This window comes from Spinacia oleracea, chromosome 2 (assembly GCF_020520425.1).
Source record: "Spinacia oleracea cultivar Varoflay chromosome 2, BTI_SOV_V1, whole genome shotgun sequence".
Classification (NCBI taxonomy): Eukaryota; Viridiplantae; Streptophyta; class Magnoliopsida; order Caryophyllales; family Amaranthaceae; genus Spinacia; species Spinacia oleracea.
Window position 1 is genome coordinate 101861742 of NC_079488.1, and position 71304 is coordinate 101933045.

Below are 71304 nucleotides of genomic sequence, written 5' to 3' on the forward strand. Positions count from 1 at the left end.
ACTCTAATCAGACAAACGAATTTGCAGATGCTATATAAAAGAGTTTTAAAATTCAAAACTGTTATTTGAGTCTAGGGGTGAGTGTGGATACACGGGAAGGGAGGTGATGAAGAGGGGATGAATTTTATTTTGTACCTCTCGAGATAGGGGTTGGGAGGAGTGAGTATCGTTCCTATCGTGGATTGAGGGGATGAAGATGAGAATTATAGGCGGGTGCAGGTGTGCAGGCCCTGCTCCATCTCAAAGTCATCTCTAACTCAATAAAGGAAATGGTCTAGATAAGTGTTAGTGATCGGGTAATGAGGTTGACGGGATGACTGTGTGAGTATTAAGTGGGTAATTAATACGATCGAAGTGAAGGGTGGGTGAGATAAATTTATGTTTGACACAAGTGGTGAATTAGAATGAAAATAATTTTATCTATGTACCCTTATTTGTTTTAATTATTTTAATAAGTAAGCACCGAATGAGCAACAACAAATTTATCCATCATTAATTATTTTTTATTTGGAGAATATCTATAAACTCTATTTTGATGATAATTATATACCAGATTTCATATAAATTTATATTTAGATTATAAATCGTGCATCGCACGGGTATTATACTAGTTGTGATTCTATTTTAGACATGAAAATTTACTGTTACATTTTTACCCCTTTTACACCCATAATATTTATCACTTCCACCCACTATCTCTCACTAGGATCCGGATGCGCGCTATCGCGCGCGGATGCCCACCGAAAAAAACGATGAATTTTGATATCCTAAATCAAACACGATAAAACAAAGAAATGAAGATGTTTTTTTGCTCAATTGATGTTATATTCAATTAGCTGAACTTATTAGGCAAATAAGACAGGGTCATCGTTACTATCTTGTAAATATGGAGGGTGATACATGAATGGTTTAGAAATTCTGTAAAATAGACTCATTGGCTCATAGCCAACACATATAGGATTGTGCACCGGTCTAAATTCGGTAGGACCGGAACCGAAATGAACCAGATCTGAAATTTGGTTATTTTCATGTCTGAAGATAGGTCCTGAATTATTGTGGACAGGACCGGTCATGTCCTAAAAATTCTTGACCAAATCGGTTCTAGGCCTGTTGATCTGGTTGTAACTTTTTCCATATTCTTTGTTTATTAAAAAAAAGTTGTACAGTTCTGTAGTTGTTGTCTGCTGTATAATTATATGACAAAAACCTGCTGCATATTTACATGATAAAAAAAAAACCTACGGCATATTTCTATGGTAAATACAACACTGGTTTTGGCCAACTCTTCCATAATTATTGGAGATTCAATCACAACTTCAATAAAAAATATTGGTCGTTCTCTTGCATTCGCAGGCAACCCTACAAACTATTTTCTCCCATTATGTTTTACACAGTTTCCTTCCTAGCCTAACAAGGGCATTAACAAAATCCAACAAAAGTGAAGAAAATGTTTCCTTTGCATATTCAGTCAACCACTCAGTAATCCATACCGCCAATACCACCCATTGCAGAAGCTGCATCCTTCTCATCTTTGGGTGCCTCGATAATTACAGGTTCCATTGTATTCATCAAAAATGACACACTGCATCAGAACAAATAAAAAAAATCTCGAGAATTTGCATTAATGACCTAGGCTACATATACGAAAACTCTTAACAAACAAAAACTTACCTAGCAGCATCAGACAAGTTGTCCTAATTGTAGGAGATATGACTAATATTAGATGAAATTATAATGACTTATCTTAAATTATGTCGTGGCGTGAGACCAATCACTGCCATAAAGATGAATTTGCCCCGCTACACATGGCAATCAACCCCCAGGGTTACACGACTCTTCATATCCGGTGTGGACGGATACGAAGATTGAGAACACCCTTAAACAATGCCCAGAACAATGGTAGATTTTGTGTTTTTATTTTCGGAGAGGGTGAAGAGGTTAATTTTCTATGTCCCTATAGGAAGAATCAATAGCCTTTAAATAGGCCGAAACAATCAACAAGAATAGAAGGTTACTAATTGGTCATCAATTAGGCCATAAATGGAGGAAGCAATTAAGGTAATAATGGTCAACAAATTAACTAGTTGACATTACACAATCAAATCAATAATTACGCTCCAAAATTGATGATTCATAGTAGGAAAAATCACATTGTATTTACGGGAACTTTAATTCTTTTGAAGCAACATAATTTGGAGTTTTTTCAACATAGACTGAAAGGGGTAAAACTCCAACATTCCCCCCACATGATTCAAAAGAACATAGGCTTTATTATGAGAAGATGTTCTGGGCAAGGGATACTTAGTTTTAGAAGTATCAATGTCTTGTGGACTTGAATTGATACCTAGTGCATACTAGTATGTCATACAACCATGTAAGGTAGAATTACCCTTGAACCTTGCATGAGGATTGTAGTAACATAACAGCGCACCAAACTTTTCTCAAAACAAGTAGTGTTCTCGCGAACTTTAATAGTCGATGCCCCACAAATGCCTGGTTTTTCATGAACGCTCTAGATGGCCTAGCCTAAGGAACCTCATAGGGGATTGAGCGTAACCCCCACATTCACATAGGTAAGTTCATCAAGTCTGTACTGTCACAAACCACCTTCACAAGGCTATGAACTTATTAAGAGTTTTGGCTCAACCTTACACATATGACAGTAGAAAAAGTACTACATCACTTTAATTTATTAATAGGAATGGTTGTAGTACAATACTTGAGTTCTTTGTGACTTTGTTTGACCCATTGAACTTAGTTATTTCTAAGACGGGTATCAATCACAATTTACTCCGCATAGGCTTCATACTCATTCCTTAGTGTTGACTCCAACACACAATTTCTACAAAGGCCTTTGATAGTTTGATGAGAGAATCTCAATATTCCTCTCACATTCACGTGACATGTCAATTTTTCATGATATCCATGCCTCAAGCATGTATTTTAATCACATTACAAGCTATGTCAATTATAGCTTGTAAACCAAAACACATGGAACTAATGGAGTTGGCTTCACCAACAATGGATCTCACATATTCCAATTAACTCATTGTACCTAAAAACCTGCACACATAATAATATGTAAATAACAATGTGGAGAAACATAAAAATTACCTTACCCCCACAATGAGCTAACATCAAAAAGCTTTTCTAATGGTAGAATCCAATGATATGGACACTCAACACCAACATCCCAAGGTACATTTCAGTGATTAGTAGAAACACTTTACATTCTCCACCTGCAACACAAGATTGTTTATATATTCTACTTACCACATAAGAAACATCAAGTGGAAAACCAAACATGAAACATTAGACTTTCAAACACGTTAGCATATTCAATTTATGGAAGACTATTTCCATATAAATTTCAACAATATGCTAGGAACATACTATATAATGATGGTCACTCCATTGGTTATATTACCAAACACCACATACTCATTTCAGTTTGGTAGTACCTTTACCAACTTATTTGTCCCATCGTATCTTTCATATTGTTTGTGAAAAATAAAAATAGTAATCTCATCTGAAGCATTAATGTGTGTACATTGCAACAAAATATGATCCACACAAGCCATATAAACAAGATCAAGACAATCATATTTGAACACACATATGCATCAAATCCACTCAAAATAAATTCATGAATTTAATATAAATTAGAAGTAACTAAGATAATTAACACTAAGGTTTTAGTGAACCCATTAAACACCAACCTTGTCCTTAGCCTTAACAAACCCACCTCTCAAAATAATTTTGAAGGTTGTGATTAGGTATTGGCTCCTTCATGGTTTGACAAGTCTCAAGAATAATATAACAGATCATAACTCATTCATATGTCCACTTTATTTGGTTAGTCTCAAGAAATTAACGCCAAATTATATTCATGAATTAATCATACAACATATGAGTCTAATTTACTATTAGAAAACACCTCATGACCTATTAGTCCTTTGACACAAAAATAAAAATTAAAAAATTGCTACTGTGCAAGAAAAATAAATGAATCCACCTCAACTAGAACTTTCAAAAGTAATGATATTTTGATACCTCGTGCAGACAGGTGCACACTTATTTGGTGTTTGGTCAAGTAAGACCTTTCACATACTTCTGCTAGCCATAAACAAGGAGGCCAAAATGGTCTCCTAGACTTTTGACATGAAATTGATATACCACTAGAATAAAGTATATGAAACAAAACGTTTAAAAAAAAAAAAATACAAAGTAGATTTGCAGTACCACTCTACAAGTATAACAAAATTTAAAATTCTCATGAAATTACTCTTATAATCCAATTTCCCCTTTAGTCCCACATTAACAAGGTTACTCGTGACATAAACTTAGTAAATACTTCACAAACATCATATCCATCAATTGCAAGATTAGGAAATTGATAGAATATGTAATATTTAGTCAAAGAATATTATGCAAACCAAATTAATATTCTGTAAAAATCCTAAGTTAGGCAAGTAGCATAAATTAGAATTAATTAGTATCAATTAGAATTAATTTAGTAAAATTGAATAGAAATTATGTTTAAAAATAAGTTAAGTTTAAGAAACATAAGAGTTAAATGATTTCTCTAAATTTTTATATTGCAGTTGAAATTCATTTGTTAAGATTGTAAAATCATATATTTTTATGATAGTAATTAGTAACATATATACCAATATTAGAAAATCAATAGTAATAGTGCAGTGTATAATTTGCAATTTTTTCTATGTTACATGATTGATATTTTTCGTATTAATATTAGAAAATCAACAGTAATAGTGCAGTGTATTATTTTCGATTCTTGCCATAATAAATGAACTCGTAATATTTTTTGTAATATACTCCGTATATTGTTCTATGATATGGACTGAAACAAATTAGAAACTTTATAGTTTTTAAAAGTTTCTTTAATGGAGATTATAAAATTAAATTAAATTAAAAAATTCAAAGATACATCGAGAGATGACACGTGTCAATCATGATGTGTATTTTAGTATATAGTTATTGAAGTTATTGATTGATTAAAAAATATATATTTAATTAGATAATAAAAAAAAATTGTTGATTAACATATGACTAATTATTAATGAATAATTTTTAAAATTTAAAAAACATTTTTCAAAGTACGTGTATACTACGAGGTATAGTAAGGAGAAGAGATAAAATAAATAAAAATCTATTATAATTGTAAATACAAATTTAAAGTCAAAGTTTCGTGTACAATGTTCTAATTAGTGGCATTTATGATATTTTTAATGCATATAGTCATATCCATATTTTGTTGACTATTCAGTTAGACTCCGTTTGGTCGACCACATGTATAAGGTATATGTTTGAGTGTTAAACCCATGAGTTTATAATCAACGATACATAGAAAACCATAACTTATTCCACCTGTTTGGTAAAATAAATTTAGAATTTAGTCATACCGATAATATACTCTGCTACTATTCATTCTCAACTTCTTTTTTTCTACAACTTCCCCTCCTTCTGCTTAAAGATGTAAGGGAAAAAAAACTAAAATTCAATCAAATATAAAAGGCAGACATTATATTTTGATATATGACACCATCTCCACCACCACAATCGCTCGCTTTGCTTCAACTCTAACCATCACATCATTTTGTCACTAGATGAAATTTGATTTTTGGTGGTTGTTTTTTTTACAATTGAAGCTACAAATCTAGTCTTCAATTCCCAAAAATTTGACGATTAACAATATATCTAGGTATTTTATTCAAAGATATGTTTAGTTAAATTATTTTTCAGTATTCTAATTTCGTCCTTTTGGGTTCTTGCGGGGGTGCTGATGGTGGCGTTAGGTAGCATTGGCGATTTGATGGCGAATCGACGGGTAGTAATTTTGTAGTGTAATTTTTATGATATTGATTTTTTGGGTAGCTTGGGCGGCGACAGTGGTCGAGTAACATTAGCTAGGCTGTCAGAGTGTTGGTTTGATCGAGTTTGCACTGTCGATTTTATTTTCAGTTAAGATAATTCCATATACCCACCTCCCCCTTGAGTATGAGAACTCGATATCACAGCGGTTATATATAAAGGAGGCATTTTTTCCTGAAATATTAGAGCGCTACCTAGGATTACTATTGGTTTCGGCCAATGAAAAATAATAATTCTAATTTATTTTTGAATTAAAAAAATCAAGTGCCACGTAGATAATTAATTAGGTGCCACGTAGATATTTTAGATATTTAATTACTAATATATACAAGTTCATCCAAAATTAAACACTCTAATAATTTAAAAAAATAAAATCAAAAATATAATTTAATCAAAAATCAAACACTAATCTAAAATAAATTTCAATCCAGAATCAAACACTAATCTAAAATAAAATTCAATCCAAAATCAAACACTATCCAATATTAGAGCGCCACGTAGAAAATCTAATTGTTTTGGCGAATGAAAAATAAGATTTCAAAATTATTTATGAATTAAAAAAGTCGAGTGCCACGTAGATAAATAAATAGATGACACGTAGATATTTTTATTAATTAATTACGAATACTACGTATATATAACTCCATCCAAAATCAACCACTCTAACTATTAAAAAAATAAATCTAAAATGAAATTCAATCCAACATCAAACACTTATCTAATATAATATATAAATACAGCAGTTGGTATATATAATAGTTTTATTTTAACTTAACAATTTAATAAAATCCGTTAATCCAAAATCAAATACTCTACTAATTAAAAATTAAATCTTAAATAAAATATAATTCAAAATCAAACGCTAATCTAAAATAAAATTTGGTCTAAAGTCAAACACTAATACAAATAATATTAGAGCACCACGTATGAAATATGATGGTTTTGACCAATGAAAAGTAAGATTTCTAAATTATTTTTGAATTAAAAAAGTCGAGTGCCGCGTAAATAAATAATTAGGTGCCACGTAGATATTTTATTTAATTAATTCCTAATATATACAACTCCATATAAAATCAAACACTCAAATAATATATTAAAAAATAAATCTGAAATAAAATTCATCCAAAATCAAACACTAATCAAAAATAAAATTCAATCCTAAACATTAATCCAATATTAGAGTGCCACGTAGGAAATCTAATAGTTTCGACTAATGAAAAATAAGATTTCAAAATTATTTTTGAATTAAAAAAGTCGAGTGCCATGTAGATAAATAATTAGATGCCACGTAGATATTTTTATTACTTAATTATCAATATTACGCATATGCAATTTCATCTGAAATCAAACACTCTAATAATTTAAAAAATAAATCTAAAATGAAATTCAATCCAAAATTATAATATAACAGTGGGTACATATGTATGAGTATTTATTTTAACTTAACAATTTAATAGAATTCGTGCATCGCACGGGCTAAAATTTAGTTTTATAAAAATAATTAACCAAACATAAAGTATGGGATTGGATGATTTCAAACCCATTCCTGATTCTAAAATATGCTGAACCAAATACACCCTTAATGATTTAATTTCCATTTGTCTATTTGGGCCAGGCCCAAATTTGTAGCATGGTTTCGAATATAGGCTATGCAGAAATACAGAGTAACTGATATCTTCTTCAACCTAATTTCAGTTTTCTGGCGGAAAAACTTTCATACAATCAGCAAGTTTGCTTGGGAAACGTGAATATTAGATTGAAATCTCGTTTCCCATTCGTTTCCGGGATGAATTCAGTTTCAAACACGTCTCTATTTTTCTGAAACGGTTTCGCCGCGTTCCGAAACGCGTTTCCCGGTTTCCCCGTTCCAGGACGTTTCGGAAACGGTACGTCGTGATTTTTTGGCGTTTCCGTGCTTCGTAGGTTGGAACATTATGATTTGTAAAATATGTGGATATTGTGAAATAGAAGCTCTGAAAATTGATTAGTTAGTCCAAATTGATAGTTTGCTGAATTTATTTTTTCCATAATTTATTTTTTCTGGGTGCAAATTAGCCACAAAGGTTAATAAAATCATCGAATGAGGGAGAGGAGATTCGAACTTGAGACCTATCGGCACAAAACCTCATTTTTAACCACTATGCCAAGACCTCATTGATATTTTTTGCATAATTTGTTAAGTTCAGTTGGTTCAGTGAATTTGTTGACTTGTTGGCCTGTGAAACAATCCTGTTTGTTCTGTACAAGTGTGTACATTAAAATTGAAGAGGAATATTTTTAAGTTAGGTAAAATTGAACCCTTTTCAATGGTAGTCGGGGCGGTATTGACAAACTGAAGCCAGGATGATCTAGTTACTTTCACCAGACTTTGTATTGTTGGCTGTTGGTGCCCGGAATTTATAGCAACAAAAAAGTGAACTGGTCAAGATTTCTCAAGTGTTTGGATATATATTGCCAATTTGCCATTCATGTAAGAGTTCTATATGGAAATGATGGAGTGATTGCAAATGAGAGTTCGGTGAGCCTAGCTTGCTACCAGATTGTCTGTTAACAATGTGTAGGATCATATGAACCAAAATCGGAATATAGCGAGGAAGTTTACTTTCTTTTTATCAGTTTGAAAAGTGAAAATTAATTGTGATAATTAGCATGGATAGGATTATGGGATTGGCGGGGCAGTTGCTGTGTTCTGACTTACCTGAGAGTTTGCCTAGGAGAGTAGGAGGGATAGCTGATAGCGCCTCTTTCAGAGGAAACAATTAGGTCAAGCATCCACCTGGTAATTTTGGTGTTTGATGCCAAGAATGATGTTTGAGAGGGGCATGCCATTTAAATTGATTTAATTACATATCTCTACTAGCCATATGAATCTATAAAATGAAAGTTACAAGCTGACCTGTTCTGATTAGCATATTTTACTATAACTGATGTTAGTTTCATTTCTCTTTGGTTGATTGTATTGATATTTAACCGATCTGATGATCTTCAAGGTGTTCAGAAATTGGAGAAGAAGAAGTCAGATAAAGAGAAAACGGCTGGAATTTCCTTTGAAAGGCGGTATATTGGTGTGAAATCATTGTTGCTGGTGCTTCTTATACCTGATTCAAGAAAAACCCATTTTCTCAAGCATTGCTTCTCTACAAATCATGATCAGAAATCCGATAATTGCAGGCATGAATTACACAAAGAAGAAAAGTGCTGTACTTTACCACTACCCATGCCCTGATGGCACCTTTGCTGCCCTAGCAGCACACCTTTACTTCTCTGCAACTTCGTCCCCAGTTGTATTTTTTCCCAACACAGTCTACAGCCCTATCAAGGCAGACCAATTGCCCTTGCAAGAAATCGGCGATGTTTACCTTTTAGACTTTGTGGGGCCCTCTGGTTTTGTTACTGATCTGTCATCCAAGGTTGACAATGTGATCATTCTAGACCACCACAAAACTGCGCTTGAGACTTTAGGTGGTGAAACCTCATTGTCTGAGAACATAACAAAGGTGCTAGATATGGAGAGGAGTGGGGCAACAATTGCTTATGATTACTTTAAGCAGAAACTTAGTGAAGAGAGTAAAACCAGGTATGAATCTGTGCTTGCTGAATTTGAAAGAATGAGAAAAATCTTCGAGTACATTGAGGATGCGGATCTTTGGAAGTGGCGACTTGAGAAAAGCAAAGCCTTCAGCAGTGGGTTAAAAGATCAGAAATTAGAATTTGATTTTCAGAAAAATCCCTCAGTATTTCGACAGTTGCTCTCATTAGACCTCGATTCTGTTATTAATCAAGGTATTATAAGCTTAAATCATAAGCAAAAATTGATAACCGAGGCTCTTGAGAAATCTTATGCAATTAACCTTGGAGGTGGGGAGTTCGGGTGTTGCCTAGCTGTTAATGCAGATGAAGCTCTTTCAGAATTAAGGAGTGAACTTGGGAACCAGTTGGCTTTTAAGAGCCAAGAACGGAACTTAAGGGGTGTTGGAGCTATTGTGTACAGAGTCCCCGAGCTTGGGAATGACCAGATGTTGAAAATCAGCCTCCGGAGTGTCAAAAGTGAAGACACAACTCCTATCTCAGAGAAATACGGGGGTGGTGGACATCGAAATGCTAGTTCATTTCTGCTGAAGTTGGCAGATTTTGAAGCTTGGAAGATTAACATTTGATGTTTCTTTATGCTGTTTTTGGTCAATCAACAAGGGTTGTACTCTTTAGTTGTTTAGTTGCCAATGTTTAGTGGAACTCCTTCATTAATTTATTTTAGTAAAACTTAATCCCCCTTTTTTACTTGTGATTTAGCAGTAGATTTTAAAGTCCATTTTGTAGGAGAAAATTTGATTTCGTTCTAGGCCAGGGTGTATTACATGTATAACAAAACTTCACCTTTTTGTCCCGAAGGAAATACTGTATCAACTCCGATTTGATTTTTTTCGTAAGGCTCTATTCTATTCGACTTATTTTAACTGAACTTATTTGAACTTATTTTATCTTATCTGAAATAAATTTATTTGTGTGTAAATGTCTGAAAAAACTATTTTGTCTGAAAGTCGAACGGAACATAGCCTAACCTGTTATGCCTTTCCACTCTACTCGTGAACTCGTCTTTTTAGGTAAAATCTAAAGATTCCTGGGAGATTTGATGATTTCCCCCAGCAGTCCAGCTGCACCTCTTTGAATAAATCAGAGCTAATTGGTAAAACTCCTCACATTCAACAATGGAGTCTTATACACCTCTCTTCAAGCCTTTGCTAACCCAACTCCAACCTAGAAATTATCGAGCATGATCCATTTACATCAGACGCCAAAAGTAGATTCTAGCACACACACAAAAAAAAAAAAAAAATTGAAATCGTTTTAATAAGTTGAGAAGATTTCTCAGTATGTTAGATTATCATTAATCAGCAAAAAGCCCTAATCAAGGGGACAGTTTACACGGTTGGTTTTCACAAACTATGAGCCAGTGAAATTACAATACGCACTGTGCTATACATGGTGCAGGAGAGCAATTGACATCCTTCTAAGGCTTCAACTAGTCACTATATTAGCACTTCAGAAGTGAAAAAAGCAATTGATTGTCATTTATACGGAAGACGCATCACTCCCCTGAATGCAATATACTCAGCCTTCAACCAGCAAGGGGATTAGCATGTAGTGTAACACGGTTGAGCCTAATTTCAGCAAGTGGGCGATCCCCTGGACCCGTTTTCGTCTGCATATGCCAAAAACATATTTATCAGGGACAAATTTCATAGAGGATTTGCAAAAATACAAATGTCAGAACATCTTCATGGCACAGGACAGGGAAAGAAAAAACTAGCTCAAAGGAATTCAATCAACGAATTAGGTTTTTCAAATTTCAACACAGAATGTGAAAGGCTCGGCAGGAAACTTGTAATTGAGGAATTGAGAGAAGATCAAATGGAGTACCACACCATAATGGTACAAGATCCAAGAGAACATAAAACAAGCTAAACGGAATATTTATAAAAAAAAATATGGTTTTATGACGTGTAAACTGAGTGTTGCCTGATACATAGATATAGATAACTGATCAGCTAGAAGTTACACATATTGGTTCATAAAAAGAAACAATCAGCAGGAAGCTACCAAAGGACAAATGCTAATAGAGTAATAACAATAGTTCCCATAACAAATGGCAAGCACAAGCAATTATCAAATATCCATCATTACCTTCTCCATAAGATCAAGGACCTCAAAACCATGGATCACCTTGCCAAACACAGTGTACAATCCATTCAAATGAGGCTGCTTAGCATATGTCAAAAAGAATTGGCTTCCATTGGTATTCGGACCACTATTAGCCATTGCCAGGATCCCCCTAGCATTGTGCTGCACAAGAGAAATACAGAAAACAAAATTAAAAAACAGAGGAATTAGTTTAAGCATTTATTAATTGTTCTCTAGATACTTCCAACAAAAAAATGAAGCAAGACATTTTTTGTTGCATCTCGGTCCTTGCTTCAATATCAGACACATCAAATAAACAACATAGTATCATGATGAATTAAGTTCAAGTAAAAACTGCAATCTCTTGCGCTGTAAAACAACCTCAGTAGTATGGTCTAACAAGCCTTACAGCCACATGAAAAATTTGGCATCTAAAGTCGGAAACTCAGTTAAGCTCATTGGTAAGGACAACATTTCAATGAAAGAGGAAAATCTAGATAGTAAACATGACCAAATATAATTTATAATGTACCTTAAGGGACTCTCTTATCTCATCATTAAACTTTTTGCCCCATATACTCGTACCACCTTTGCCTGTGCCAGTCGGATCTCCTCCCTGGATCATAAATCCTTTAATGTTTCGGTGAAATATGGTCCCATCATAGTATCCACTAGCGCATAGAGCCAAAAAGTTCTGGAAGTATAAAAGGCATTAAGATCATTGACAAGAAAACAACTAATTTCAAATTAGGGTGAAGTAAATCTGTAAAACACTACACTGGTTTTCATTCTTGAGACATAAAATCCATGTGGACTACCATCTCCAACCAACAACCCTATCACAGATTCACAGCTCACATATACTTCATGTCTTCATGTAAAAGAAGATTTTACATATTACTGTAGAAAATAGATAATGTATGTAGTTTTGTGCAAGGAATCAGGAAAAGTGAAACAAAGGATAACAAGTACTACACCTACAGTATTTTATCACAACTTAATCTAGGACAGAAGGTTTTGCCAGAGTAGAATGTTATGCAAAGGACAATAACCAAAAACTAATAGGGGTTGTTTGGTTCAAGCCTCAGAGGAGAGGGATAGAGAGGTATAAAGAAAGGAAAAGGAATTGAAATCCCTCAATTCCCCAATTCTTGGTCACGAAGCCAAAGCGAAAGGAAACTTGGAACCTTTTCCTTAATTTGGTTGAAATGTTGAATAAATTCACAAAAGCCTCTAACCAAGAAATAAATTGCCAGGCAGTGATTCTGTTCTCCTCTTCCTCTTTCTCATACAGTTACCCCTCATTTCCCTCACTCGCCTCCTCCACCACCTTTTTTAACTCACACTATCTCTCTCACTGATTGCCTTAACTCTTTCTCTCGTCACTGCTTTTCTGTTTACCACCATAATTTTCAGAGCTGTACCATTAAAGGCTTCAAACACAACCAAAGGCAAACCATTAAATGACTTAGATCTCGGAAAACCTTTCCTGGAAAGCTCCAACCAAAAAATACTAAAAAGGAAGGGTTAACTGTTCAAAATTAGTGTTTGGAGAGGTAGGGAAAAAGTTGGTGTAGCATTTCTATGCAAGAAGGGAAACAAGTTAATTTTTTGGCGCGTGTGTTTGTGGGGGGTGTTGGGGGCATCAACACGAGGAAACACCGAAAAAAATAAAGTAAAAAAGAGAACAACGAACAACAAAGAAAAAGAATGATAACTCTTCCTCAAATACTAAACGGCCTCTTAAAACCTATGTTCATTAGAGACAATATGTCATCCATAAAATGCATAAGAGTAAGAATGGACAGCTAAGTCCTAGGACTTTTCAAGGATAAAATAGCAAGTAAAAAACCTATGTAAAGCATGACACCAAATGTAGAAAGAAACACTTAAACCTTCTTCTTTAAGGATGTATCTCTACAGATAAAACCAATTACAAGAGAACTTACCAAGGTATGTATGCTTAATGACTTAATGAGCGATCAAATTTGTTCGGCTAACCAAATTTGTTACCATTTGGAATGGTAATTTAGGATCTAATTTAGTAAATTTTTTATTGTCCAAAAAGCATATAAGACTTCCAATTCCCTTTGAGGCTTCACATGATCAAAACTCGATCACCATCCTTGGAAGACAAACTAAACAAAATATATGCACTCGTCTGCAGTCTCCAGCCATCCAATCCGTAATCCACAGACCCTTGAAGTGAAAATACAACCTTTTTTTTTTGATAAGCAAGAGTAAGAGCATGTACATTGGTTGGCTCTTCAAAAGAGCTCTTGGAGGACTCTCCCCTCTCTCTCTACCACTATCTCTCTACAAGACACACTCAAGAATTCATTCTTAAAAACACCCAACATTGATTGGTTCCTCAAATGAGCTCTCCGTTATTATTTTTACCATTTGGTGGTCCACAATTAATTGTGTTTTTAACCAAAGTTACTATCCAATTTTCAAAGTTACTCCCCACTTTTCAACAAGAATCAACTCTTGAACTAGGATGCTCAGACTCGGGTACGGGTGTCCGACTTGGGTACGGGTCCAAGGGTCGGACTCAAACTTTTTTAAAATCAAGGACTCGGGGACACGTTTTAGAAGTGTCCAAAATTCAGATACGGACTCGGGGACATGGCAACCATTAAAAAATATTAATTTTATTTATTTAAATATTTATAATGACAGTATAAATATTAATAGATGAAGTTTTTTTTTTTAATTTACTCCATATAAAGTAAATGCTTTGAAAGTTGAAAACTTGAAACTATAAACTAAAAATCACGTGATATATTTTCTCAAGATAAGAAAGTGGGTCAAAAGAATATCAAAAGCTAATTAAAATAAAAGTAAATAAATAAAAATACTGACAGGTTGTCCCACTTGCTTACCTAGTTATCCCCAATATTTTAATTCATTTTCAGTTTAATATTTGCTTACCTAGTTATCCCCACGTTATTTAATTCATTGTCAGTTTGACAGTTGTCCCCCACCCTCCCCACCTTTCCCACACCTACGTACTAAAAAAAAAAAAAAAGAGAGAGCATCGACTTTCATGGAGGTCGTCTTCCATGGAGGTCGTCTGCATTCAGCAACATGCAAGAGCATCAAACTGGCCGGAAAACATTCCCAGTGACTCGCATTTCTCAGGCGACCAGAAGCCCCAAGTTTTCGGCCTCCATATCCCTGATTCGAGGCCTCTATTTTCAGATCTGGTTTTCAAAACCCTAAAAGACGAGTCCATTTCCCCCAAGGCGAGTCCGGTCCGGATTCCGTGTCCGCACCCGCGTCGTGTCGTGTCGACACCGGTACGACGGGGTGGTGGAGCGAGTCCGAGCATCATAGCTCTTGAAAGGCTCTTGGCCAAGAGCTACCTTGAAGTAGCTCTCCATGAAGAGCTACTCAAGAGCCTCTCAAGAACCACTCAAGAGCCCCAATGTTAGCCAAAAGATAGTTCTTGTTGGAGAGCTACTTGAAGAGCTACTTGGAGAGCCACCCCAAGAGCCCCAATGTACATGCTCTAATGATATATTTCAGAAACAAACCAAAACTGTTACATCTCAAAAGTAGACTGATGCTAGACATCTTCTAGGAAGAAAAATCTGAGCAGGAAACAGTCAACTTTAAACTACCTAGGTAGCACCTACCCAGAAACATGCTAATTACAGTTTAGACTCTCAAACCATTCTCTGTCAGCAGTACTAATTCCTCTAGGATATACAGCCTGAATCCTACTTTTTAGGGTATTGAGTATCTTCTTTACAGTATTGTCTATGCTAGCAACCTTCTGCTGCCATAAAAAATCGTTACTGACTCGCCAAATTTGGTAAATCAGTGCCAGGGTACATACTATGTAAGTTCTTCTTTTGAACTTGGAAACTTTCAATCTTCTGCTAGCTCTAATAGCTGCATTGATGATGTACCAGCTTGGGTTGAAACCAAGCCAATGCCTTAAACTATCTCTGCATTTTCTACTGTAAACGCAGTCAACGTATAAGTACTCATGGGTTTCAGCAGCTGTCCCACACAAAAGGCAAAGGTTATCAACTGCCATGCGTGGAGGGCCAACCTATCTTTAGCCTGCAATCCTTGCTTGACAGCCAACCATGCCATGAAACTGTGTTTAGGAACTGCTAATCTTTCCCACACAAAAACATCCCAATTGCATCACTCATCAGTTACTCTTAGTTGATCATAAACCTTTTTAATCACATATTTACTACCCTGCCCCAATTGAGCAGGGCTTAGCACACTTTTAATCTTCTCCTTTACTGCACATATCTTCTTCCAGTACCAACTACTGTTGCTACTAGGCACATAAGCCCACCAATCTTGACTTTTTATGTACACCTCATTGACCCACCTTACCCATATATTTTCTTGCTTGGTAGAGATGGCCCAAACGTGTTTTTCCAGAGCAGCTACATTCCAGCATTCTGTATCTCTAATGCCTAAACCCCTTCCTTTTTCTTCTTAGAACCTGCATCACATGCCACTTCAAAGTCCCAATCTTTTTCTAAACAACAATACTATCCCAATCCATTCACATCCCCCACCCCCCTCCAAAACTCCATGTCCCTTGAACCCAAAAGGAACTTGTAGAGTTGTAGGCTTGTAGGAGGTAGCTACTTAATTCTACAACGAATCAAATCCAAAAATCAAGTATGTTGGTTATGTAATTCAACTCAAAGGTACAAAATTCAGTCTTACGCACAAAAATTCGTCAAATTAGATTAATTAACATCCCAGTAACAGCTAGGCATATTCAAAATTATACAGAAAGTAAAACGTCAACAACTAATTACAGTAAGATGATTTTTTAATTTTTTTGACAAGAACAGTAAGATGAATCCTCAACAAGATTAATTAACAAGGAAGAGTAATTAAACCTCAGCAGCTTTGGGGACTTCATCACAGAAGATTTCACATTTTATGTCGCCCAGATTAGTGTGAAGAGTCACTGACTGGCACCAACAACAAATTCCAAGTTAAATGCCAATAATAATAAATAAATTAAAAGCGTCGATTCGAAGCTGCACTATAGGTGTTCGACGAAATTCCTAAGTGCATAAGAAGAAAAACGTACCATTTTTTGTAATATTTCACCCAGAATAAGCTAGGAGAGAGAAATTGAGCAGGGAGCTTGAAGTTTTGATGCTACGCTTTTGCAAGAACGCGAGATCAATCGACGCTGATAACTCTAGAAACGCCGGTTGAAACTTGAAAGGTTCTTTAGTTGTTGATGAAATGGGCGTTCATTGTTTAGGGCTTTAGGCATTTGGTTTTACTGGGTTTGGTCAAACCTGAAAGTAAAAATTGCCGAATTGGTGGTCTTCCAAACTCGTATAAAAAATAACACTTGGTTGGGCCAATTCGTAATAGCAAGACGAATTGGGACATATTGGATAATTGGGACATAGATTTTACCTATGAATGTTGTCATTTTTGTTGGAGAAATACGATATTATATGAGATAATTTGCCAATTTTGGTATAACAAAGAACAAAAATTAAATCTAGATACAGTGGTACGAATTACAAAGGTATGATTTCACAACCCTGGAAGAGTATAAGTATTTGGATAACTAATTTTTTTTAAAAAAAAAATCATTAAAACTTAACTTGCAATTAATATATAACCACATTTGAACAACTTGAAACTTGAATTTACTTTAGAGTTGATTACTTTGTAAACAAAAATGCCATAGAGGTTTCATCAAATTTGGCCCTGAAACCCTATATGTTTGAGCCTTTCACAATTCGATATGTAACCATCAGTTTTTTTCCCTAAAAAGCATGCCAAGCATGGTATGATACAACCGTTCAGCTTGAGAGACGCACAACTTTGACTCGTTCTAGCCAGAATCAATCTCCTTAATAAGCAAAAAAAAAAAATGGCCGCTCGACTCGATTCAAAAACTACTAATGATATAAGTTGGTGAGAACTAGAGACGGAAACAAGTCATAGTGAGGAGAATTATGGGTAGAGTGTGGGTCGATACATGTCGCAGTTGGATAAAGAAATTTACGTTGAGTAATTTAGTAAATGTTGGGCCAATTGAAAATTAACTTATTGTGAAAAATTAATTGTTTCGCTTTTTAACTACTCGGTCATGTTAGTTTAAGTAGAGTGCATTTCTGATCATCCAATTTTAATTAGATACAAACCAAGTTTATTTCGATCCGTTTAGTTCTATGTCATCCACTTTCAAATACAATTCGAGTCATTAGGATTGAGTATGTTTTGTCAAGGACATTAATTTTCGGAAGTATCCTTTATTGCAGCAACTGAAAGTAACACTCAACCCATTTCACTCATGAATTATGCGTAAATCACAAACATTTTGAGAGCAAATCACGAAATTTCTGCACCAATAATTAGCTACCTACACAAAAAAAGTTCATAGAATAACAATTTACAAACAGATCTATTTTTGTCACCGTTGAAGTTGCTCTTTTAACCGTTAACCCATTCACATCCATCCTTTCACTATCTTAACTACTCCGTGAAAGAACAAGATTCCCTATTTAGTATTTCCCTCCTTCCTAAGAAAAGTGGGAAACATGGAATTACCAGTAGTAGCCTAGTGCACACCCCGTCAAACAAACTTTCTAGCTTCACACCACCGCCAATTACGATTATCTAGTCTTTCCAGAATCACAAATCATCCATCCATAAGAAGCAATGCAAGAAAATCAAAAGTATGCAGTTTCCCACCAAAAACCCGCTATAATGGAGGTAATAGACGCTGATTACCAGATAATAGGCCAAGATTGTGTTCTGTTTGACGAAGAATCTCCTTTGGTATTAGCGAATAATCACGACACTGTCAATAATAATCAAATTAATCGAAGATGGTTCAATTTGCGATCGACATGGATGATCATTGTTCTGGGTACTGTAATTGCAGTTTCCGCTGTTGCAGTCGTCAAACGCTTTGGCCCCTCTTTCATGAAGAAGGTCCTTTTTCTCTCTCCTTAATCGTTTTTCTTGATTTTGTATTTTCTAGGGCTAAATTATGAAATTGAAGAAAGCTAGTAAAGATTTTCGGAAATTAGTTGTTCAATTTCTAAATTATGAAATTAGAAAACTAGGTCCGTTTGATGTTGTTTAGGCATTTTTGGTGCAAAAGATTCTATTAGGAAACTATTCAATTAGCAGCTGCTGTACTTAACTTTCTAATTATGGGGATTCTTTAGGTATATTCCATAAAAATATGCCACGCAAAAATGGAATAGTTTGGATGGGTAATTTGTAATTTTGGAATGTTTTCGTTTATCCGAAAGTGTACCATTTTGTATGTTATTGATGGTCCGTGAAGCTAACTTATACAGTTTTCACTGGGCGTAAATCGTGTAATTTTACTCCCTCACACCCACCCGGATGTAGGATGGACACCATAAAAAAGATATAATGAGTGTAACATGTTATGCAAGAACATCAGGAGAGCCGGAGAGGAGACATAATTGGTTATCAACATAAGTCATAATGTAATCTTGAGTTATGACGTTTTGTAGAGTAAAAGTAAATGGTAGTTGATGTTTGCTAATACTTCAAACTCCCTCCGTTCCTAATAAGTGTCATATTTGGAAGAATGTGCGGAGATTAATAAGAATGAGAAATGTATAAAAAAAACAATGATAGTGAGTGTTTTTTTTGGGAAAGGATAAAGTAGATAATTGTTTATTGATAAAGTACATATATAAGTGGATGTGGGGATGGAAAAAATGTAGAATGGGTAAGAAAAAACAATCACAATTTAGGGAAAAGCGGGAAAAATGTATGTCTATAAACGGAAGGTGGACACTTATTAGGGAACGCTATAAATAGAAATATGACACTTATTTAGGAACGGAGGGAGTACTTCGTATTAGGGAGTCGGTTGCTAGATAATACTCGAGCCATGCTCGGTTTCTTATAGTATACATTTTCTAATTAGATCACTGAAGATTGTGCAGTGTAATAAAAAGAGAATTGTTAGTGTAATTACTAATTAGTGCCAGGCAGAAGTTACAATGTAGCAGAAGTAAATAATGGTAAGTATAGATTGACTGTTCAATTCCCAAAAACAAATGTGAGTATGGGAGGGAAAGTGAAAGTTTAGAAGGGAAATAAGAACTACACTTCAGTATAGTATAGCAATAAATTGTGACAAGTCGCGCATGCGAATTTGATACACACCTATAGAATCTGTTCCGCTGGGTATGCATACTTAACTAAACGGTCACTCCTCTTATCGTAGGAGGTTATTCCAGTAGTTCGCTGGCTGATGGAAACTTGTAGTCCCCTGGTGCTTGCAGCTATTTTGTTTGCTGGAATAGCTTTGTTCCCGCTTCTGCTTTTGCCAACTCTGCAGTTCAAGTGGATAGCTGGAATGACTTTTGGCTATGGAATTGGCTTCTTGCTGATAATATCTGCAGTAGCTGTGGCCGCTTCTTTGCCCTATTTCATTGCTTACCATCTCTTTCTTCACAAAATTGAAGTAAGCAAGCATTTCCGCCTTTTCTGACCACATAGTTTCCAACTTTTTCCGAGAGTGCATTTTGAACTTTACCACTGTTTGCTGTTTGTATGCCAGAATTGGTTGCGTAATCACCCTGAAAAAGCTGCCATTGTAAAACTCGCTGGTGATGGTGATTGGTTTCATCAGTTTCAGGCAGTTGCTCTGCTAAGACTCTCTCCATTCCCATATGTGGTGTTCAACTATGTTGCTGTTGTTACTGGTGTTAATTATGGTCCTTACCTGGCGGGAACCCTGATAGGAATGGTGCCTGAGATACTTGTTGCGATTTACAGGTTAGTTTTTGCATCCTGGTTTTGAAGAATTTTGATAAATGTTAGTTTTTGCATCCTGGTTTTGAAGAATTTTGATAAATGTTAGTTTTTGCATCCTGGTTTTGAAGAATTTTGGTAATATCAATGAACTACATAACTTAACCTCGATTTTCTGGTCCTTTAAGTATGCTTCTTGATGCTAGGCATATCTGCCTCCTAGTGGTGTACCGTGTACGGTTATGAATTCCTAGTTAGGCACAAAATGCACGAAATTCAATATCTGATGCTTACTGCTTTTTCAATGGCTGAAGTTGATAACAACCTTAAAATGAACGTCATTTTTTTATTCTGTTCTTATAGCAATATAGCATCACATTTAATTTTTTATATCATTTAGCTGCTTAACTTTGAAGCGGTCAATCAAGGGAATGTGATCCACAGGCTGTAACTAATATTTAGTTAATCTAAGAATGATGTATGATTCACAATGCTACATGGTCCAAAATGTAACATCATGCTGAAACTGAAAATCTTTAATCGACCATAACTTTTCACATTGTAATATTGTATTGTGATTGTATTCTAACTGAAACTAGAATTTGATATGGAAGTTCTTCTGGTAATTTACTCAGCAGGCTAAGCTGCAACTTCCATTGCAGCTTTGTTGAGACTTAGATTCACTCCGAGCTTCAGAATTAAGACCCTTGTAGGTCCTCCAAAAAAATCAAACCCAGCATGCTGTTTTCCTGCGTTGCAGACTTGTTTTTAGGGTAGTTTACTCCATGTAAATTTACATTTTCTAATTGGATTATTGTTTGCAAAGTCTTTTGGAATACCGGGGATAGGGGTGGTGGTGGGGGTGAGGGGGTGATTCGAAAGAATATGGTATGAGCAAGTCTTAGGTGAACTGTCTAACGCTATCTTATCATTGTGAGACCGTAAAAAAAGTTTCGATTTGTCATTCTTCTTGTTGACATGTTTTTCTCCTGGTTAGTGGGAAACTGTTTCGGACAGTGGCAGAAGCAATGGAGGAGCATACTCATGTTTCAAAATTCCAGATGATCTTTGATGGTGTGGGGTTCTGTTTATCTGCGGTATCCACCATCGCTATTGGGTTATATTCAAAACGGAGGTTAAAACAACTTCAAGAGGTAGAGGAGCAACAACATCTGAGGTAGCACCGTAGCAGGCCTTCATCCAAAGACTTGCACACTTCTTCCACGTTTAATTTCAATGAGATGTAGGAGATACTGCCAAAACTTTGGATATTCTTCACAATGTAAATAACCAACTATACATCTTATGTACATATTTTGATATAGTTGTCATTGATTAGATGAAGAGTTTTTGAGATGTTCATCTGGGGATATCAAATGACTCAGTTCCTCTTCCCATCTTTCGGCCACAGAGTTGGGAATTGTAGTGAATTTTACGTAGTTTATGTGCAATTTTGTGTAAATGTCCATGAATGTGTTTCTAATTTTCCATCACGTTGTTATTTTTTGGAAGGAGTTTAGTCACCTTCTTCCATTTCGTGTTCTCAAAATACGGAGTATTGAATTAACACAAAAAAACAAATTAGAGAAAGTAACGGTGTTTCCCATAGACTTGATAAATGGACAATCTCGAGTTATTGTGATAACTTTTTTTTTGATATTTTTGGCACCTTGAAGATCTTTAATGAATTGTTTGGGTACCATACGATTTTCTAGATTTTCACTTCAAAACCCTTGTAATTGACAATAATGATACGTTAAGTTTATACTCAAACCTTTCCGACATTCATCAACAAGGCCTCGTTGTAGGCCTACACTCCGCATTTTGTAGTTCAAAAGGTCTTGTGCGCACTAGGTGTACAATAAATTTATTGTACACCAAGATAACTTTTACTCAATTTTTTTGTAACTTTAACCTAGTTTTGATTTACTTTTATATTAGTAATAAAAAAAGTTGATAAATAAACATTTTAAAGGGTTAAATGATTAATTTTATACATTATTTGTCATTTTAAAGAAATAAGTTTTACTAAAATTAAAAAATTTATCACTAAAAAATACATAACTTTTACATATATAAGCTTAACTTTTAAGCATTTTGAGTTAACTTTTACTTTGGTGTACAATATTTATTGTATACCCATTGTAAATAAGAATTTGTGTTTGCAGTTTTGTACCTTTCATTGTAGGCTTAACCTCCTCAAAGAATTATCCGTATTGTCCAAATCTTTCGAACGTCTCTTTTGTTACCACCCTGCAAATTGACCATTAACTCAGTAGGTCTGTGAAAATGGAAATGGGCTCTATGGACCGAGATACAACCCAGTCCATCTCATGCAAGCAGGCGATGATAAAATGCTTAAAAGAGATACTCTCTGTGTTTCAGAGACACTTAAATTTTTGACACTATTTGTAAATTTCAATTTCACTATCATTTGTGATTTATGGTAAAGAAAAATATAGTCGTGTGAGGTTGTTTTATTCGTCTCGATATGTACTTTCGAATATCACATTTTTATAACTTTTACGAATACAAAATTAGAGATATTAATGTCCACAAATAGCATGAAAAGGTAAATTGTCCCTATTATTTCAAAACGGAAGAGTATAATGTAAAAGCCTTTTATTTTGTTAGTAATTTTTCTTTCTAATATTGCTTCAAAATTACTACCTCCGTCTCTTTTTGTTCTTTACGTTTGATATGTTACACGCGTTTTAATGAATAATTAATTTGCATTGAGATTTCTCTATTTTTTTAAAACAATATAAATTATATTTATAATGTTTTTACTTTTATCAAAATTCTGATATTAGAAAAATGAAAAAATTAATATCCCAATAAAAAAGTGTGAGAAATTATAACAAAATGTAAATAACATTTGAAACACTCAAAAACAAAAACGTAAAAAATAAATAGACAGAAGTAGTACCGCATCAAAATCACTTATAACGAATAAAAAACCGGATTTTTCATGAAATGCCCCTGAGGTTTGTGTTAATGCACCAAATACCCTTAAACTTTCCAAAATGCACCAAATACCCCCGAGATTTAGTGTAAATACACAAAATGCCCACAAGGCTAACGGACGTTAAGTCCCCGTTAGCGTATGTTTACATTTTTGCCCTTAATAAACCGTTTTCTTTATTTATCCTAACATTAACCCTTAATTATATTAATTAACCCTTAATTACATTAATTAACCTTTAATTATATTAATTAACCTTAATTACATTAACTAATCCTTAATTAAATTAATTAATCCTTAATTAAATTAATTAATCCTTAATTAAATTAATTAACTATTGTCTGAAAAAACCAATTACCCCAAAAAAATTTGGATTCTCCATTCCAACCTTGTTGTTGCCTTTGTTCTGTCTCCTCAAGTCCCACCACCACCATGTCAAACCCCTAATTCCTCTCTCTCCATTATCAACACCAACCATAGCTCCATCCTTGCAACCACCTCCATCCTCACAGAATCAACGAATTAGAGGAGAGAGAATGCAGCCATGCCGCCACCACCAAACCCCACCACCGCCATGCCACCACCATCAAACCCCACTCCCCCTTCCTCACCGGCGGCGTTTCCCTCCCCTCCCCCACCTTACCCACTGCTGTCGCCACCACCAAACCCGCGTTTCCCTCCCCCTCACTTCCCCCACCTTCCTCATTCCCCACTGCCGCCGCCACCAAACTCCACTTCGCCTTCCTCGTCGGCGTCGTTTCCCTTCCCCTCACTTCCCCCCCCGTTACGGTCAAGGCAACTAGCAACAATGGTTGATTAAAAACCCCCATTACTGATTTGGGGATCAATTTTTTGGGATCTGGATTTTGAGAGAGGAAAATCGATGTATGTGTTTTTCTGGAGGTGGCGGTGGCGGTGTGGGGTGGTGGTGGTGAGGAAGAGAAGGGGTTAGCATGGCGGTGTGTGGTGGTGGTGAGGAAGAGAAGAGCTGTCAAGGTGCTTCCAACCCAGAAAAATTGGCTGCCATTTTTAACAGGGAAGAAGGAAGGGGGGAGAGAGAAAAACAAATGAAAAAAGAAGAAATTAAAAGGAAAAGAGAAAAATTAAATTAAATTAAAGTTAAAGTTAACGGATAAGTTAACGGAGTTAACGGAAATTAGTCATTTTGGGCATTTTGTGTATTTATATTAAACCTTAGGGGTATTTGGTGCATTTTGGAAAGTTTAGGGGTATTTGGTGCATTAAGACAAACCTCAGGGGCATTTCATGAAAAAAGGCAACAACAAGGTTGGAATGGAGAATCCAAATTTTTTTGGGGTAATTGGTTTTTTCAGACAATAGTTAATTAATTTAATTAAGGATTAATTAATTTAATTAAGGATTAGTTAATGTAATTAAGGTTAATTAATATAATTAAAGGTTAATTAATGTAATTAAGGGTTAATTAATATAATTAAGGGTTAATGTTAGGATAAATAAAGAAAACGGTTTATTAAGGGCAAAAATGTAAACATACGCTAACGGGGACTTAACGTCCGTTAGCCTTGTGGGCATTTTGTGTATTTATACTAAATCTCGGGGGTATTTGGTGCATTTTGGAAAGTTTAAGGGTATTTGGTGCATTAACACAAACCTCAGGGGCATTTCATGAAAAATCCGATAAATTTATTGTACACGTGGGATTGTGGGAAGGTATATACATAATTTATTGAGTCCAGATCCTCTAGAGTTTTAATAAAACTCTACAAGGTAGAGTTGTATCTAAACCATACATTTTAAAATCAAGGGCTCATATTGATGAGAAAAAATAGGGAAAATTTTAAAAAGATAATATATGAATCATTGGTTTTTCAATCAATGGTTGATATGCTCAAACTTTACCTTGTAGAGTTATTTTAGAACTCTAGAGGATCCAAAACCTAATTTATTGTTAACCCAAATTTAAAACAATACTCCGTAGGAAAGTAGGAATATCAAAAGCCAAACAATCCGCCCAATCCAAGCGAAATCAATCTGCGACTATGGCCGCCCCCACCTCCACCAGCAGCGGCGGGCAACAATCCGATAAACGGCCGCGGTCAGTCTTCGACCTCCCTGCAAACTTCTTCGATTCTTGCCGTCTTCTTCCTCCCGCCAAACTCCTTCAATGTCAATCTTATACTTCAATTCCTTTCGTTGAAGAAGACGAAGAAGCCCTAGCTTCGAGCAGGAGTGAGAAAGAGATATTGAACGAAAATGATGATGAAGCAGATACTTCAAATTGTAGTAATAGTAGTATGAACAGATGGTCTTGCAATATTTGCAAGTCTGAATTCGAGTCTCTCCTTGACCAGCGCTCTCATTTCAAGTCTGACCTTCATCGTTTCAATGTAATTATCCTTTCCTTTTTCTCCTTTTTTCGATATAATTAAGTGTTGGTTTATTGATCATGTAAAATTTTACAATTTAAGGTGTTGAATTATATAGAGTTTGTAATTTGTTTGAGCTGTGGAATCACTTCAATTATATTGAGTTTGTAATGTTAGGGTACACAAAAATTATTCCCTGCGCAATATTCACATCGACAGTGTTATCTAAATTAGTAATGTGACAACTTTATCTAGAGATAATTGTTTTAGCTGGGGAACTACTTTTAGTTATTGATATGTTGAAAGGTGAGTTTCAGGAGGAATTTTGATGGAAATTATCTTTTTGTAACCTTTTGTTGGAGTATTTTTCTCTGCATGATGTAAAAAAGGATGATGTGAAGTTGTGAACAATAGAAGAGCACATCATTGGATGTTGGCATATGTTGCGAACTGTGGATGAGCAGATTGCAGAAGTATATACTGATTATTTTTAACATCTGAAATATAGGAACCAAAGATAGAAGGAAGAGTGATGATATTAATTAACAACTGGTTTCTAATAACTAGAAGGAGACTGGAATAAGGGATTCACTTTTTTTTCCACGGAAATAATTATGTTATAGATAGCATTTGTGTGAGTAATAATGGATATCACCCTTTCATTTTTTTTTCCCATTGATTTTACGGTCAATGTATTCTGTAGGTAAAGCTAAGCCTTGCGGGAAAAGTTGTTTTGAAGGAGGATGACTTTGATGAGTTAAATTATGACTCTTTTTCCAAAGATTTTGACGTTTCAAGCATATCAGGATCTGAAGATGAAGATGACAGGGTACCCCGTGTTTTGAATAATACAATGGACATGTCAGTTCAAAGCGTTAAGCAGAAATTATGTTCCGGCCTTCACTCAGGGGAAAAAGTCTCTATCTGGAAGTGCTTGCTTCTGAAAGATTCCGAGGATGTATCCTATGAGAACAATCAGTTAGTGGTTATTGATGACAATGGACGTGTGCCTAACTTGAATGTAATAGAGAAGTTGAAAGCTTTGACTCATGAGCCAAGAGATAAAACCCACTTGAGGATCGTATTGCTGGCAAGTGGAGGACATTTTGCTGGTTGTGTCTTTGATGGAAACACTGTTGTTGCTCACAAGACGTTCCACAGGTACCCTTCCTCAAAAATAAATATATTTTCTGTGACTTGTTGATTACATGTCTTTCCTTTTCAACTAAATGCATTCCTTTTGATTGCAATGTATGGATCTGTTGAATATGACATAATTCATTGTCAAAGATCCAACTATTTTCCTTTGAAAGTGCATCTAAGAAAGTATTCAAGGTACCTTTCGTTATTTTGGGGTTGTTTTGTAACTTAGGGTTGTTTTGTAACTTATGTGTGATTTGGTGGCATTTCTGGGCAATGGCTTGTGTAGGTCTGAACACCCTTTATCTGCATATAGGATACTTGAATTATATCTGATATTCTGATATTCTGATTTAGCTTTGCGTTTCGGAATTTGAGCAGCTAGTCGTCATGCTCTTAAGACTTTATGGTCACAAGGAATACGTGTTTTGGTTTTCCCCTTTTTTGCTTCCCGTTTTCTCCTTTTCCATGGAGGTGCGGAATAGAGCTATTTTCTTTAAATCTCTCGGAGGGGTCTGGTAAAGATTGGATTCTAGTTTTTGTGACAATATACCTGGACAGGGAAAAGCATGGCCTCAAATGTTGTCGTGTCTAATATTTGTCTTCTTATACACACTGCTTTAGATCATCAGTGTTACATTTATATTACGCCTCCCTTTCTGGTTCCCCTCTACCTTTCGTGTCTAATGGATGTTAGTATTTATGCTATTGAGTTTACCTGCTATACTAAACATGATTTGTGTCACTGTTATCTCTCTTTTTTAGGTAAAAGTTTAGCTGCAAACTGAACTTCAATACTTCATGGTGTATTTTTCTTATGGCTAATTTTGATTGCTATCTATTTGACTTCTTCCTTTTTGCTTTATAATTTGTGCTTTCTGTAATAGATATGTTGTGAGAGCTAAGGCCGGTAAGAGGCAGTCAACCAAAGATGCAAGTGGCAGGTCTATACATTCTGCCGGAGCATCACTCCGCCGCTATAATGAGCTTGCTTTGAAGAAGGTATTATCCTATATTCCTATTGACTGGTTATTGCTGTGTTGTACATGAACATGGTTCATCTCGCAACATTTTTCGATTGCTTAAACATTATGCAAGATGACTTGTAATCTGAGTATTACCTCCGTTCTTTATTAGATGACACAATTTGACTTTTGACACTATTCATATAAACTACTATGATTATCAATTGTGATTTATACTTAATAAATATTGTCATGTGGGGTCTTGTTATAATCATCCTATTGTAGAGATTTATACGGAGTAATATCAACTTTCTATAATTTTTACCAATTGATAATTAAAGATATTAATGATTGAAATATTGCATTGGCAAACATAATAAAAGAATTGTGTCAACTAAAAAAGAACGGAGGAAATATATGAAACCCTGCAAATTTGACTTTATTATATTTGGAAACAGAACATATATTACTTGAAGCTTTAGGTGATGGAATTCAGGTAGACAACTTGGCTATGTAAATAGGAATCCACTTGTCGGCTTGCTTTTGAGTTGAGCAGGAAATGCAAAGTTTAGGACATAACTTTTAACCAAAATTTTGGTGCATATTTCTTGTGAATTTATTTCATTACCTCACCGATTTTTCTTGTATAATTATGGCTTTCTCATTTTGTACCTTCCTATGCACATTCAAATGAGTATAGACCCTTCTTTCAAGATCAATAATTCTTCACCTTCCGTACAATGGAAGTTTCCAAAAGTTCCTTACAAACTAGTTCTATGCAAAATTTTCTTTCTAGGGTATTTAACTTTTCTTCGTAAAGATCTCTCCCTATATGAGTTGTGTCCATCGTGGAGGTCCCCGGTGTATGAAAAAGTGCCCAACTGCCCATATGCTCTGAAGCGCAAAGCGCTTAATTAATTCTAGGCGAAGCGTTTTGAAAGAAGTGCATTGACATCGTACTGGGTAGGGGTATGATAGAATTAGCCTAATCACCACACCGATTGTCTACTTCGGCGATACAACTCTACAATTCCTAGATACATAAACACCACTAGGAAGTAATAGAGGGAACCCTGGATACAACCTTGGATACAATAACACCACCAAGGGTAGGGAGATTACACTCAAGTACTCAACCTAAACAACACTCGAAGTGTTTGATATATTTCTCATACAAAGGCTTGTCCTCAGCTGATTATTTATAGCCTTAATTCAAGCACTATTACAACTACTGAACTACATAATTAATGTATTATGAAGTTTTTCTACCGTTGCAAACATACTGGCATAGGGTGGCTATAGGGGGTGGCAACAGGGAGGTGCTTATTGTCAAAGAGGGTGTTTGCATGTAGGACTTTGTCACATATGAAGCATGCCTTTTTGCAATTCATTAAATTCTTTTTTCTGTTTCTATTTTAAGTTGAAATCTTCTTTTCTTATGTTGTTATTGTGTTGTGGACCACACCCTATTAATCTTTAACAATTGAAAGTGAGCTAAGAGTCCAAAAGAAAAGGAAAAAGAAGAAAAGAAGAAGACAATAGTCGGCGATGTTTATAGTATATTTGTTTCCTAATGGATAGTACATGATAAACACTACGTTATACTGCCTCTGCTCCTAAATGATATTTACGCTTACTATTTGCACGGTAATTAAGGAATTTGGTGAATATGTGATGGTGTGGTAACAAATGGGAAAATGAGAGGCTACAAATTGTCCAACATTGTGAGTGAATGAAAATCCATAAAGTATTTGTGAGTGGGTGGGCCAAATGAAAGTAAAAATGAAATAAAGTAGAGTGTAAAGAACTTTCAGGAACGGACTAAAACGAAAAGTGTAAAGAACTTTCAGGAACGGAGGTAGTATGTTTTATTTTGGTTAAAACAAAGAGTAATAAGGAAGCAAATCTGATGTTCATATATTTTTGTCGTTTGAATACTCTAATTAGATATATATATGCATAATAGTAAAGAATCCTTTAATCTTAAAAAGTGCGCTTCACTTCGATGCGCTTTGTGCTTAGGCTCTAGGACTCTTATCGCTTTAGTGCCCCTTGAGCTTTTCCATACGCAGGAGGTGCTTAATGCTTATATTGTTTTTCATACTCGTGTTTTTAAAGGCTTGTACTAGGAAGTCTAGCAGTTATGTGCTGAATTGCCGAAGATTCACACATGACTATGCAATTTCATTATGTAAAAGTAAGACCAAAGTCACCAAACCCAATTTAAAGCGTGGTATTCGGCCTCAAGGGAACTTTGAATCTATGTGTCCTGATTAGTTCAAACTCTACAAAACAATGATTTGTGGCCAAGTCAGGTTCGCATTTAGGTTTGGTAACAAAACGTAAGAAAATCTTGTTAAGGGTAACCTTATTTTATTTCTTCTATATCCTCCGTCCCCTTTTGTTCGCCCAATTGGGCTTTTGTTAATATTTGTATTTTTGGTTGGGTGGGGTTGATGAGATCATGATTCTTGAGACACAAAGTTGGTGGGAATAAATGTAGTGGACGAGAGGGTAAAATAATAGTCCGTCATGGTCATTTTTAGTACGGGGAAATATTTTGTGACATCCCATAATGGAAAGGGGCAAACACAAGGGGAGCCTGGGAGGGAGGGAGTATTAATTTTGTCGGGAATAGTGAAGACTGAAGAGTTAGTATGGGGAAATCTTTTGGGACATCCCAAAATGGAAAGGGGCAAACACAAGGGGGCGGAGGGAGTATTCATTTTGTCCGGAATAGTGAAGACTGAAGAGTCGAGTATAAATTTGTAAGCAGCAGTTACATTTGTTTAATTTTGGCTGCTCCATTTGTTTAATTGTGGCTGCTCTATAAAGCTTTGTCATCAAGTTATACTTGATTCAATTGTTGCCTATCTGATGGTATTCAAATTGTTGTTGCTTGCTCTCATCCTTTTTCCTGGGCCGAGGTTTATAAATTATAATAATGATGTCATCTGACGCCTAAATTTTTGTTCAGGATATTCAAGAGTTGCTTGCTTCTTGGAAGCCTTTTTTTGATGCAGCTTCCTGTGTCTTCATTTATGCACCCTCAAGCAACCGTCAATTGTTCTATAATGGTGAGGCCCCACTCTTTAGCAACCAACGGTGTGATGCTAGGAATATTCCTTTCAGCGTTCGAAGGCCTACTTTAAAGGAAGCACGGCGTATATATAATCAGTTGAGCCTAGTTGCTTATGAAATTGACGAAGAGGAACTTCCTGATATAAAGCAGATTGAATTAAATGAAAGTTGCATTGATGCAAACATTTTGAGGAGCGACGAAAGGGGGGAAGCAAAGGTGGTTAGAGGGGATGAAGTTTCTGAAACTGGCAAAATTACTGATGAACAATCCTTGTCTGATGAAAGTGATAATGAACTCGGATGTAAAACAACTCTATTACATGAAGCAGCATCATCTGATAATTCTGAAAAGGTTTTGGAACTTCTAGAGCAGGGTTTAGATCCAACTGTCAAAGATGAAAGAGGGAAAACACCCTACATGCTGGCTACTGAGAAGGAAGTAAGAAATACTTTTAGACGCTTTATGGCTTCAAACCTTGATAAGTGGGATTGGCATGCTGCCAAAGTACCTAGTGCATTGACTAAAGAGATGGAGGAGTCTCAGGCTGTAAAGCAGGTATTGCTGTTCTTCAAGTTTGTAGTCTTCGAGCTGTGCGTAGCTACTTGTGGAGTTGTGGTTGCATTCTCTCTTTAGCATTTCAACTCGAACTAACCTGATGCATCATTGTCATCTTTGTCGTCCTTTTTCTCCCTCGTATTTCGCTTTTTTACGCTGCAATTATCAGTTCTTTTGGTGATTTATGTACACTTTTGTAATTGATGCACGTTTTCTCGATGTATGATATGGTCTGATGAATTTGATTTGGCCATCATTGGGTAGGCTGAAAAAGATGCCAAAAGGAAAGCAAAAGCAAAGGAATTGAAAAAACAACGTAAAGAAAGAGAAAAGGAAAAGAAAGCTGAGGTAATTCTCTTCTTGACTTGTCAAGAGTTATATCGTCTCCTTACTTTGTTATTTACAAAACATGCAAGTACTATGTTATTTACAGGAGGTTGGAGCAAAAGATAGTTGGAATATCTTCCCCCTTGTGCTTGTGCTCTCTGTCTGTTTACTTTTGGGGTGGGGTGGACGCCCTGGACGGGGGAACATTCGATCTTAGGACTGCTGTGAACAACTTAGCCACAAGGATCTCTGTACAAGTGGGAAGTTCATGAACATTCTGGTTTGTCCATGCAGGCAATGGCTGCAGAATCTCAGAAAGCTGCAAAAGTTGCAGAGAAAAAGACTGCTGCTTCACCTTCAATAAGAACAGTTCAATCTGTCATTGCTGCAAGATTGTCCAAAGAGGTATATAATTATATGCAGAGCATTCATGGCATTTTGGCATTCATGATCATTTGGTAGAATTATCATTGTCAACCGGCTTTTGCAATGCTGACTTGTTTCCTTTCTATGTTAGGAGGAACTAAAGAGGAAGCAAGCAGAAGAGAGAGAAAAGAGAGCTGCTGCAGCTGAAAGGAGATTTGCGGCAGCCGCTGCTAATGCCCAAGGGACTATCACGCACGCAACTGCAAGCTCCTCCCAACCGAAAAACAGTGCTGGGAGTACCGACATAGTTTGCTCCTGTTGTAATGCATCATTGGCGGGTAAAGTTCCTTTCCACAGATATAACTACAAATACTGTAGCACAACATGCATGCAAGTTCACAAAGAGATTCTTGAAGATGGATCATGAACTGGTCAGAGTTTTTTTTATTAGTGCTTTTCTTTTCTTTTCTTTTTTCTACTGTCGCGTTTTTAATTTATGCTTCATATTAAATTATTATTCTGTTGATGGCGTTATATTAATGCCGTATCACAAATAAACATTATATATTAATATCTAATAACAGATGGAGTATACTACATTTTTAAGAGAAATATCCAGCTAGGTGGAAGATTTCCGCCTTGTTGGCATGTGTCGTTTCTGATTGGAGCTCAGTACAGTTGGTAGTAATGAAGTGGAATTTAATAATAAAACACGGTTGTAAAATACATTAGAAATGAAAAAAAACATAAGAATACAAATGATGCTGAATGTAATGAAGTTGATATGTTTGGTTGATGGAAAATCTAGTTCTCTTGATTTGTCACCGACAGGCGGCAGGCGACAGGTGACAGGTGACAGGTTGAGGCTACTCGTGAAATTTGCTTCTCATGCTTTATTTAACGGTCCCCCTCCGGTCTCCACTCACTTCATTGATATTTATAGTCATCTTCCCCTTCCTTTTTGCACTTATTACCATTCATTTAATGGTACATCTTTTGATAATTTTGATATACGGAGAACCATGAATTTCGGTTTCCTACAGGTTCCCGTAATGTTCTCCAAACCTGTAGGCACTCCTGAAATTTCCACAATAATACCCTGGTGTCAAACTTCTCCCTCTTTCCCTTTCTTTTATGTACGTATTCCTTTTTGGCTGTCTCGTTTTAATTTTTATTTGAAATCTTTCCTTCTATATTTGAACATAAATGTCTCTAATATTCTGTCAAAAAACGCGTGATGTGATATTTTCATCAATTAAATTCATTGGGACATTATATATGTCACCCTTTTCCATTGTGACATGAAATTTTCTTATTTTTCTAATGTCAGATTTTTGATAAAAAATGAAATATTATTAATAAACATTATTTTTTTGACAATTACAAAAGGTACAAGAAGAAACAGAACAACGGAAAATAAAAATAAATAAAGAAACAAAAATCTAATCTGGTTCTGTAGCAAACGAAACCCGTGCAAAGAGCTCTGTTGAACAATATTTTTTGTCAGATTATGCGCGTTCTGGACTTAATCTCGACTTACCTTGTGCACAACGCAACGGTTAAAGAACTTACCACATTTTCGAATCATTACTATTATCCATTCATGTTGAGCATCTTGCTTTTGTTGATTCTGTAAATTAGTAACCAATACCAATGAATCCGTCAGTATTAGGGCACAGTTAATAGAATTATCATTAGCCCACTGCATTCCATGTAAACATGATAAAGCCTTTGCTTGAGCCGCTGAAATAAACATTGTTGTAAAAAGAATATAGAATTACAATAATTACTTATTAAATTGCGTGCACAATATTAAACGTAAGAATAAAAAGGAGACGGTGCTGAGATTTACGTTCACAAAACTATTTTCAGAGTTTCAGTACATACGAAAGACCAATTAACTGTCGATTTCTACCAACAGAAACAGATTTACACTTACAACGTGATTAGGTGACACTGGATTATTATTATTACTAGATTTAAAGCCCGTGCGATGCACGGGTTAAATTCATTTTTTTATGAGATTTTTTTTTTCACCTTTAAATGATAGTTAGAATATTGATTTTTTTTTTTAATTTTTTATAATCAATTAGTATGACAGTTTTAACGGGTCTTTGTTTATCTATTAAAAATTTTCAAAATTTATCTCTTATTATCTTTTATCAAGTCTTTAATTATCTGTTTTTATTTTTCTTGAAACACGTACTTTTATTTTTCAATCGTTTCTGCTTGAATTAATGGCTCGAATCAACGAAATATTTCTGAAACTTAATCAAAATTTATCTCTTATTATCTTTTATCAAGTCTTTAATTATCTCTTTTTATTTTTCTTGAAACACGTACTTTTATTTTTCAATCGTTTCTGCTTGAATTAATGGCTCGAATCAACGAAATATTTCTGAAACTTAATCAAAATTTATCTCTTATTATCTTTTATCAAGTCTTTAATTATCTCTTTTTATTTTTCTTGAAACACGTACTTTTATTTTCAATCGTTTCTGCTTGAATTAATGGCTCGAATCAACGAAATATTTCTGAAACATAAACGTACGGAGTAATCAAATCATAATAACTATGGGTGAAAGGAAAAACAAATATAATATAGCACTTATTTATAAAAGAGGAGCATAGTTTTATAATACTCTCGTATATTTATAACCAGAAAAAATATAGGTTTAATGCAAGTAGAATTTTATTATGATATGAATTAATCCAAATATCATAGGTTTAAAGAAAATAAAACTCTATTATAAACCGAAAAAGATTTCTTTATCTAAAATTCTATAACGTGGTATTCATTGCTAATACTCTTCAAACTACGATAGTGATCATTACTTTAAAACAGCTAGTCTTGTGAATTACTTTGTTTTTCTTTACTTTCTTTTTTCCTATTTTTGGTACGGAGTAAGGTTTTTTGGATTTTATTTCAATTTCAAGTAGTACATTAAGTTTAGTTTAATTCAACCAAATAAAATGTGGGCTTGCAACCCCGATTGTGTTAACGTTTATCGTTGTATATTCTATGTTAGGTTTAATTTTGACATCTAAATTGTAGTTCGTTGTGCCGTATAAGAAGCATAAATTATGCCCGAGATAACACTTAATTTATTTTATTAATCACTATTTAGCTCTAAATTAAACTGTGTTGATGAGGTATGATTTGGAATATATATATATATATATATATATATATATATATATATATATATATATATATATATATATATATATATATATATATATATATATATATATATATATATATATATATATATATATATATCAATATCCAGTAGGTATACGAAGTAGTATTAAATGAACACACATAAACCGATAGAACAAAAACAATTATGCTTGTACAAAATTAACATAAACAATGAATAACCAATGAACCACGTACAAATTATTTTCTATGCAACATAAACAATTATGCGGTACACCGTGAGTCCGTGACCATCGGGTGTCCCGTATTTCTGGAACGAAATAAAGAATAAATGTACGGAGTAATTGACGACAAATAAACAATAAAAATCAAAGTAAAATTATGACAACGAAATAAAAAAATTTGGAATTCAACTGTAAAGAAAAGGATGAAGAGTGATCATCAACCTCATCCTCACCCAACGCCATGCAACATCATATTCTTGCGATGGAATGAAGCACATACAATGAAGCCTCCGTACAATTTGGTGAGGGTTGAGATTTTTAATGTGAGGGTTGAGATTTTTAATATGTATATATATACACAAAGATAAAAAAAGTTTGTGAAATTTATCTTTATCGTATTAAGTAGTCAATCATGGTAAGACTCCCATATTATTTATTAATCTATCTTTATCGTATTAAGTAATCAATCATGGCAAGACTCTCATATTATTTATTTAATTAGTTAATAATTTAATATATATATATATATATATATATATATATATATATATATATATATATATATATATATATATATATATATATATATATATATATATATATATATATATATATATATATATATATATATATATATATATATATATATCAATATCCAGTAGGTATACGAAGTAGTATTAAATGAACACACATAAACCGATAGAACAAAAACAATTATGCTTGTACAAAATTAACATAAACAATGAATAACCAATGAACCACGTACAAATTATTTTCTATGCAACATAAACAATTATGCGGTACACCGTGAGTCCGTGACCATCGGGTGTCCCGTATTTCTGGAACGAAATAAAGAATAAATGTACGGAGTAATTGACGACAAATAAACAATAAAAATCAAAGTAAAATTATGACAACGAAATAAAAAAATTTGGAATTCAACTGTAAAGAAAAGGATGAAGAGTGATCATCAACCTCATCCTCACCCAACGCCATGCAACATCATATTCTTGCGATGGAATGAAGCACATACAATGAAGCCTCCGTACAATTTGGTGAGGGTTGTGATTTTTAATGTGAGGGTTGAGATTTTTAATATGTATATATATACACAAAGATAAAAAAAAGTTTGTGAAATTTATCTTTATCGTATTAAGTAGTCAATCATGGTAAGACTCCCATATTATTTATTAATCTATCTTTATCGTATTAAGTAATCAATCATGGCAAGACTCTCATATTATTTATTTAATTAGTTAATAATTTAATAATATGTGATGACGTGGCAATCCTATGTGGACGCTCTTATTACTCTTGAAAAAACTCCCCTTTATATATATATATTAGATTAGATTGTTAAATCCCATAACGTATACTTTGTGCCTAAGCACATGGAAATTAACTCTCAAGAACTATTTTAAACGTGTAGTAATTAACCTCAACAAAATACAGTGAACTAATTATACGATATTGGAATGGTTTTAAGGAATCATACCAAATTAGTTGCTATTATCATAGTGTTTAGCCCCACGGGTGCTCCTTCATATATCTTGGAATAATTTTTAGTGGCAAACTCTCTTTTTTCTCCTTTCTATCTGTCATTATTCTCAAACCTTGTTCTATAATAAAAATAAAATAAAATCCAACACATAAATGAATAAAGATTGATATCATTCCATGACCACCAGACAGACCAAAGAGCAAAAGGCCAAAGTTTAAACTAAGTGACTTACATTTTAAGGGTCGGGCAGCTAGTTTTAATTATTTTAGGGCAACTTTTTGTTCCGAGTATGGAACTGGGGGAGCCCTGCCTGGTGACGTTGCCCTGTCAGACAGAACGAACGTAAGCTAACCTCGGGGGTTTAACCGAGGAAACCCCCTCCGATGCCTAAGTCAGCAAATGGGATAATGCTCTAGAGAGAGAAAGTAGAGAGGGTTAAGAATTGTACTTGTATTGAACGTGTCCGCAAATGAATGGGGACGGCAGTATTTATAGGCGTACTATTCAGTACTTTGGCCTATTCAGATGTTGCCGCGTGTACTCTAGTGATGTACTTGTTGTTTGTCCTTTTGCTTAACGACGTATCTATGTTGTCGTCTAGCAGGTCGTTGCCCCGCAGACCTAAGGGTCTGCGCGGTTCTTGAGGACTTGTGGTACTTTCAATAGGTACTTCCTGCGGTTGCTTTGCTTGATCGGTCTTATCAGATGTCTGATGGTCTGCTGTGACGTGGATTATCTGCTAGGTTACTTCTACTCCGTACACTTTTTGTTCTGCATTTTTTCTTTAGTGCATTCTCGCCATGGAAGATTCTTTTATTGTGAGTATTGTTTTGTTTGTTTATCATCATATTATTATCATCATGAAACTTCAAATTGGATTATCTTCAAGTGTAAGAAAATTCTGCAGTTTCGCAACTCAACTTTACAGTTCTTTGCAAATTTGTGAATTTATTTAAAAGAATCTGTTAAGGAATATTTATATTGAGGTGCTTGTATAGTTGTATAATATACCTAGAAAAAGAAAAGGAACATTAAGACTAAACTTCAGTTATAACATTATTTTCCTACAATTTTTTTATCTCGATGCAAAAGGTGTAATGGTGTTTTATTACAGAGTATATGGACTGAATTGAATTTGAGCGACTTAGACTTCTTTTAGTCCATTTGGGCTTTATTCTATTCACCTGATCTGGTCTGGTTTGAGCATTTATGTGATTTTTTAGTGTTTTTTGCATTTTCTGATTCACTCTGATGATCTACTCCCTCGATTGTATTTTACTTGCATCACTTTGACTTTGACACTATTCATACACTAAGTTTGACTTGAATTTTTACCAATGTATAATAGGCTAACATTATCAAGTAAAATGTTGTTGGATTAGTCACAACACCTATTTTCATAATTCCAACTTTTTATAATTTTTACAAGAAATTATTGGTCAAATGTGCATTGACAAGTGTGCTGGCCTAAATGATGCACGTACAGAAACAGAGGGAGTAATAAGCAAAGCCTCACTCAGTTACACTTTACATTTCGTACTAAAGTTAACATTGATCCTTGTGCCCTATAGAGTTGTATTCCCTTCGTTCCGGAATACTCAAAACACTTTCCTCATAAGGCCGTCCCGAATCACTTGCAACATTTCTAAAAATTATAACTTTTATTAATATTATATCAATTTCTCACTTACCCAAGGATCCACTTACATTCATACTCCCTAAAAACATTAAAAAATTACACTCCCCCATTCCCCTACCCCTTTAAAAGTTCGATTCACATCCCACTACCTACACTAAAAGAAATACCCTACTACCAACTACCATCTAATTTAAGTCAATTATAACGCATTAAATTGTGCCGGTCCAATCATTTTGAGTATTTCGGGACGAATGAAGTACTCCGTATGATAGGAGACGAATGTTAAGCTTTAGGGGCAAAAAGAGTTTACACGGATACTATTTTTCCAATATGTGCTATATATGCTTACTCCTACGAGATATTGTTGACAATTCTTACTTAATGGTTAATGCGTAGTTTCTTTCTATTAAAGTTTTTTTTTCCCTAACAAGGAAAAGTTTTTACAATCATTCTAATACATTGATGGCATAAGATCATGACTCATGAACATTTTTAGAAAATGTGAAAAAATCGAAATTAAATGCTTGCCAACCCAATTCTTTTTATGTTGAATATATTTTGTCGTTCCTGCAATACATTTTTTTTATCACCCGATTAATCCTTAGCGTTAATTCGGATTCGGGGCAAGCTTTGGGTGGATAGTTTCCAGTCCTTTTTCAATTTTTATTGCGGGGGATCAAATATGGGGTCCTCCATACCAAGTTCTGCCCCAATCACCACTGAACCAACAGACAATTGATAATACATTTTGTTACTCCTTACATTTCATCACTAGTGTCCCAAATAATATTAAAACCTAATAATTAGAAATACCGAATTTATCCATGATTAACAGGGGCATTTATTTATTCAAACATACTCCCCACATCTCAATTTACTTGCCCGTGTGACCAAATTTTGTGAGAGCTTTTTTATCAAAGTGGGAAATGAAATGAGACTGAGGGAGTATAAAATACTTATCTTGATTATGCAAACGAGTACCCCATGATGTTTAAGATTATTTTTCTTCGGAGGGACTGTAATATTTAATTTAAGAATAATATTTCATTTTTGACAATTTCCTTACCTTTAAAGTCCCACCCAATTTTTCCAAAAAAAAAAAGTCTCACCTAATTTCCTTACCTTCAACAAAGCTTTGTAAACCCCAGTCAAGCGATCTCCGTATTCGCCATATTATATTAGATATCTTGATTCTGGCTGTAATTTTAGACTATGTAGTTTGTATTAAGGTAAGTAGGTCTGTGGTTCTCTCAGCCCTCATTCTTGCCACCAGGACAAGGAAAGACATGATTGTTTGACTCTTATCTGTTTATGTGCAATCACAAAAAAAAACAAAGCTTTTTACGGATTTCGTTTGCTATAAAGCCGGAATAGATTTATGTTTCTTTATTTTTCATTTTTATTTTCTGTAGTTCTGTTTCTTCTTGGACCTGAACAATTAATATCTCCGGTGAAGAGAACCTTAGGCTACGTACCAATGGCAATGTGCAATAAAAATCCTTAGCCACACATAGCAAATGTGCATCAAAATGATTCATCTTTGCTGGCATGGTGTTGACACCACCCATTGTCCATTTTCTCAATATTATTGAGGGCCATCCCCATTTTAGTAGAAAATGCACACCACCCTTTTTGTTTTTCTTCCCACTTAAAACCTTTCATTTCAAACCCAAAAGTCCAAAAACACATAACATAACAGCTAGTTTTAGCATCAATTTCTTAATCATGATGATACTTAACTTGCCCACATTTGGAAACAAACATTATTATATGATTTAAATCACTATTCCATTCCTTTTCCTTTTACAACTTGCATTTGATTCCCTATTTAAAATAATTTACTATATTTCTTTTTGCTTTTAACCATTACAAAAATCAAATGTTAATATTGATATTTAAATTAATTGTGTAACGCACCACCCATACTCCTAGATATTTCATACTTTACTTGTCTACATTTGGAAACGATTATTTCATACTTTACTTGTCTACATTTGGAAAAGATTATTAAATCACTACTCCATTCCTTTTCATTTGGCAACTTGCATTTGATTCCCCGATTATGAATTTTATATATTTCCGTTTTTGACCGTTACATAAATCAAGCCCGAGGGTAATATAGACATTTCAATTCACACACTCTCTCAGTATCTTGATCTTCCCACCAGCTGTATGAGTTAAACTCCATTCCTTATTCATCATCACTAACTCACATGGCCTTAACCATAGTTAATCCTCTTAAGCCCCACTTAAACCCAACACTAGTTAACTCCTTCCCTTTTAAAACACCCCCTCTATTCTCTCTCCTCACTCCCCTGCCTTTTCTCTCTCAACTATGGCTTCCGCCAAGACAACCACCGTAGTTTTCTCTGTTCTCGCCATTTTCGCCGTCTCTTACGCCCATAATATCACCGAGATTCTCTCCTCCGACCCATCTCTCTCCCAATTCAGCTCCTTCCTCACCCAGACAAAGCTTGATGATGAAATTAACTCCCGCCAAACTATCACCGTCCTGGCCTTAGATAACGCCGCAATGGCCACCCTCACCGCCAAACACCCTATCTCCGTCGTTAAAAACCTCCTTTCTCTTCATATCCTCTTGGACTACTATGATCCTAAGAAGCTCCACTCCATCGACAACGGCACCGTGTTAACCACCACCCTCTACCAAACCACTGGCTCCGCCTCCTCCCAGGAAGGCTCGGTCAATATCACCGATCTCAAAGGCGGGTCAGTCGGGTTCGGGTCTGGCGCACCGGGTTCAAAACTTGACTCCACCTACACGAAATCCGTGAAACAAATTCCTTACAACATCTCAGTACTCGAAATTAGTGCCCCGATCATTGCCCCCGCCCTCCTCACCGCCGCTTCATCCGACGTGAACGTCACCGGAGTGCTGGAAAAGGCTGGGTGCAAGACATTTGCGTCGCTAATTTCGTCTAGCGGCGTTTTGAAAGTGTACCAAAGTCAAATGGACAAAGGAATCACTATCTTCGCGCCGAATGATGAAGCTTTCAAGGCCAAGGGAGTTCCAGATCTGACCAAATTGAGCAATGCGGAGATCGTCTCTCTCCTCCAATTCCACGCACTCAGCAGCTACTCTCCCATCGGAACATTAAAAACGACAAAAGGCTCGTTACCGACCCTAGCTTCAGGCGTCGGAAAGTACGATCTCTCTCCTTCCGCGGCCGGCGACTCCGTTACACTTCACACTGGCGTGGATTCTTCTAGAATCGCTAGCACTCTACTCGATGCAACTCCCGTCGTGATTTACGCCGTCGACAATGTTCTTTTACCGGTGGCGTTGTTCGGAATGTCTCCATCTCCAGCACCGTCTCCCGACAGTGACTCTCCATCTCCTGCACCTGCGCCTGAAGCCGACTCTCCATCGCCGGCGGGTACACCGATGTCGTCTCCTCCTGCGCCTTCATCGTCTGAGTCGCCAGCTGATTCTCCAGCAGATTCTCCGGCGGGAACCTCCGCCGATGAGAACACGAAGAATGGTGGTAATGAGAGAAGAGTTCCCGCGATGTTCATTGCTGTTGGTTTGTCAGTGGTATCCGGCGTAATTTCGTTGGTACTGTAGGGGTAGATTGTCTTTGAAAATCTACTTCGTTATTCCTCGGTTTGTTAATTAATGTTATTATTAAAGAATTAATATTTTAGCGGTTTTTTTGTAATTTATTTATTTGGGTTAAATTAGAATAGAAGAGTGAGATTAATTACGGAGTAGTATGGTTTGGACTTGGGTTTGACTCAGAGAGAGACATATTCTAGTGTTCATGATACTGTGATTAATTAATTTATAATTGGTGCGGTCTTGTGTTTCCTCTTTGTCTGTTTAATCTTTAATCAGAGGAAGATTCTTCACTCAAACTACATCCTAATGAAAAAGGAAGAGGCCGGGTTAGCCCGAGATGCGCTCCGGCTAGGTAAGACAGTTCATCTTACCGAGAATAGTGGTGCCGTAACGGAGCATATTACAAGAAATATTAACCATAAAATAGATGGTTATAAAGACAATTATGAATGAATCAATCAAATAAAAGAAACAAATGCTTAGATTTAAGTACATGAAGTAGTAAAACTTCACTTAAAGTAATATTTAGAATTTGGATTATTAGTCGTTAATATTAGTGCGGACACCGGATTTAGCTGGACAGTGGGGGCACGTGAGTTTGTTTGTAAGTTGGTGTCGATAGTTTTAGAACCGACGCTTTATGGTTCAGGTTATGTAGTGGTAGACTGCTACGGTAAGTGTGTGGAGGCGCACATGATAAACAAAAGAGTTTGGGACAAAGCATTCAAGAGCCTCCACGTGTTTAGCCATGCATTTTCACTCCCAATGCTTTTCTCTCTCCGTTTTTATGTCCTTTTCATTGTACTCCGTACACTCTTGTTTTGAATTGTGGTAAAAGAAATTAAAGAAACTAGCTCTTATCCCGTTTCAAAAACGGGCAATTAGTGGTTGTTAAACTGTCTTTTAAAATTTAATTTTTTGGAGAGCTAGCTTGTATTTGAGTAGAAATATATGATTTAAAAGAGGTGAGAAATTTGAAGGTTAAAAGAATATACTTCATAAAATTAAATTAAATGATGAAATTAATATTAAGTGTTGAAGAAAGAGATGAAGTGGAAAAGATTGAATAATGATATATGAATTAAAATGGTAAATAGATGTTGAATGGAGAATATGAGGTGGAAAAGGTGCTCGAGTCGTAAAATATAAGAAACAATTGGAAAAAAAATGATGAATTAAAAAAGGGATGCCACATGTCAAAAAATGATGCATGAAAAAAGGAGATGCCACATGTCAACTATAGATTTATGGTTTTGCTTTTTGAATACTACTCCGTAGGTATAGATTAATAAAGCTGTAATAAAATAATACTCCCTCCCTTCCTTACTATTCGTTTCGCTCTCTTTTTCGGACTATCCCTTAATATTTACACCGCTTCTATAAATGAATTTTTTATCAATATTATATTATTTTTTACACTTACCTATTAACCCACCTACATTCCTACTCCCTACAAAAAATTATTTAAAAATTCACATCTCACTCACCACTCCCCACCCCTTATATATTTTCACTAACTATATTAAAAAAAATACCTCACTATCAACTAACACTCATTAAATTAATAAGTCAATTCAAGTGTCTTAAACTCCGCACCGGTCAAATAGGTGCGAGTATTAAGGGACGGGGGGAGTACGAAGTAGATAATACGGAGTAGAAGATACTCCCTTTGTTTCTATTTAAGTGTCTACTTTGGAGGAATTCACGATAATTACGGAAAATGAAAAATGTGTAAGAAAAACAATGATTGAGATTGTTTTTTTTGGGGGGAAATGATAAAGTAGATAATTTTTTATTGATAAAGTACAAATAAAAGTAGATGTGGGGAAAATATAGAATGTGTAATAAAAAACAATCATAATTTATAGAAAAATGAGAAAAGTGTATGAAAAATTAGGAAAAGTATAGTTAAAAATTGAAAATTGAACACTTATAAAGGAACACTATTTTTTGAAAGTGGACACTTAAATAGAAACGGATAGAGTAAAGTTTTAGAGATATTAAAAAGTGTAATATTATAGAATATTGATAAGATGTTTGAAAAACAATACGGAGTACTACATTCGTTCCTAAATAATGTTCTATTTGGAAGAATGCACGAGAATTAAGAAAAATAAAAAGCGTGTAAGAAAAACAATAATTGAAAGTGTTTTTTGGGAAAAAGATAAAAATACGAATAAAATTGGAAGTGGGATGGAAAAGGGATTAAACTGTAGAATGTAAAAAAAAAAAAATCATAATTTATGGAAAAAATGGGAAAATTATATACCCAAAAATTAAAATAGAACATTTATAAGGGAACACTATTTATAGAATGGGACACTTAACTAGAAACGGATGAAGCAGTAAAATATGGAATAAAACAGAAGTAGGAAACATTTCTTTTTTAAAGTGGTATATAAAAAATTGGTGAGAGTACCAAGTTTTAAAAAGAGGTGTTTTTTTAATCAAATTCTCCTTTATTCTAATTTTGATAATCATTTTTACCATGTTACCCCTGTTCCATTACAATTTCACCTTTTCCCCACCATTACTCTGTATTACGTTATATCTCTCTTATAGAGCATCAACAACGGTTGTCAATAAGGACATCCTTGTAAATTCTAAATAGTTAGAGACACAAGTTCACCCAATGCTAAACAAGCAAGTTTGTAGCTTGGAAAAAAAATTGTACTCCGTAGTTTGTAGCTACAAGGTTTGTAAATTACAAGTGGTCTTAAACAATCTCATTAGAGAGTAAATATTGACATTTGGGATCCACCAAAGCCAAAAAGGTTTGTAGTTTACCATTATTAAAGGTTGTAGTTTGGTTGCACAAGTTGATGTGGCAAAGCAAAACAACAAAGGTTGTAGTTTATCATTGTTCATGCTCTTACTTTTTTCACATTTTTCTATCACATGCTCACCAGTACTCGAAACAAGGTCTATAGTAAATAAGTACAACAAAACCCATAGAGAGTATAATAGAGGTAAGAAGAATGAATCCTAATAAACCACCACCTATCACAGATTCACGGGTTAGTCAGCTCAGCTATTCATATATTCGCTTGAGCCACTCCCAAGTATTTTATAGTTGATGGAGCTCGATCATGTGACCTCAAAGTAACAAGGTGGATTCTCCACCAACTTCATCAACTTGTGTAGGTGTTTTCCTAAGTGTAATTGTTGACCAAATTACAAGAACGTATAATTCGTAAAACAATACTTCAAATCATTAACCCTTCTAAAAGCAAGAACAACAAATTCGGAACAGTGAAATGACGTTCCTACCTCTCAATTCCTTCCTTGAAAAATGCAAAATTCTCTTAAGAATAGTGGATTGACTGTTTTATCCCTACATACTTCATTTACAATTTAAACCCCCTCGTCTTCTTTCATTCCCCTCCTCGATTTTTATGGACAATTTTTTTTTTGTCTATGCTCTCTCTCTCTCTCTCACACACACGCTCTCTCTATCTCTCTCTCTCAGTTAAGTTCAAATAATATAAGTTCAATCAAAATAAGTCCAATAGAACGGAGCCTTAAAAGATAACCTATCAATTTACATCTTCAATCATTTACCAATCAAGCAAGAAAAATAAAAAGAAAAGCTACTAATAAAAGGGAAACAAAAAACTATGTATAGTAAAATTACTGAATGAATAGAATAAAATTTTAAAGAAGTAAGGAAATTATTTTTAGAAAGAATCAAACATTCGGTTCAAAGGAAGGGGTATATTTCGTTCTGCAAATCATGTTTTGAGTTCGCATTCCATCAAGATTCACATGTGATATAATTCTATATGCAAATACAAATGTTTATGACATAGTTATAATAATTGAAGACAGTAAATGGAAATGTTCCAAAAGTAAATCAAAACAATTCAAAAGTAAAGGTCCTTATACCTCTGAATTGAAGAATATTTAACATTTTAGAGCCCTTAACTTTGTGTGTAGCTCAACGTTTGCAGCATCACCCTTACCCAGACATTGTCTTATACCCATGACTGAACCCAGCGGACAACATCATAACCACAAAAAACCTTGTATGAAAATGCACAAAAGATGGGCAACACCATTCCCAAGTGGCTGATACATTGTTTCTTGATGTTTTGGGAGTACACAACAGGCTGTGACATTATAGGTCAGTTTACAGTATGCGTTTCGGGGCAGTAAAACTGCAGCATTCCATCTACTTCATTTAGGAATATTTATAAATTATCAAGAAAGAAGTCTTATAAACGTTGTATGCAAAGAAATTTAGCTGAGAATTAGTCAAATCACCTGTATGAGATGACAAAAAGCCACAAGCAGAATTTGGCATGTAACATATTTCAGGTTGTCTCTTCCTCCTAAGTCGATTGTGTCCATCCAAGCGTTTCTCTGCAGCTTCTCTTACCTTCATCAAACTCCTCAAGGGAATGAAACATAAGGGATTGCAGTACAAACAAATATACAATGAGAGAACCAAAAACAAAATTGAATAGCACAAGTGATGCAGCAAAGTCAATACAGCCCTGAAAATCATTAAATAAAATAAACCTACAACTAAATGGAAATGTTCCAAAAGTAAATCAAAATATTGACAATCTTGACTTTCTTAGAATTAAGTTGCACATCACATGTAACAAAAAAATTGATTTTGAAATATTTAATTCAATATGAACTGTTCCAATTTAATTTAGACCGGAAGTAAATTTGGGTGAGTAACCAATCCAAAATCCGAATTAAATTAACCTTTTATCTAATATTTTAATTATTGCGGTAAAATTAAATTAAAAATCGGCTCAATGTTGGCCCAAAGTACGCGGGACAACACCAACCATTATATCTATATTGTAAAAGCAAAGTAGTGAAGCACGAAAGGCTCTCAAACCTCAATCTTCAACTCATGCACCAACTAAAATGGAAGTCTAATGACATTAAAAAATAAAAGTAAGGTTACATATGATGATTGACTATTTCGAAACAAATCTCAAAAATTATGAAATAAATTAAAAAACAATTCCAATCAACCTAATAAATATAAAAACCGTCATTTCTTTTAAGTATTCCAAATAAGCTTCATAAAAACCAATCAAACAAAATCTAAAATAAAATATGTATCATTTAGAAAAAGAGGGAGGAAATAATATAACTTCGATTTCAACATGGACCATCTCCAACAATAATCTTTCTCAATGTTGGTGGAGTGAAATATTACAATATTTTCCAACATGATAACCAAAATTAATAATATAATCTTTCTATTAAAAAAATGGACTATAAAATATCAAATTGGTGGAGTTAAATTCATTTCTCTATCAAAATAGAACATGCACCGTTGTTAGAGTCATTATCCGAATCGTACGATCATGTACAAATTTAGCAAAGTGATCCATATCGCAAGCAAAATCACGTAGATGATAGGATACAAATCACATTTTACGGAAAAATATTTCACCAATAGTGAATTGATAGAATAGTTTCAAATTTTAATTTTTCATTTACCGTTGTGATTTTCTTGAATTACATTATTGTTATTGTTTAGTGTCGTAATTCGGGTAAGTATAATACAAGTCCAAACATGTACTTCATACTATAAAAAAAAAAAAAAAAAAATTCAAACATGATATCCGTTTTCATCTTGATGTTGCTTACAATTAAATCACATTCTTAATTTTTATATTAACTTAGCAGTTTTATCCTTTTGTAGATATCTCGCACATTAACACGGGTACAAACTAGTTTCCATAATTTCTAAGCCTATGTAAATTTGACTTACTTGTATAAATTCCTACCCTTCCGGAAAAACAAAAATTGATAAATCACCATATTAATTACCTTCTTGTTTTTTAAAAGTTATTTCATGTTTTGAAAAATATGAAACAAACAGAGAGTGGCACCAAACAACAATATGGACAAAAGTTTTTATGTACGGAGTAGTAACGAGGGCCAAACAAAATAAAATGAAAACAAACGTTGTGAATTGTGATGGATTATGGATTTATGGGGGCAATTTACAAACTATGTGCAGAGACCAATACATGAAGCCCAAAAACCTGGATTTGTACCCGACCCAAATTTTCATGGATTATGGATTTATGGGGTTTAATATTTGTAGGCCTTATTGAGGTTTTACCATGGATTGTGCTCCAATTTTATTTTTCACTTTTTTACGAGAATGGATTATGCTCCAGTTAAATGTGGTTGCCAATAATTTTAGGTTGTGACATACAGGCAATCAATTCAACAACATTGAACTAAAGCTTTAGATTAGATTGTGAAGAAACAATAGTTTCTTTACAACATAGACCCCTAGTTTTACCATAAGTGCATATGCTATTATGAGATAAGGAGTATGCCCTAAATTACTTGGTCTACTTCGTGTTTATACCCAGGCCCGATCCAAATGTGGAGGCCCTATCTATGCTAAAAAAACATAGACCCCTAGTTTTTATTTATTTACGTCTATCAACCTCTAAGAAAGTTTTTTGAAAATAGGCCCCTATGTAGCTCTCTAATAATTAGGAAAATATGTTCGCTTTAATTATACATATTAAATTTGATCCCAACATTATTTCTAATTAAGCCTTTGTTTGGTTCTACTGAATTTACCTGCAGTTAATGTATGTAAATTTATTTGAAATGGACTGGACTTATTTTTACCAAAAGTAACTTATTTGTGTGTTAAATAATCTGGAAAAAAAATAAATTATTTTTGTTGAATTTATCTGAATTGAACTTATTAAATTAAGTTGAAATAATCATACCCTGACACTTCAAAAATAAGTTTTTTTTCAGATGATTTACACACATTTAAGTTTTTTTTCCAGCAAAAATAAGTTTTAGATAAGCCCAACTTAATTCTGACAAGTTTTTTCAATCAAATTCAGTCGTAACAAACAAAGAGTAAGCTACAAACACACATATCACAAATTCACACTTCTAAACACAATCATTCATAACCCAACCCCCGTAATTTCCTATCCAAACACAAGAACAACAATCCAACCCTCACAATAGGCCATGTTCTTCTGAGATTTTTTTTTGTCTACACGGAACTGAACGTAACTGAACTGAATGGAATTGAACTGAATGGAATTGAACTATGTGGAGCTGAACTGAATGGAGTAGAATTGAACGGAATAGAGCTGAGCTAGATGGAGTTGAACTAAACTGAACTGGATGGAACTGAAGCTAAACTGAGTTGAATTGAACTAAACTAAACTAAACTGAACTGAATTGAACTGAACTATGTGGAGCTGAACTGAATGGAGTAGAATTGAACTGAATAGAGCTGAGCTAGATGGAGTTGAACTAAACTGAACTGGATGGAACTGAAGCTAAACTGAGTTGAATTGAACTGAACTGAACTGAATTGAACTGAACTGACTAAAACTGATATGAAGTCCAAAAGGGCCTAAATCTTGATACTCCCTCCGTATTTAATTAAAAGATACACTTTCCTTTTTTGACATGTCAAGATCCCTACTTTCAATTATATTAATATTTCTCTATTTCTTGTGCTCCCACACTTACTCACATCATATTTTTACTATAATAAATAATCCATCCACTACACCCCACTTTCATCATATTTTGATAAATTCATCTCATTCTCCTAAGGGCGTGTTTGGCGATAGCGTTTAAGGTAGCGGGTAGCGTTTTGACTTATTCAAAACGCTACTTGTAAAATTTGCAAATGTTGGTGAGGTAGCGGGTGAAGTAGCGGTTAGCGATAGAGGTGGCAGTTTGGTAACTTTTGTCAAACGTTAAAATTAGTAGCATTTGAAAGTAGCGGGTAGCGTTTGATAAAATTATAATAAAGTTTTAAACAATATACATAGATTTTATTGTATTTTACAATCTCAACTGTTACTTTTACCAACTAATACTAGTTACCCGCTACTTTGACATATAACCGTTACCCGCTACTATTGATCGTTACCCGCTACTATAACAACTATCCATTACTCCGTACTCAACCGCTAAATGCTAATTCCTCCGATTCAAAATAGTTGCAACACTGGTTTTTTGCACAATTCACATAATTTACTTTGTTTATTTTTTATGATCTATACTTTAAGAAAACATATTCTCGTGGGATCTTATTTGATTCGTCTTAATATATATTTTGCAAAAATCAATTTTTTTATAATTTTACTTATCGTTAATTAAATATATTAATTATTCAAGATATACATTGACAGGTGTGAAAAGCAAAGTGTTGCAAACTTACAATTAAAAAGAATCGGAGAAAGTACATACTATCGCTAACTTTTCAAATAAGACCTAAAACTAAATATTGAAAAAAATATATCTTTTAATTAAACACGGATGGAGATCGAGGCTCAAAAGAGTGCCTTACGGAGCACGTTCCCACTAACATTTGAAAGTAATCAAACACAACACACACCCTCTCTTTCTGACAAGCCTGCCAAAACCCCTCATTTTTCTGACAATCCTTTTTCCTTATTTGATTGACAACTCGACAACTACTCATCACTACACTGTCCTGCGTTTTCAGGTCTATGCTTTCCAAATCCATCTCTCCTTTTTTTTTTGTCATTTTCTAAATCCTTTTTTTACTCTTAATTAATACGGAGTACTAATAACTAATTAACTACCCTACCCTCCAACCACAATCTTCCCCTTCTTGTTTTCCCCTCTACAAATCTTCAAAATGAAGCCTCAAATCACCCTTTTCTCTACTTGTTCAGGTTATTACTCCACTCAGTTGAGTTGTAGCCAACACATTATTTTTGAACCACGTCAAAATACGCGACCGTTCTTGATTATATGTTCTAACTGATCATCAATGATTTCTGTTTTTTTTTAATTAAATTGTGCAGGTTCTGATCAGAAAAGCAATGTTGGGGTAGAGGACAGGTGGAGGAAAAAAACAGAAGAACAGGGGATAAAAACAGAGGAAGAAGAATCACAACCGTTGATCAGTCTTGGACTAGGAATTGGTGGGTCCAACATCAAATGCAGGGAAAAAGACAGAATTGTGATGGTGAAGAAGGAGGAGGATGATGATGATCAAGCGGTGGAGAGTAAAAGGTGCAGTAAATATTCTGTGGTCAGGTTTACAGAGGAACAAGGGGAAGAACTAAAGAGGCAATTGTTAATTTTTAAATATATGGTTTGGGGTTTACCAGTTCCTTTTCAGCTTCTTCTTCCTATTTGGACAAGTCTTAAACCTTCTTCTTTTCCTCCTCTCTGTAAGTTTTTATTTTTTTTATTTATAATTCCCTTTTTTTATTTGTTATTACTATTATTATTTTGGCTTAGAATCTTTGCATGTAAAAATTGTGGAATATGGTTTATGTTTTAAATTGTTAAAAATGTTGCATTTTTTATTTTATTGTGTTTCTAATTTGTATTTTTGGACTTCTCTTCTTGGGTTTTTTGGGTGTATTGTGTATATGATGCTTACTGGTTGTCAACTCTGGAGTATTTGCTCATCTATTGTCAATTCTTTTCCCAATTAGATTAATGTAGTCCGACAATAGTTGGGATTATTATTGCGGATTTTCGATTTAGGATTTTCTAATATGTCAAGGGACTGTTTTAAATGTGATCAGGAGACTAATGTTACGCCTTAACATGAGGTTGGAAAGTTTAGGTGGGTTTTCTTGTTATCTTTTAGCATGTATTCATATGATTGACAAGGACTATCATTTCAAATGAGGACTCAATGCTAAAAACTTACCTTCCTGTTTCAGAGTTTGTTTAAATATCAAGGTGTGATGGAATATGATTGTAGTACTTGTCTCCATTTACGGTTTAGTTTGTGGTTTTGTTATACGCTATGCTAATGGTAATGTTTGGTCGACTCTTACGGCCCGTTTGGTAACCGGCCATAAATTGTGTCAATGATAATGATTTTGTATGTAAACTTGTAAGGAAAATCAATATACATTTCCATGGTAATGCTAGTTTACTCAAAATTATATCTTTTTCTTTATAAATTTGGGGAGTGGTATTAAGTGGAATGCAAAATGATGAAGAAAAACACTATGTTTGAGACAAAAATTCATTACCATGAACATCATGATGTTATTTTCTTAAATAACACTTACATTTATTCCCATTCCAACTATTTATTACCGGCTACCAAATGGGCAGTTAGGATTGCCAACTCTGGTTAGTGAAATGTACAAGTTAGAAATTTCTTGCAGTTTGCGGGTTGCCAACCGTTAATGAATCATTCTTCGACGTTGCTAGTACTCGATTGACTTGTACTGATTACTTGGAAAGATCTCCATTACTTAAATTGGTACATGAGCATTGAGCAGTCATGATTAAGAAAGTTTGAGTTGTAATGTTAAATTTGCATTTGTGTGTGTGTGTTCAGAACTCAGAAGAGCTTTTGTACTAAAGAAAGGTCAATGGCCCTGTTTGGTGATTAGCGGTTAGCTGTAGCGGATTGAATTAGCAGTTTTGACTAGCTTATTGAATTAGCAGTTTTGACTAGCTTATTGAATTAGCAGTTTTGACTAGCTGATTGGATTAGCAGTTTGTATAAAAGTGTTTGGTAAATAGCTGTTAGTTGTTAGCTGTTTGAATATGTAAAATGACAAATAAGGACATTGTCATATTGAATTGTTTAACTTAAAAATACAAATTGTTAATATGATAAATATACATGTAAAATATGTTTTTGTGGAATAAAATGTACTACATATATCATGAAAATAATTAAACAATATTTTGCAAAAATAATATGTACATGTTTGTGCAAATAAATAAATAAATAAAAATTTCAAGAAAAAAATCCAAAATAAATAGAAAAGGGCAGTAAATAATAAGAAAAAAATTTGGGAAAGAAAAAAAATAACAAGGATTCTTACCTTGGATCTACTATGGAGGTGAAAGGTTTCATTTTGAACCGTAGGTAAGAGAATGAAAGAGAATGAAATAATGAAAGCAGTACAATGAATTAATGTAAAACACTAGGTTGTTGAGGACAATATGGTAAATTCACGTTAAAATCTCAATCCTCTAATGAAAAAAGCTGCTCTCAGCTACTTTTTGGATTTAGAGGTTTGAGAAGAATCAGCTATTCCAAACCTCTAACAACCAAACACTCCAATTAGAGGTTTTGAAAGGTCAAACCTCTAAATTGCTTCAATCCTCTAATTTTCTACCAAACCTCTAACAACCAAACACCACCAATAGAGCTTTAAGAACTTAGCCTCACTAGTGTCTGTTTTGGATGGTGAGTGCTATATGATATTAGATTTTGGGATTTGTTTGATTTTGTTTGGTTTCACCATGATCTGTAGTGCTGGCAATTTTTCGTGGGGGTTCAGAACACCGTGAGATGAGTGATCCGGAGCCTGGGAGATGCAGGAGGACGGATGGCAAGAAATGGAGGTGCCACCAATCTGTGATCCCTAACCAGAAATACTGCGAGAAGCACATGCATCGAGGTAGAAAGCGTTCAAGAAAGCTCGTGGAAGCCTCTCCTTATTCCAGAACCCCAAACCTCATCAACAGCAATGCCATCAGGGCGATCAAGCCAAAATTCCCAGAAAATGTATGCCTGAAAGGGCCAACTAATTTTGTCGTGGAGGCTCCATGCTTGACCAGTTATCCTGCTAAGAGCAATAACAATCCTAGCAATGGAAAATTCCCAGAAAATCTACATCAGAATAGGCCAACTGGGGTTGTGATGAGAGCTCCAGGCTTGAACAATTTTACTGCAAAGAGCAATGAAAAGGACAAGCGGAACAATAGTTCTAGCAATGACACCAGTCCAGAATTCGCAGAAAATCTATATCAGAATGGGCCAACGATGGTTATGATGAGAACTCCAGGCTTAACCACTTGTACTACTAAGAGCAATGAGAACAACAAGCCGAACAATGAGGCGAAGTCTGACAATGTTGCGAATGAGAGGATTGCTCTCCTCAACCGAGCCTCGGGATTGGATTTCTCACCCAAAAGTGTTCTTCAAAGTGGTAAGTCGTATGCTTTTTGTTTGAGAGAGTACTTCGGTTGTGTTCAAGTGTCATTCAATTAATGATGGCGGTCATGGTAGTTCTTTATCTAACTTATACTTCGTATTAGACTGAATGATGTTTGTGTTCTTGAATGAATATTCAGTTTTGGAAGTCTGGAATTTACATTATCCACTGATTTTGCATCATTGGTGGGTCATTTGTTTAGAATGTTGCTCTAACTCTAATGACTAGCTGTTTGGCTCTTTTAATTTGGTGAATGTTCAGACTTTTATTTTCTTCATCTTTTTACTTTGTGTTCTACTTTTATTAATCATGTATATAGAACTGATAGAAACAGTACATGTGCTCTAGCCTCTAAGATCACTTATCTAACCTTGTCAAACCATCTCTAGATTCTTTCTCAGTGTTTTCCTGATCAAACTTTATGTAATTTGAGTATTTATGTTTTAGGTATGGGAACGATTTGCCCAAGAGTTGAGAGTTGCGAGAACTCAGAATCTGACTCGAGGTGCAAGAGAACTGATGGGAAGAGGTGGCGGTGCAAGAAGCAAGTTGTTCCGCACCGAAAGTACTGTGAACAGCACGACAACAGAGGCAGATTCCGGCCGAAGAAGCAGTCTTTAGGCTCAGTAGCCTCCAGGGAAGCCGAAGGTGCCAACGGTTCTACTTTCAGTGCCGAGACAGAACAGGAGAAAATTGGCTTGGGCCTGGATACGAATCTAAAGATCTCGCTTCCTACAAGCCTGGATGATCCAAGGAGCATCATCAACGATAGTGTTTCTCAGAATTGTGCCAGTAGCTCGAGCAGTGAGGCTACTGAAACTGATGAGAACACTGATGTTTCAGACATAATTGTCGTTTCCTGTTGAGTATGTGAAGGGGTTGTTTACAGCAAGAGTGGTTTCCGGAGCTCAACATGATGTATATATACTACTAACAGATTAACAGGTCAGCGTTGTCGCGTTTACAGTCAGCTTTTTGTAGGAGGTACTAGACTAAAGTCTTAACCCATTTTGCATGAATTTGCTGTTGCTGACCCTTTCTGATCAGATGGATCATATGCTTTCTGTAAACATACTAATGTCAAATTGAAGTATTTACTATGGTTGATTTAGAAAAAAATTACTGCACATTCAGAGATGTCCGGTCTAAATATCCGATGAAGCTCATATTGTTCAACAGAATCCTTAGAGTTATAGAATTCCAATACAAGAGTGCCTGTCACATATAAAAGCAACTAGAATAACCAGCAAGAAATCATGGAAACACTAAATACTGCACCACTGAGACTTGAAGACAGTAATGTAAGGTTTCCGATAAGACACACAATAGAAACAATTGGACGAAGATCATAGAATTTAGATACTAGAATACGTAACAGGAAATAAAGAGCAGAACCCAAACTACAGAGCTTTTTGGTAAAATCACCAAATAATACTCAGATAAAACTGAAAACGAATAATGAATGATTTCTTCCATAGCCTAAAAATGAAGAAAGAAATTGTCACCAAGAGGAATAAAGACAGGAGAAGATAATTTGTACGACTTGTGATTAAGAAACAGAATGAAAACAGAATAGGAGTAACAGTTATAGTTCTTCAATACGCTAATGTTAAGCAAGTTCCAAGGCCTTCAAGAATACATGCCTGGCAAGATGTTAACATTGCTTGCTGCTGCAGAGACATTTGTTAACTGCAGATCATTAGAAAGGTAAATGGTGAGTGCGATTTTAGAACTACTTCTATATGTAACTCTTAGTTACTTTCTCCATTCCATAATACAATTATATAAGGTGCTTACATTTTCCGAATAGTTCTACAAGGACTAATTTATCTTCGCGTACCACATGTGGGTAACTAATTCACTACAGCTTACTATACTAGTTTGCATCCCTTTCAAAATTTACGAAAATTTGGGGTATTGAGTATCGACATCCATTAAAATCACTTCCAATATTTGGCTAAAAAACTCACAATTAAGGGAATTGTGTATTTAGCTTGGTTTTGAGAAGATAATCTTCTAATTCCGAATAAAAGTCCATCCGCACAACATTCATCAAGCAGTATTCAGAAGTCATCTTCTAATTCCAAAAGAAGGTGATTATTCATTGAGATTATCATTAACTAATTCAGTTGAGAAATCACTCTTTGGCTAGGGATTGTGTCAGTTATCCTTGCCAACAACCATTTTGCCTAATTCATTACAACTAACAAACCAAAAATTCTGCTACAAATGTCATAATTCCATAAATTAAACCGTTTGCTGATAAATAAAAAATCCAGTAACAGAAATCTCAGATAAACGTTGCTGAAAAGTTAAAACAGACTAATTAATTAAAATGCATATAGCTAAAAACAGAGGATGAATTTATTCTACCAAATCAAAACTTCATATGTATTAAGTACATATATCTTCAACCAGAAATCTTAGTACAGTTGTTTACTCACTCGTATTAGTAATAACGCTAAAATGTTAAATTCCAAGCAATGCAGTAGTAATTAACAGAAATTGACAATTAACATCATACCTAAATCAAGTGGAACACTTAGAAGCTGACCAAAATAATGATGATCGATCATAGACCTTGATGAACATCATCTATCATCTCAACCATCGATTTCATCACAGGGGAGGGCACAGCAGGCTCAGTAGTTTGGCGCACATTACCAGGGCTGGAGGCTCTCTCATCAGATCCAACCTCATCAGAGGTGCTAGAATAGAATCCTGACCGTCCAGTATTAACTGCCATCATTGATTGACGGAGATGAGGGAAGGGCGAGGCGAGTCCGTGCACAACAAGCTTCTGATTGTAGATGAGGTTAGGATACTTGATTTCGACATAGTTAATCCTCATCGGAGAAAGCGCACCGCCACCTCCGGCAGTGGTGATGATGAGATTTTCGCCGAGTGCTAGCGTCGGAAGGACCGTTGACGCTGGGAGAGACTCGAGGTCGGCGAGCTTGAGCATGCGGTTAGGAATAATGTGGAACCGAACGCTGTGGACGTAGGCATGACCACCGTGGAAAATGGAGGAATCGTCAACAGCGAAGATTGTCATGTTGTGAAGAGTCACCAGTTCGGCGTACTTGACACGAATCGCAATCGCAAGGACGCTGTAACCGCTCACTCTGAGGCGGATCATCGCTTCGGCGAGCATCATGCGGTTGAGTGCGACGGCAGGGTTAGGATGAGGCAGAGCGAGTGACGTCAACTTGTCCATGGAACAGGAATACGGCGAGACGTGAGAGATGAAGCCTTGAAGACCGTGGATGATGACGTGGTCACTGACGAAGAGCTCTGGCTGGGTTATCTGTGCACCGCCGATAAAGATAGCGGAGGCGTTGGCGGATGAGGTCACGGTGAGGCAGCGGCCGGGAAGCACAGTCTCGATTTTCGTGCCGAAGATAAGGCGACTGAGATAGTCGATGGAGAACAAGCCAGAAACTGTGTGCTCCTGCAGGAGAAGAGTGAGCGAACACGAAGGACATGTTCGCACTGAGGAATCGACCGGTGCGAAGATTGTGACAGGGCCGAACCACGGGAGGTGCGAGGCGGAGGAGAGAGAGAGCGAGTGTGACGCCATGGCAAGCTCATGGAAGCCGAGCTCACCGAGTACTTTAGTGATGGTGGAGAGAGGAGAGAGAAACTGAGGTTGATTTAGAACTTCGGAGGAGGAGAACGGAAGGGACGAAGGCGGAGGAGTGGTGGTGGTGGTAGATGAAGGTGAAGGTGAGGGCGGAGATGGTGAGAGTGTGAAGGTGGAGAAGGTTGGTTCAATGGCGGAAACGAGTGAAACAAAGGTGAAGATGGCAAAGAAGAAAATGACGCCCTGGAACAGAGACGCCATTGGTGAAAAGGGAAGGTTTGGAGGAGAGAGAGAGAGGTCTTAGAAATCTTAGAATGAGGAAATGGTAAGTAGGAACATGATTTCGGTGACGGTTATTTGTGATATTTATAGGTTTAAAATTGGATTAGTTTCCCTTAATCCTTCGCATTATTTACTCCGTACTAATCCAAATTTACTTTATTTTTTTTCCTTTTTTTTTTTTTTTTTTTTTTTTTTTTCCTTTTAGGTTCTCAATTTATTCCTTCCGTCGCTATTTGTTCTTTGAGATGGGCGTGTCAGGCTAATATGAGAAATGTTACAATTCTAACTGACTCTCATCAGTTGGTGCAAATGCTTCTCAAGGAAGACTCTCGGTATATGCAGGTTAGTTGGACCTTGGATGAAATCAAGACTTTAGGGAAGACTTTCTCCTGGTACAACGTTCTCAAGGTGGAAAGGGTGCGAGTGAACCAAGCTCACAATCTGGAAAGGAGCTGCACAAGATTTAATGTGCTTTTCTAATTTCCCGTAGTACTTCTTATTTAGTTAGCACATGTCAAAAAAAAGAAAAAAAAACCAATATCCATATTTCCGAATACACTCATCTATTAGAGTATTTACTGAATACTTCGTATAATATATTCACCTAACACTTGATTTGTTCATATACTATTTGTGTGACCCGGCGGGTACAATCAAGAGTAAGTTTTGTCATTAACAATAATATTAATTCCACTTGATCTGAATCGACAGCTAAGTATCCGATCACTTGATCCCACTGAATAGTTAACTCGTTAATTAACCTTTTATAACCCAAATTTTGCGAGAAAGGACCTTATATAATTTTTTTTGTGAAATAACACCTTAATGTAAATTTTTTTGCGAGAAAGGACCTTATATAATTTATTTTTTGTGAAATCACACGTTAATGTAATTTTTTTTTGCGAAAGACAACCAAAAGTAAATTTTCGGCATTGACTGAGCTTTTCCGGCCATTGACTTGCACGTGAGAAGCACGTGTGGCATTATTTTGCTTATCACACCCAATTTCCCTCCAAAATTCTAAGCTTTAAAACCTAAAGTTGAAAAAAAAAACCGAAATAAAATCAAGTTTGAAAATTCAAGAGTCGGGAAAATCATTGTCTTTAGCTAACGTAAGCCACACGTGCTGCTCACGTGCAAGTTAATGGCCGGAAAAGCTCAGTCAATGCTATAAACTTTCCTTAGGTCCTTTCTCGCAAAAAAAATTACTTTAAGGTGTGTTTTCACAAAAAAAATTATATAAGGTCCTTTCTTGCAAAATTTGAGTTATAAAAGGTCCTTTTTGGCAAATTTGCCTTTCTTTTTTTACATCCCACTGCATTTTTAAATTTGGAGTAAGGTATATGATATCCTTCATTTACATCTTTATGCCTTTCTTTTTTTTTCTTTTCCATTTGATGGAATTTTCTCTTGGATATAGACCTTATAGTCTTATATTCATAAAATCTCTCCGTTTTTGTTTTTATAAACGGTGAATAAAGTTTCATAGCAGGCATATAAACTTAAAAAACAATTAAACTTTTGACACTTAACTTATGCATATGGATAAAAAATTTGTTGATGGAATGTGTTACATAGTCCAAATAAATTAAATTAAATGTTTAATGAAGACGTAACTTTATTTTGTATACTAATACTTTTTCTTGTCCCTCTTTTATTCCTTACTAGGTTAGGTCCCGTGTAACGCACGGAGGAGACTAAATATTTTTTTCTGTTCTAAATAATTTATTTAAATGAATTTTTTAATAAAATAAAACCAAATTTTATCACCGGTTGTTGGAAAATCAGAGGAAATTATTATTTATTTGGATTGTAAAATGATTAGTGCGATTTTAAAAGTTTAGCGTTTCGACAAAAATACTTAAGTTGAGAAAATATAAGAAAAAAACTTATCAGACAATTATTAGATATCATTTTCTTTTGGAATTGAATAATATCCGTAACCGTAACCATACACGTACCCTTGATCTTCCAAATTTTTGGATATGGTGTTGATTTGATAACGTTATCGGTTATAATACCCTATTTTCTAAATTGGGTATATAACAGGCTTTCAAGTTTTTAAGTAATTTTGTTGGACCCACTTTTTAACACTTGTTTTACATAAATAAAAAATAAATAATTCTTTTTTGTTTGGGTATGGTCGTATAATAACACATTTTAGTGTAATTTGTTTATTTATTTATTAACTATTGTAGGTTAAGAGTATAATGCATTTTTTTGGAAATTTTATATGAAAATCAAAAAAATATTTTGCTATTTTTCTTTTATAGAGTTTCCTTAATAGCTTACTAGCTACATATATTAAAAAAACAATAATATCAAAAAAACTGTGATTTTTTTCCATTCCTAACATATATGTTCTTCAAATCAGTAATAATATATATATATATATATTTTTATCCTTGTCGTAATACATGAAATCATACTTTTTTTTTCATATATACTTCTATTATATTAAATAGAAGGAAAGAATAAGAGGAAAAAAAAAATCAAGACATCATATATTTTAAAAGATTCTTAAATTAAAAAAATTAAAAAAAGAAAAAATACTAAGGACTTACTAGGACATGATACGTGTCATTCCTGGTGTGTCTTTTAGTATATAGTAATAGATAAAATAAGAAAATCAAATATTTTAAAAATTTCTTAAATTAAAAAAAGAAAAAAATACTAAGGACTCACCAGGACGTGACAAGTGTCATTCATGGTGTGTCTTTTAGTATATAGTAACTAGTATAGTACCCGTGCGATGCACGATTTATAATCTAAATATAAATTTGTATGAAATATGTTAGAGAATTATCATAAAAAAAGAGTTTGTAGATATTCTCCAAATTAAAATTAATGATGGATACATTTGTTATTTCTTATTCGGTGTCTTATTAAACAATTAAAATGATTAAAAGAAATAAGAGTACGTAGATAAAATTATTTTCATTCTTTTCAACCACCTTTGTCAAGCATAAAGTTATCTCATCCACTCTTTACTTAAATAGTAATACCCACCTTGCCCTCAAAAAAAAAAAATAGTAATACCCACCTAATACTTGCACAGTCGCCTCATCAACCTCATTACCCGATCACTTAACACCTACCTACACCATTTACTTTATTTAGTTATAGATGACTTTGAGGCAGTGCGAGGCTTGCACACCCGTACCTGCCTGTAATTCAATTCTCATTCTCATCCCCTCCATCCACGATAGGGATGATCATACCTACCTCTCCAAATCCATGTTTCGAAAGGTACAAAGTAAAATGCAGCCCCTAGCTCTTCATCATTCCCCGTATACACACACATCTCAAACCTACTCATAGGCTCAACTATTTTTTTTTGTAAGAGAGTTTGAATATCAAAACTCTATTATGGAGTCTTTGAGAATTCGTTTGCCTGATTAGAGTAATTGAGTAAATAAAAAACATTATAATAAGTAAGTTAGTAGTAAATATTTTTATAATTCATAATCAATTAGATGTACAATTATAGACGTGTGTGGGTCCAATCTAATTAAATCCATCATCGCCCCAGCGCCCGTGAATTTTTTTTTTTTTAAACCCATCACTTACAAAACTTTCCGCCATCCCCGCCCATTTGGAACAGATGCACAAGGGGGTCACCCACAAAACCCACCCCCCTGAAATTGACATCCCTTTAAGACTTCAATAATATGAGCGAATAAATTATTATCCGTGTTCTGTATAAAAATATTACAATAATGAGAATGTAGCCAAAGTTAAATTTGATATTTAAGATTATGATAAGCTACTGGCTAGGGTCCGTCATAAAAAAAGTACATGGCTAGGGCTCTCACTTTGTTAGTTAACACTGGGCCTATAGCAATTGTTTTTATATACTCTTATTTATACTTGATTGATTTTCTAATTTATTTGTATTCTAATTATGTAAGTACAAATCAGTAGACTACTTTAAATTTTTAATCGACATTAGTGAATCATCTTGAGCCCAATCTAAAATCCAAAATCGTATCATCATCAAGTGTGATGCACCATCTACATGTATAAATCAAATGTTGCACGAAATTTTAAAGTGATATGCAATCATTTACATTAACATATAAAAAATACTTTGTTGTTGCAAAGATATTAATAATAAGGAAACATAATCATCTAGATCTTATGATTTAAAATATAGTTAATTATGATATATTAGCCAAAATTTCAATCAACATGCATTTGAGATTTCAATAATATGAGCGAATAAATTATTATCCGGCTCCGTATAAAAATATTATGATAATGAGAATGTGGCAAATATTATTTTTGATATTTAAGATTAAGTTAGGCTAGGGCCCGTTGTAAAAAAGTTTATGGCTAGATGTCTCATTTTGTTAGTTAACATTGCGCTTATAGTAATTTTTTTATACACTTTTGTTCATACTTGATTGATTTTCTAATTTATTTGTATTCTAATTACGTAAGTATAAATCAGTATACCACTCTTACATTTTTTATAAATGTCCTACTACGCACTCCACATAATGGATTATTTTTCATAAAATCATAATCTTATATCGGTTATATTTGTTACCAAAATTTTGGAAATATAATTTACAAAATATTCCCCACGTGCAGAAAGAAATCTTTTTTTACAAAATTAATAAAATCATATATTTTTATGAGGTGAAAGTTAACAAAATAAGTATAGAATCAAATATATTATTTTTATAACTTTTTTTTATATCCATAAGAGAGGCGAATCAATGAATGACATTTGTCATCACCACATTGATTTCCTCTCTTTTAGTATAATATATAGATAGATTTGTTTTGGAATGGAATGGAATGAGTGTCAGGTTGACGTATGGTAAAATTAATACGAAATATTATGTTATTGGTTGCGCCAATATGTTAAGATTATGCGTGTAGCGAGTTTGCTTTGTGTAGTTAGTTTTTTTGTGTAATTAGTCTCTCTTTGGTAGAGTTAATCGACGGGAAGTGTCGGTGTATTTAACGGCGAAAATCGTCTAATCAATACCTAGTATTTAAAAATCCAAACCACTCATGACAGGGTGACATTTGGCATCTCCTTCCTTTATTCCTCTTTTTATTTTAAAAAATCTACTTATGACATGTGGCATCTCCTTACGACATATGACATCTCCTTACGACATATGACATCTCCTTTCCTTTTTTATATATATATACTTCCTCCGTTCCGAAAATATCGCATCATGGTTGACTTTTACTCCATTAACCATTACGTTGACTCTTAATATCTCAAATCGTGTGCAAGTAAAAATTATAAAAAATTAATATTTAGAAAATATATATCGATATGAATCTAACATGACCCCACATGACTAAAATTTCATTACGTACAAATCGTAAAAATGGCCAAAGTCGTAGTGTGAATAGTGTAAAAAATAAATGGTGCGATATTTCCGGAACGGAGGAAGTATATAAATTGATGCTATAAAGAATTATAAAAAATGCTTCACCTTCACTATCTCTCTAACTTCCTTCAAGCTTCAAAATCAATGACATAGTTAATTCATAAGGTTTAATTCAAATTCATTCATTCCTTCATTGAAAGGGTTTTAGTGATTTTAAAATCATTAATTAATTAACTAATCAATTTGAAAAGGTGAGAGTTTATTGATATAATTAGTTTTTATACCCACAACCAATTTTCATTCGGGTTCCTCCATTGCAACAATCTTAATCTTATATTCATAATTTTTTTCCAGGAAATTTACAAGTTTGGTGCATTTTTGCCTTGAAATCTAAAATTGATCGAAATCGGTGCAAGGGTTCTCATAATTGATTTTATATAATCTTATCTTAGTTGAGGTAAATTTGTCTTCCTTATATTTATCTTTTTTTACTCCATTTAAAGCATAATGATATCTTTCTCTCTAATTTATTTCTAGAGTCATGTTATCAACCAGTTTTTGTCGTGGTTCTGATTTGAATTATGGTTTTTAGTTTTTTTTCTTTGATCTGTTAATTTAGATTCTTTCACGAACAATAATAGTATTATGACACATTTCTTGAAAAAGATAAATTAAAGCTATGGAGTTTATTGACTTTGTTTGCAGGTTTGTTAATTGTTTTCCTACTCTAACCTTTCTAATTATTAAGTGGTATAGAGTATTATTTATGAATTTTGTTCAATTGGTTTCAATATCATGTTCTGCTAAATTTGGAAAATCCATGACAATCGGCATATTTGATGGTGAAGTAGATAATGTGTTTGGACGGGATGGATTAGACAAATTTGATTCTACATAATGGATATACGGTAAGTAACATAAATATAATAATGCTAATGACTCGAAGTGGGTGAAAATTATTAGGTGCACCCAAGGGTATTTTTATGTTCTACGAGATGAGAATGTCATTTGTCTTTAATATTAATAGCAATGACATCATGACGGTCATTAAAAGTCTACATTTCGTTCAAGCATTTCATATAACATTTTATGGACATGATGTAAACAACCATTTTAAGCGTAAAAGTGGAATACACAGAGTGACGTAAAGAAGCTGGATTATAAGCCGAATTTTATGACTTTGAGAACGAAAGAGAACCTCTTTTAAAGATTCCAAGTGCATCTAAATTCTAATGGCAACAACAAGATTTATAGCAGGTGTTAAATATGAGCATTAACTTCTTTTTGTGACCAAAGCGTCAAAGTTTTCATTTACGGTTTTATGGTTTATGATATACGAAGTATTTAGTTTTAATTAGAGACACATGAGATGCTCTATTGGCATAGTTTTTATGTAATCTACGTAGTAGCATGTATGCTTAACTATGTTTTCATCATACTATAAAAAAAAACTATGTTTTCATCAATGGAATATATGAATCTATCTATATAATATACTAAAAGAAAGGAAATCAATGTGGTGATGACATTTGTCACTCATTGATTGGCCTCTCTTTTAATATAAATAATAATTAAGTTAAAAAAAAATTAACCAACAAATATTTCAAAGCCCACTAATTCACGTGGAATATGTTCTGCTTCCAAAAAAAAAAGATCTGAGAATGTGTAATGCATAATTAGCCCATATTTTTCTTAACTAATTTGAGAAAAAGATATGCTAGATTTTTTGAGAATTGAATTATAGGCGGGTACGTGTGTGCAAGCCTCGTACTGCCTCAAAGTCATCTATAACTAAAAAAGGTAAATGGTGTAGGTAGGTGTTAAGTGATCGGGTAATGAGGTTAATGAGGTGACTGTGCGAGTATTAGGTGGGTATTACTATTTAAGTAGAGAGTGGATGAGATAACTTTATGCTTGACATAGGTGGTGAAAAAGAATGAAAATAATTTTATCTACGTACTCTTATTTCTTTTAATTGTTTAATAAGACACCGAATAAGCAATAACAAATTTATCCATCATTAGTTTTAATTTGGAGAATATCTACAAACTCTATTTTTATGATAATTGTCTACCATATTTCATACTTCCTCCGTTTCTGAAAGTTCTTTACGCTTAGGAATATGTGTCCAAAATATGAAAATTTTGACTGTAAATTCTCACTATTATATACATCAAAACTTTACATGTAAGATCTTGTTAGATTGGTCTTGGTATGTGTTTTCACAATATCAACTTTTATATTTTTTCCACATACGAAATTGGATATATTAGTAATTAAATATTGCATTGGAGTTCGTGCAAATAGTAACTGTAAAGAACTTTCTGAAACGGAGGTAGTATAAATTTATATTTAGATTATAAATCGTGCATCGCACGGGTACTATACTAGTGTGAAGACTAATAATGAAGTGTGCGAAAGAAAGGTAAATACAACCACAAAAAATACATAAAAGGAGTTCGTTTCGTTTAAATAAACAATAAAAAAACAAATTTCTTCTTCCTTTAATTAGCCCGTTCATCAAACGGGCCAAAGAGCTAGTTTCTTTAATGGGTGCGCATTATTGAAAAACAATCTCAAATATGAAAAGGAATTTAATGTTAAGACAACTATAACGTTAACCACATAGGCCCCTGTTCAACAGAAAATGCTTTGACGTTGAACGGTAACTTTCATGACAACGTATATCTCAGGTTTCATGGCTAGCTATATACATCCTATGATCTCGGAGCCGTTCTGGAGTATATTGGTAATCAGGACAAGCCCAACTCATGTAAGAGCCATGTTCTATAGCTTGATAAAATGCCCTTTAATTTTTTTTTTCAATAACATTTCTTTGGCACAATAATGGAAAATTGGGCCATGTAAAATAAAATTTTACCAATTTTAGAGTCCTTTTAAAAATAGAGTCGTGTTCTGTATATCACTTTGGACATGTTAAGGGCCTCACATGTTGACAATTAGATGTTTTGTAAAAGGATTTATTTTAATTTTTAGATTTGTTGTACGGAGAAATTCTTGATTGTAAATGTCATATCGCTTTATCTAATTAATTTTTTTTTTTCTTGTAAAAAAAAGTATAGAAATAAAAGACTTTCTCAATTTTACCATGTTTGTTTATTAGGAGAAAATATTGTGAAAAAGTAAATGTGTGAAAAAAATTTAGTGGTAATTAAATCATTTAGTTTTATATAGTTTTCCTTTCAAAATTGATAAAAAACTGTGAAAAAGTAGCGAAATCCTCCATTAAATTATCCAAACAAAGTACAGATAGTGAAAATATTTTACTTTTTGATAATTTTACTCATTAAACAATCAAGCAAGTGTAAGCTAGTCATTTCTTAAATTTTGATTTTTCGCCTATTTCCATAGTTTTGATTTGTTTTTTTACATATTTCTCCACTAATAGAATACCCAAACATAACATTAAAGTGAAAGTGAAAGGGAAAAAAGTTTCTTCTAGATCATTTTTAGAATTGTAATAATAGGTCATCTATAACAAAAACAAGGGCACTAGTATAACTCATATCAACTTCCAATTTAAGTAATAAGCCCCATTTCAATTTAATTGGTAAAATGTATTAAACTTAAGAAATACCTCATTTGTCCCTTATTGTTTACCTCGTGCAAATAAATACCTTATTTTTTTACTAAGTGAAATTGAGATAAGACAAAAGTCATAGACCAAATATATTTCTTTAATTTATGAATAAAATAGACCCTGCTTACATACAAAAAAAAGTATTTTATGTGAGAATAAAATCGTAGTCCCATAAATATTTAAGGCAATGTGACAATCTTTTACAAATAACCTAAAACCACAAATGGAGCAAACAAAAAGAGATGTGGTATTAAAAAAAATCTAGAATAGTTGAAGAAAGCTTGGTGACACAATAAGTGGATTGGGCCCATGGGCTTCAATACGTCACATTTTTATCTTTGGCCCGTTTTAGGAACGGCCTCTTCCAGGTTTCACCAAGACTACCAAGTACCAACAATAGAATCTAGCTAGCTATAATGAGGAAGTAATAGCAAATGTAGCTAAAACAACCAGCAATCTCATCAGCTTTGGTAGATCACACAATCATAAACAAGAAAAGGAACGCAAAATATAACATCACCATCCTTGAGCTGCACCTCCTCGACTGTATTTGTTTCTTCAAGTCGTTTACCACGGAAAAGAAACCTAAAGTCAAAGTCAAAGTCATAATTTAGGCTCGACAATGGATGCAGCGGCTCTAATTTATCCATTATCTGATCCAAACGAGTATTTTTAGTGACTCTGAACAGCCTCTCATAGCCCGATAAACATTTCACTTTCAGAGTTAGAATTATCCTCAAGGAAGAACCTGCATGGATATTGAAAGTAGATAGTGCACTTTCAGATATATATAAAGCAGAATAATCAAGTATACTTTGGCATCCTAATCTGAGTGTAAAAATGATATTTTGGAACTTACTCATTTTGTTAAAACTAAAGCCATCAATGACGTCACCATTTTGCATATTGAGTTCCTTAGCTGTATGATTCTCAGTTAACTTTAATCCACCGTAAACAAAGCTTAGAGAGTCTTTTTCATGACGTAAACTGCTAATAACACATCTACAAAGCTGAGGCAGTAAAGCTGTAGAGAGCCTCACATTATAAAACAAGTCTGTCTCCTTATGCATGCGGATGCATAGAGTTGCATAATTCATAGCACACACAGAAGCACCTTAATAACAATGATAAAAACAATACAAATCAGAGAATATCAAGGAGATGACTTATGAATAATACAGCAATACTTATTTGTCAAAATACCCATGACTTGTTATTTGTCAACTTAAGTACCAATGTTATTTCCCAATAATGAAAACTGTATTAGGAAGAATAGTAACAAGTAATAACTACAAGCAATCCAGTTAAAAACCAGCATACCAGAAGAAAAAAGATATGATTGCTAGACAAAACAAAAGGGTGGGAGAGTAGAACAACATGGTTAATACATAACGTACAGATTTTTTCATCAGTATTTCACTAAGAACAGCATACAATCAATAAGACATATTAATTAATACACCTGATCAAACAACGGGCCGGGCCGGGTACGGGACGGGCCGGGCCAACATTCGGGCCAAAAAGTTGTGGCCAAACCCGCTATTTTCGAGCCTAAAATACTGGGCATTTTCGGGCTGAGTCAAATTTATAACTAAAAAGTCTATTTTTGTGTTTCCCAAACCCCCCAAAGAAATTAAAATTTCGGGCTGGATCTGGCCGGAAAATTCTGCCCAAACCTGCAAACATTTCGGTCGGGCGGGGCTTGTCTTGATCAGGTCTAAGACATAATAAAGCTATGTACAATTGGACCTCCCCAAAATCATACTAGACACAATACACACTTAAATGTTGTTGATTTCCCAAGATCATACTTCAGTCATGGTATATTTTTCTCCAACACTTTGACTTCAAAGTAAAATTAACAGTTATTTTGGAAAGAAACAAGTAAAATTAAATGAACCATCAATTCTATTTGCTAAATTAAATTAACAGCTATTCTCTATCCCCATTCCGTAATCAAATAAGGAAACTAGGTTACCCTTCTTGATCCCCATTCCATATCCAAATAAGGGAAAAGCTCACTCAATCTTTCTTCCCGTTCCTTCCCTTCTCACCAACTTACACTATCATCATCCAAACACCCATTTTCAGTAAAATGAAAATACTGGAACAATTAATTGACTTAATAAAAGATTAAGCACTAGAATTATTGATAAATCATATCAAAATATTTCATTTTCCATTAAGAAAATGGCGAGTACAAAGGGTGAAAAGAATGAAGCAAACCTGGAATAAATGCAAGAATGACGTCATCATGAACCATGCCAAGTTGATGGGGAGTATCCATTTCCCTTAGCTTGGCACTTTTAAACTCAAATCGGGTGGTTTGAAAATCCAAACCCAATTTCTGACAAAACCCGATCATTACCCACCGAAGCGGAATGTCAGTCTCAATCTGGAAGCTAACCGATTCTTCTTCCTCGCCTATCGATTTCGACTTTTTCACCACCTTCACTTTAATTTTCTTGGTTTCTTGCTTTCTTTTTTTGACTATGGAGGAACATTCCCCTATTTCTTCATCCTCGATAACATCAATCGGCACCTTAGGGTCATGGTTATGTCGCCGTTCCATGGTTGTTCAAAAAAGTTCCTAAAAATTCATTGGCAAGAACATGTATAATCAACAAAAAATAACATTTAAAATCATTTAAAATGCAGATTCTGAATTGGTATTATAGATTATTCAAACAAAAACATGAAAATCTAACTCAATTACGGATTAATTAAACTTTATCAAGAAAAAAAATCATTCAACATGCAGAGCTCACACATAATTACAGATCATACATGTAATCTTGTCAATTAACAATTTAAGAGAGAAGAAAGGATTTTACCTGTGGAATTATACTTTCGCCGTTTTCAGAGAGGGAAATTCTTCAGTTTTTTGGAGAGAGGAAGAGGGAGAATGGACTGAAAGAGTCGTTAAAAGAGAGAAAAAGAACAATTGGTTAAGACGAAGACGGTCAGCCTCTGTGGAAGGGGAGTTATGCTGTAGCTAGTTAGGAGCTTAGGATTTTTGAACAAAAACAAAGAAACGCGGGCTTCTCCCTCCAAAATCCTAATTTTGTCGTATGTAAAAAGAAAAAAGAAAAGAAAAGAGGAGAGTCGCGGAGTGGGGGCTCATCGGTCCAAACCCGGAGCTGAACGGACCAGATCAAAGACTGAAAATTTGATAATTCAAGACTCAAAGATCGTTTATGCTTGGATCGGATCGGAAAAATCGGTCCAACCCGAATCGGACCGGTTTGAACCGGTTACAGAACTATTTCTATATATTTATTATTTTTTAAAAAAAATATGGTAAAAAAGAAAAAATATATTTTACAATTCAAACCATATTTTAGCTATCAATTGATTTAGGGCTTTTTTGAAATCTATAATATTTCACAATTCAATATAGCAATTTTTACAACAAATTAAAGGAGAGAATTAAATTTTTAAATAGTTTATATATATTTTATTAAAGAAAAATCAGTTCAGACCAAAATCGGACCGAAAACTGAAAATTGATATTTTTCTACCCGGAGACCGGACTGATTGCCTTCGGTCCGGTCCATTATTTCGGTCCGGACAAATTTTCGCACACCCCTAAAGTCACCCGAAATTCCAATATACTCAAAACTGCACTATTATTTTAAACAACTAACCTTCTTTAATGTTAGACTCTATTTCATAAGTTTGCGTCATGGTATGAGCTTAAAATGCATAAGTCCATACCAGGATCGAAACTCTAAATTAATAAGTTTCTAATTTTTTTCTCGGGTTAATTAATTCAAATTTAACAATATAGACTTATGCATATTAAGCTCACACTGTGATATAAACTTATTTATTTTAAGCTCCTGCCATAGGGCACTGGTGTAACTCATACCATCTTCCACTACAAGAAATTGTACTATTAACGACGGGAAATCCCGTCGCGAAAGGCCAATAATCGTTGATTAACGACGGGATTTCCTGTCGCGAACCCGTCATAAAAGGGGGCCGTCGTTAATAGAAATCCCGTCGTAAATCCATCGTAAACCAGTCATAAAAGACATTTGCGACGGTTATTCCACTACAAGAAAAACACGATTTAGCGACTGTTTTTTTGCGACCACCAAGAAATCAGTCGCAATTTATTTTTTGCGACTGCTAAAATAGACAGTCGCTACTCAGTCGCTGATCTGCGACGGCCTCTTAAACCTGCGACGCCTGTGCAGTTGCTGATCCTTCAAACCTTTAATTTGGTTTATAAAAAGCTTTGCGACTACTTTAAAATTTGTCGTGACTTGTCCTTTAGGAGCCCACTACCACTTTTTAGAAATTTTGTTAATTAAAATTGGATAAAACAAGAAACTCACCCCTAAC

General features: G+C 34.5%; 8 protein-coding genes across 10 annotated transcripts; 5 read left to right on the forward strand and 3 right to left on the reverse strand.

Annotated features, from left to right (window-relative positions):
• The first annotated feature begins 7541 nt into the window (after positions 1-7541).
• Positions 7542-10354, forward strand: LOC110798130 (uncharacterized). Of its 2 annotated transcripts, none has more exons than XM_022003279.2 (2): positions 7542-7781; positions 8894-10354. In XM_022003279.2, the coding sequence occupies exon 2, from the start codon at positions 9042-9044 to the stop codon at positions 10050-10052; it is 1011 nt and encodes a 336-aa protein (XP_021858971.1). In that variant the 5' UTR covers positions 7542-7781; positions 8894-9041; the 3' UTR covers positions 10053-10354. The 2 variants fall into 2 exon arrangements, with proteins under 2 accessions (XP_021858971.1, XP_021858972.1); XM_022003280.2 differs by having other exon boundaries at positions 7543-7781; positions 8886-10354.
• A 384-nt stretch (positions 10355-10738) lies between these two features.
• LOC110798119 (peptidyl-prolyl cis-trans isomerase CYP18-1) lies at positions 10739-16874 on the reverse strand. Its single transcript, XM_022003268.1, has 5 exons — positions 16655-16874; positions 16458-16532; positions 12107-12268; positions 11578-11736; positions 10739-11095 (listed from the first exon to the last, which is right to left on the reverse strand). The coding sequence occupies exons 1-5, from the start codon at positions 16655-16657 to the stop codon at positions 11012-11014; spliced, it is 483 nt and encodes a 160-aa protein (XP_021858960.1). The 5' UTR covers positions 16658-16874; the 3' UTR covers positions 10739-11011.
• A 975-nt stretch (positions 16875-17849) lies between these two features.
• LOC110798094 (uncharacterized) lies at positions 17850-21830 on the forward strand. The gene is made up of 4 exons (XM_022003235.2): positions 17850-18528; positions 19811-20050; positions 20147-20364; positions 21338-21830. Exons 1-4 carry the CDS (start codon positions 18253-18255, stop codon positions 21519-21521), a joined length of 918 nt encoding a protein of 305 aa, XP_021858927.1. The 5' UTR covers positions 17850-18252; the 3' UTR covers positions 21522-21830.
• Positions 21831-25252: 3422 nt separating this feature from the next.
• LOC110798116 (uncharacterized) lies at positions 25253-32700 on the forward strand. 2 transcript variants are annotated; one of them, XR_008928378.1, is made up of 7 exons: positions 25253-25674; positions 26357-26814; positions 27681-27795; positions 30736-31395; positions 31660-31743; positions 31829-32127; positions 32240-32278. XR_008928378.1 is itself a non-coding variant. In XM_022003260.2 (7 exons), the coding sequence occupies exons 1-7, from the start codon at positions 25327-25329 to the stop codon at positions 32513-32515; spliced, it is 2052 nt and encodes a 683-aa protein (XP_021858952.2). In that variant the 5' UTR covers positions 25254-25326; the 3' UTR covers positions 32516-32700. The 2 variants fall into 2 exon arrangements, 1 of the variants encoding a protein (XP_021858952.2); XM_022003260.2 differs by having other exon boundaries at positions 25254-25674; positions 32017-32127; positions 32240-32700.
• Positions 32701-40635: 7935 nt separating this feature from the next.
• LOC110798117 (fasciclin-like arabinogalactan protein 8) lies at positions 40636-42444 on the forward strand. Its single transcript, XM_022003263.2, has one exon. The coding sequence runs from the start codon at positions 40951-40953 to the stop codon at positions 42199-42201; it is 1251 nt and encodes a 416-aa protein (XP_021858955.2). The 5' UTR covers positions 40636-40950; the 3' UTR covers positions 42202-42444.
• Positions 42445-50669: 8225 nt separating this feature from the next.
• On the forward strand, positions 50670-55268 carry LOC110798125 (growth-regulating factor 9). The gene is made up of 4 exons (XM_022003275.2): positions 50670-50876; positions 51009-51380; positions 53448-54125; positions 54579-55268. Exons 1-4 carry the CDS (start codon positions 50840-50842, stop codon positions 54995-54997), a joined length of 1506 nt encoding a protein of 501 aa, XP_021858967.1. The 5' UTR covers positions 50670-50839; the 3' UTR covers positions 54998-55268.
• A 198-nt stretch (positions 55269-55466) lies between these two features.
• On the reverse strand, positions 55467-58058 carry LOC110798092 (fasciclin-like arabinogalactan protein 21). Its single transcript, XM_022003233.2, has 2 exons — positions 56656-58058; positions 55467-55820 (listed from the first exon to the last, which is right to left on the reverse strand). The coding sequence occupies exon 1, from the start codon at positions 57973-57975 to the stop codon at positions 56704-56706; it is 1272 nt and encodes a 423-aa protein (XP_021858925.1). The 5' UTR covers positions 57976-58058; the 3' UTR covers positions 55467-55820; positions 56656-56703.
• Positions 58059-67178: 9120 nt separating this feature from the next.
• On the reverse strand, positions 67179-70014 carry LOC130468053 (uncharacterized). The gene is made up of 4 exons (XM_056837539.1): positions 69789-70014; positions 69181-69544; positions 67814-68068; positions 67179-67702 (listed from the first exon to the last, which is right to left on the reverse strand). Exons 2-4 carry the CDS (start codon positions 69524-69526, stop codon positions 67416-67418), a joined length of 888 nt encoding a protein of 295 aa, XP_056693517.1. The 5' UTR covers positions 69527-69544; positions 69789-70014; the 3' UTR covers positions 67179-67415.
• Between the last annotated feature and the right edge of the window lie 1290 nt (positions 70015-71304).

Excerpts from the sequence above, each read along its gene's own strand:
- LOC110798130 (XM_022003279.2), top strand. The coding sequence starts at position 9,042 with ATGATCAGAAATCCGATAATTGCAGGCATGAATTACACAAAGAAGAAA.
- LOC110798119 (XM_022003268.1), bottom strand. Across the intron at positions 11,737-12,106 it reads AGATAAGAGAGTCCCTTAAG|CACAATGCTAGGGGGATCCT; the intron begins GTACATTATAAA and ends TCTCTTGTGCAG. Across the intron at positions 11,096-11,577 it reads TCCTTGATCTTATGGAGAAG|ACGAAAACGGGTCCAGGGGA; the intron begins GTAATGATGGAT and ends TGGCATATGCAG.
- LOC110798094 (XM_022003235.2), top strand. The coding sequence starts at position 18,253 with ATGCAAGAAAATCAAAAGTATGCAGTTTCCCACCAAAAACCCGCTATA. Across the intron at positions 20,051-20,146 it reads TCTTTCTTCACAAAATTGAA|AATTGGTTGCGTAATCACCC; the intron begins GTAAGCAAGCAT and ends TTTGTATGCCAG. Across the intron at positions 20,365-21,337 it reads ATACTTGTTGCGATTTACAG|TGGGAAACTGTTTCGGACAG; the intron begins GTTAGTTTTTGC and ends TCTCCTGGTTAG.
- LOC110798116 (XM_022003260.2), top strand. The coding sequence starts at position 25,327 with ATGGCCGCCCCCACCTCCACCAGCAGCGGCGGGCAACAATCCGATAAA. Across the intron at positions 31,744-32,016 it reads AAAAGGAAAAGAAAGCTGAG|GCAATGGCTGCAGAATCTCA; the intron begins GTAATTCTCTTC and ends TTGTCCATGCAG. Across the intron at positions 32,128-32,239 it reads CTGCAAGATTGTCCAAAGAG|GAGGAACTAAAGAGGAAGCA; the intron begins GTATATAATTAT and ends TTTCTATGTTAG.
- LOC110798117 (XM_022003263.2), top strand. The coding sequence starts at position 40,951 with ATGGCTTCCGCCAAGACAACCACCGTAGTTTTCTCTGTTCTCGCCATT.
- LOC110798125 (XM_022003275.2), top strand. The coding sequence starts at position 50,840 with ATGAAGCCTCAAATCACCCTTTTCTCTACTTGTTCAG. Across the intron at positions 50,877-51,008 it reads CCTTTTCTCTACTTGTTCAG|GTTCTGATCAGAAAAGCAAT; the intron begins GTTATTACTCCA and ends TAAATTGTGCAG. Across the intron at positions 51,381-53,447 it reads TTCTTCTTTTCCTCCTCTCT|TGCTGGCAATTTTTCGTGGG; the intron begins GTAAGTTTTTAT and ends CATGATCTGTAG.
- LOC110798092 (XM_022003233.2), bottom strand. The coding sequence starts at position 57,975 with ATGGCGTCTCTGTTCCAGGGCGTCATTTTCTTCTTTGCCATCTTCACC.
- LOC130468053 (XM_056837539.1), bottom strand. The coding sequence starts at position 69,526 with ATGGAACGGCGACATAACCATGACCCTAAGGTGCCGATTGATGTTATC. Across the intron at positions 68,069-69,180 it reads CATTCTTGCATTTATTCCAG|GTGCTTCTGTGTGTGCTATG; the intron begins GTTTGCTTCATT and ends ATTGTTATTAAG. Across the intron at positions 67,703-67,813 it reads CTTTAGTTTTAACAAAATGA|GTTCTTCCTTGAGGATAATT; the intron begins GTAAGTTCCAAA and ends ATATCCATGCAG.